The 72,089-nt window shown below is 36.8% G+C and overlaps 3 protein-coding genes and 2 long non-coding RNA genes across 5 annotated transcripts; 1 reads left to right on the plus strand and 4 right to left on the minus strand.

The window, feature by feature from the left end:
• Window positions 1–711: 711 nt before the first annotated feature.
• LOC149676490 (uncharacterized) lies at window positions 712–1,437 on the minus strand. The gene has a single exon (XM_089838760.1). The coding sequence runs from the start codon at window positions 1,435–1,437 to the stop codon at window positions 712–714; it is 726 nt and encodes a 241-aa protein (XP_089694886.1).
• Window positions 1,438–30,698: 29,261 nt separating this feature from the next.
• LOC149676491 (uncharacterized) lies at window positions 30,699–41,393 on the minus strand. Its single transcript, XM_089838699.1, has 2 exons — window positions 35,134–41,393; window positions 30,699–35,033 (listed from the first exon to the last, which is right to left on the minus strand). The coding sequence occupies exons 1-2, from the start codon at window positions 41,368–41,370 to the stop codon at window positions 35,007–35,009; spliced, it is 6,264 nt and encodes a 2,087-aa protein (XP_089694825.1). The 5' UTR covers window positions 41,371–41,393; the 3' UTR covers window positions 30,699–35,006.
• A 1,032-nt stretch (window positions 41,394–42,425) lies between these two features.
• LOC149676492 (uncharacterized) lies at window positions 42,426–44,455 on the plus strand. The gene is made up of 3 exons (XR_016366715.1): window positions 42,426–42,862; window positions 42,932–44,218; window positions 44,315–44,455. It is a non-coding gene; the product is annotated as an uncharacterized LOC149676492 (long non-coding RNA).
• LOC149676493 (uncharacterized) lies at window positions 43,602–44,550 on the minus strand. Its single transcript, XM_089838701.1, has 2 exons — window positions 44,325–44,550; window positions 43,602–44,250 (listed from the first exon to the last, which is right to left on the minus strand). Exons 1-2 carry the CDS (start codon window positions 44,548–44,550, stop codon window positions 43,694–43,696), a joined length of 783 nt encoding a protein of 260 aa, XP_089694827.1. The 3' UTR covers window positions 43,602–43,693.
• A 4,219-nt stretch (window positions 44,551–48,769) lies between these two features.
• On the minus strand, window positions 48,770–49,623 carry LOC149676494 (uncharacterized). Its single transcript, XR_016366716.1, has 2 exons — window positions 49,347–49,623; window positions 48,770–49,253 (listed from the first exon to the last, which is right to left on the minus strand). It is a non-coding gene; the product is annotated as an uncharacterized LOC149676494 (long non-coding RNA).
• Window positions 49,624–72,089: the final 22,466 nt, after the last annotated feature.

Genomic DNA, 72,089 nt, shown 5'->3' on the forward strand with positions numbered 1-72,089 from the left:
AGTTTACTTCTGCTTAAAAAGAAACTATTGCTATTGAAAAACATTCGACATTTATAACAAAAAAACAACAGAAAATTAGAACGGAACGTCGTTGGTGGCCACATCCTATATGGAGAAACAGAAAAAAAGAAGGCTATTTTCGCCTTTTGGAACGTTACTTGGTATAATTTGTCAAGATGCGTATGTTATCTCTACTTGAGCTTGAGAATGATTTTGATTTAATTGTCGAGCTTGAAAGGATGAGGCAATGTGATTACACGTATTTCAAAAATTTTATCTTGTTCTTTTAAAGACATTCTCAATGGTGGTGCCTAGGCCTATTTCGAGAGATAAACAAACGCAAAAATATCAAACGATATTCGGTCCTTGGATATTATTGGCTTGGAAAATCACGTGACTCTTTGCGAGAAGGAAACACGAGCTGAAGATTCTACTGCGGCAGATCGGAGCTTATTCCGAACACCCGCTTCATCTATGAGCAACAAGCGCGACTTAAAAAGCTTTCGCTTGTTTGTAAACGGTATGCCCAGGGAACGCAAACACCAATACGCCTCATCTCTCAGCTTTACGCTTCGACTTTTTCCATTTCTCGCGCACATGTAAACGAGCCTTTAAAGCAGGTATAGCAACCACTGCGCAGTAGAACCCAACAGATTCTGCAATATTAAATCCCCGATCGGCTAAAATTACATCACCCGGTACCAATTCCTTTTAAATATCGCAATCCTCAGAAATATGTTTATCCGAAAAGCGGCCTCCATAAGCGTCTGAAATAAACGAGACAGAACCTTGGGGTGTTACCCCAATTAGAAATTTCATGGTGTAGTGAGAAAACGTTTCTGCCCTTGCATCCAATGACGAGGGTCTTTCAATGAAAATCTCAAAGCAATCAATGATAACAACTACTTTGTTACCAAAGGCCACTTTAAAGCAATTGGGCATTGATAGACACAGTTCGTCTCTAGATGGCCAATTAATTAAACGATTTAATCTGATATATGCAATATTAAGCCATTTAGCGAAGACTTTGGATATAGTAGACGAGGAAACGTTAAATCTGTATGCAAGATCTTGCACATCCAAATCCAATCGAAGTCTTAGGAGAAGGATTAGATACTCTTGAAGCAACGATAGTTTTACTGTAAAACTTGGTTGCAATTGTTGAGATAGCAATTGAAAAGTCCCCATTATTATTGTTATGGTTGGGAGTCCCGTGTAGTAAATATCACGTTCTTCATTTCTTTCAATGTACTCTCTATCTATTGTGTGTTCCTTGAAATATTCTTCTAACCTTACAATGTCACCCATTTTCAGCTCAGTTAGAGTTTCAGCCGTTTGATGTCTTTTCTGTGGAATTATTAGTTTGAGGAAATGCGTATGTTGAAAATTATGCATTAGTCTGAGTCCATGTGTCTGAGAGTTATTGAACTGATGCATCTTGGAATGCTACGTCAGCTTCTGGCAAATCTTCATTTAAAACTGAATCATCATCGTTTGTCATCGTCATGGAACTATCTAAGCTACTGTCTTCCGTAAAATATGCAATTTCATCAAATTTTCCTGATGTTAAGGTTCTTTCGTAGCCAAGATGGGGTATTAACCTTTTTCTTGATCGTTCTAATGATCAATTATGCAAGTCCAGTTTAGATTTTGGTGTTCTTAACCCTTGTACAGACTTGTAACCTACATCAAGTGATGGCACCCATTCAGGGTGTGTTTCATCTTCCAGACTGGCTGGCTTTCCTAGATTAAATTGCTTTAATTTACTGTAAAGCGTTCTGTAGTGATTTTTCTACATTTACCTGTTATAAAATGTCGACTACAAATGCGATGCCATTTCTTGACAACAAAGTCAGGCCTTTCACCAATGGCCTGTATCCAAGCATTTCTTCATTTAACAAAATGTTTCTCAATATGCATACCATGTTTCTTATCAATGAATGGAAATGAGAAATAGGTCACTCCCTCATTTTTCCCGTGCGATTTTTACATTTTAAAACGGAACAATTAACCATATTTAACTAAAATTCGAACTAAAGTAATTAAGCCTAGGTCAATCAATGGGATTTACTATAGGAACATTAGTCCGTCCATGTTATAGTCCAATTTATCCCCCATCCAACCATACTAAAGACTTGGTATTAAGACAAACAGGGGCCGAGTAATTAATCAAAAGGTTGGATTTTGTTTAAATTTAGTCTTGTAGCAATTTTATTACTTAAAGTACTGTGGGCTTAGAAGCGCGCCTAAAAACTTTGAAACAAGATGGGCAAAGCCATTATAGCGTCTCACTCACAAACAAAAACGAACATTTCTTGGCTTAATTTTCTTTAAGATCATTGAACTAAAATACATTTTTGAGACGAGGAATATAACGAGCGAAGCTAAATGACGTAGTATCCATTTCATTGTTTCGCAAATTCTTAATTTTATACATCTTGGGAATGGTAGCACATTATACAGTAATTACTTGTTTTTTGTTGGTTATTTAGATGACTAAAGCATTCGCAACGTGTCATATTAAAGGACGCCTTGAACAGTGTGCAAGGTCGTTTAAATACATCGTTATACGCAGTTGCAAATGCCTGCTATCTTGAATGAACTCTTCAACAATGTCGGTGTTGGTTGGCTTGAAATGCTCAATTCAACTGTCCAATTTCACCAGCCCTTTTTATTTTGTTTGTTTTAACGGATAATGGTGGTGTAGTCACGCTCCTCCCACTTTTTAACCAGTGACGTCACAAGATGGTCAATTTATCATAAATGTCATATCATAGTTATATAAATATAAGTGTTCAAGTTTTGAAATTAATTGTCAGATTTTTTCTCTTAAAACACTTATGTATTCCTCATTTCATATACAATAACTTTTTTCGAACTGAACTGAATCGCACAGATTTATTATGCCAAATAAATTGCTTTCATAAATATTAGTTTTGGATCAAATTCCTAATTAACCGTTTTAAAAGCTACGATATTTCGAGTGCGGAAGAAACTTTTTGAGCACTTGAAAAAAATGATTACTTTAGAAACTTATTGAGGTAGAAATGTCTTTTTGAATTTTGTTGACAAATTCTTTGGCCGAGTGGCAACTTTCAATAGCTATTGAAAAGATTTTCATGGTTTCGTTTGCTACTTTGTTGGTTTTCAAAAGGTTTGTGGCGAACGCGTTGCCTTTTTATAAGGAATTTTAACCACAAAACGTTGGTCACGGGTGCAACGATATTTTTGGAATATTATGGTTTTTTGAAACATTTATGAATTGGAGGAATATTAAATTCATAGTAATTTTATATAGACAAGGGAAGTTGATTGTTAATAGGGGTTATCAAGGTTAAGGTAAAGAGGTTATTGGTCCGAGAAAGTTTAGAGGCGCCAGTTTATCGCGCTAAGGAAGGTTCTCACCATTTATTTTCGGTTGGTCCTCTTTTGTGCTCGACCCCATCTCCCTTGTGTCAATAGCTTTGCCCTTCTTTCTTTATATGTACATATTAAACAATTTATCAAGCATTGGGTTTGGTCGAAAGCCTGTCATGGTAACTATTGAAGACAGAAATGTTGTATAGAATTTAGGCCCATGAATGGTACAAGCCAGGTTGCCAAAGCTAGGTAATTCGGCGCCGTCCGAAGGTCGAGAGACTACGCGACCCCAGGGTTGAATACCCTGGACATTGACGTCAGTGTTTGGTGCGAAAACCCAACCAATTAAGTGGTTTGGCGCGAGAGCGAGGACGAATTGTGTGCGGTCGGCAAATACGGGTCGGAGACTTGGACCAACATGATTGGTGTCCACCTTCGGCAACGGAAGAAGGGTGAGCAAAAAGGAGTTGCAAGGTGGTGAGAAGATCATTCTGGCATTGCATTCATTCGATTCTGGTTGACGAGTATCCTGAAGCTGATCCTAAAGAAGAGCGGAGGACTTCCGCTTTCTGGAGATGTCGACCTAGCCTCCCGAAGTCCCCATTCTTAGAAGTGGCAGTCCAGAAGAATAGCCAAGGCGATGGCCACGCCGTAGCTATTGTTTTAAGGAACGCAAGGAGGAGGAACGTCACCGTTTGCCCACAGCGACCACCGTTTGCCGATGCCACCGAGCTATGGACGATCGCGAAGCGATAAGTGTCATTTTAAATTTCTCTTGTGTTAAATCGGTTTCGCGGTTCTCGCGCGCGGATATTATTGCTAGGGTGGCACCTGGCTATATTCAAGTAAGGTAGTACATTAAAATAAGTTATTGTTGAAATGTTAATGTTAACTGAAATTAAAAATAGACCATTGCTTGCAAAGTCTCTTTGTTGTTAATTAAACTCAACCAATGAGCAGGACCGTCGAGAGACTTTTCGGGCCCCGCGAATGGTTATGAGTCGGGCCCTTAAAAATTCATAAACTCATTGGGAGGGAAAATTTATGGGTGCACAGCTGCGGGTCCGCCAAACAAAGCAGTCTGGGCACTTGCCAAAAGCACTCCAAACACTCTTTTCTCGTAGCAACTTAGGCACTTTTAAGCCCTGGTATCTTCGTTCTGGTTAAAGGTAAAATTCTAAAATTTCAATAACTGATAGAAGTTATCGGGCCTACTTCTAACGCCAAATTACAAGTTTGAACCTAATATAGTTTAAAAAATAACTTACGTCAAATTTTCATTGTTTCACTCACTGAACGATCATGAAAACTCTAAGTACTTCTAGAAAGAGATAGAAACCTAAAATTTGGGATTTATTTAGTATTTAATACGTAAAATACTGAAATTTCTTTAATATCACTATCAAAACAAGTTGGACAGGTTGGAAAAACCAAAATTATACCTCTCCGAGTCAAGAGGAGGACAACTTCAACAAACTTATTAACCTAGATATAGAATTATTTCTCTTTTTTGAAGTAAAAATTTACGAATTATTAAAGCAGTATTCCAAATGAAATGTATAAATTTTTCAGATTTAACCTTTATGTGTTTGAAAAGGCCCAATTGTCTTCTCCTCAACCGTTAACCCTTTATTCTTACAGCTACATTCACAACTAGTTAGCAGTATAAACACTATTGTTTTGTTTCACCTCAACGATATTCTTCGTTTGCCAACATTAGTGTTAACGTTAAATATCACCAAAGCTGACTTGTGGTTAGACGCACTGAAAGCCAATGCGCACCATAATAAGAATGAAAACTTCTAGGCTATAACCCGATAACGATTAGCCCTTTCACTTATCTAATTACCAACATGATTCTTTTTTCTATTATAAAATCTTAACCTGATTATTTAAGAGTGTAATTAACTTTCGGCTCACTCTGAACCGTTGATGTCTCTTCATTACAGACACGAAAATTAAAACCCAAAGTTTACTTCACCTCAGGTCTAAATTATCTACTTTTTGGTTCACTAAGCCTATTGCGGATAACAATTGATTCACCCGACAGGGTCCAGCGGCCGTATTCTGTAGAAAAGTTAAGCTCCTCCTTTTGCCCTTGGCTCCCTGCTTGGACCGTCAACTATTGCCCTTGGACTTTTAATTGGTGGCGTCCATCGATGACGTTCCTTTCCTTGGGTCAGTGATTGGAGGTTCAGCTGGCAAAAATAAGCCTTACAATTCAGTTCAGTTAGCATTTCAAGTGGAACTGAATCTCAGTGTAAGGTCAGTGTACAGTGTAAATTTATCGTCAAAGGTCAGTGCCGTAAACTTTAACCTCAAATTAGGTTATTAACGCCACCTATCTTATGGACTAAACAGTAATTTCGTGCCGGCTATTTCAATTTAGTTATTCGTTGCTGTCTGCTCTATATTTGCTTTGTCTTCATTGAATCAATTCAACATACTAGGGACAGCCGCTTGTTAAGGTAATGATATTGTAACATGGTGTAATGTTGATTAATGTATATTTTCGTATAAACAATGTGCTTCAAACATTTGTATGAAAACTAATTGAATTACGTTTTAAACGTCTAATCTATATTAGTCACCTTGATAATATAGAATTTTCCACGAACCACATCTACCTAATCTTAATGAAGGCATAATTTATAGAGATGGGCTGACACCGATATATCGGTTTATCCGACGATCAGTATCGGGTCATCTCTTAACGGCCATACAGCTCCAAATGATAATACTAATGTAATACAATGCGTTGATAACAAAAATAAAATGAACCAGTACATTACCTGAATGTCACCCAGATCTTTCTGTCATTTTTTCCTCCGTTTTATTTGTCGAGCTAGCACAACAATGGCCATACAGCTCCAAATGATAATACTAATGTAATACAATGAATTGATAACAAAAATAAAATGAACCAGTACAGACTAGAACAAGAGATACGAGTTAAATTTGAGCCATGTTGAGAAATAAAGTTTAGGACTGTGAGAGTAAATGTAAATGTGCAATTTGACTGGCAGAGTGAAGTTTTATTTGTCTTGTGAAACAGTTACTTTCTTATTCCTTTGTAATTGTCAAGTTGTAATTAAATGTATATTGATATGTTCTAAAGTTGTCAAGATTTATTTATAATTATTGTAATGAATTATACATAGTATGGCTAAAAAACAGAAAAAGGCGCCATATACCCATGACGAGTTAGACACCTTATTAACTCAGTTGGAGTCTGTTCGTTCATTGGTAATCAATGACTTTGGGAAGACGCCTGAAGAGAGGAGAAGTAGGTGGCAGGAAATAACCAATCGGGTTAATGAAGTCCACCGTCAAAACCGCACTCCCGAAGAAATTAAAAAAAAAAAAAATGGAGCTCCTTAAAGAGTGAGTTCCGCAAAAAGGTGGCAATTCTGTCGAGGGAGTCCCGTAAAACTGGAGGTGGAGTAAATAATTCGGAGGCATTGACACTCATTGAGTTGGGGTATCTTTGGATAGTTCCTCTGAAATGTAAGTACTTATTCAGTCGTCATATAACAAATTCTAACGGATATGGGGGCAAATTCTGCAACATTTTCAGAAAGTTTTGATATGTGATAACTATCGCTAAAACAGTTTCGGTGAGTCAACACCCGATTTTATGTCAGGGCTTGGTCTAAATATCCAATTACTATGGGGTCTCATCAAACCTTGAGGGTTGTGTCGCGACTTCTTTCGTGCTTTTTTAAAAACAAAGATTGTCAAAGTAAACGTTTATCGGTTTTTCATTTTCACAACCCGATGTCGTGATAACTGAATACGGTAAAATTTTAGATAGTTTTATCAGCACTAGCGGAATCGAGAGATATGCAACACTTAAGTTTGAGGACAACCAAGTCTTATGTCAGCCAATGTGGGGGGTTCCCATTCAACCGAATCTCAATGGACAGAATCGCATTCGACAGAAAATGTTTGGCTAGAATTTCAAAATCTAGCAAAATCTAGCCCAATTGCTATATTCCCGATGGACCGAAATCCCAATCGTCCGAATATGCCCTACAACTTGAAACACGATAGCCGTCAGCGATTCGGTGGTGTAGTTTTAAAATATATAAATTAAAAGTTTCGTGATACTAATTAAAACGCTCACTTTCATTCCTTCAAGGCAAGAGATATATAGAATTAATAAACAAATTGTGCTTAAAATGAAGTATAATCTTAATGGTAGTTCCATCAATTTTTAAGTTTTAAATTACAATTTTAATATTTTGCTTTCCGGTAGATTAGGTTCGGTTCGGTTTGGTTATTTTCCTATTAGTTAGCTACCACCTTTTCCAAAATATTCTCCTACTAATTAGCTACCACCTTTTCCAAAATATTCTCCTAATAGTTAGCTGCCACCTTTTCCAAAACAATGGTTCCAATAATTCGTCGCCACCTTTTCCAAAATATTTTCCTATAAATTAGCTGCCACCTTTTCCAAAATATTCTGCTATTAATTAGCTGCCCCACCTTTTCCAAAATATTCTCCTAATAGTTAACTGCCACCTTTTCCAAAACAATGGTTCCAATAATTCGTTGCCACCTTTTCCAAAACAATGGTTCCAATAATTCGTTGCCACCTTTTCCAAAATATTCTCCTACTAATTAGCTGCCACCTTTTCCTAAACATTTTCCTACTAATTTGCTGCCACCTTTTCCAAAATATTCTCCTAATAGTTAGCAGCCACCTTTTCCAAACTATTCTCCTATTAATTAGCTGCCACCTTTTCCAAAATATTCTCCTAATAGTTAGCTGCCACATTTTCCAAAATATTCTCCTAATAGTTAGCTGCCACCTTTTCCAAAATATTCTCCTAATAGTTAGCTGCCACCTTTTCCAAAATATTCTCCTAATAGCTGCCACATTTTCCAAAATATTCTCCTAATAGCTGCCACATTTTCCAAAATATTCTCCTAATAGTTAGCTGCCACCTTTTCCAAAATATTCTCCTAATAGTTAGCTGCCACCTTTTCCAAAATATTCTCCTATTAATTAGCTGATAACGTGATGAATTTGACTTAAAATAATAAAAAAAACTAGAATTCCCTTTAAAAAGTAAATTTTCGGGGATCTGAAAGTATTTGGTTCTTCTAAACTAAAATAGGTGCTTAATATTTTACAGAATGTTCGCGTATGGTGCTGAATTTCTTTGTCCATTTTTTTATTATAAGTCAAAGAAATTGTTTGCTTGCAAAGATGCAATCTTTGCGCTCCCGGGAATTAAATTCATTTTAGTTCCATCGGGTGTATATGCGCATGCATTCTTGTCCCAATGGACCGAATCCGAAACCCGGAGAAGTGCCGGTTTTCGCTCCAATGGGACTGTTCCATTGGACCGAATCCGCCAAAAGTGCGGGTTTTTCGGTTGATTGGGACTGGTTTCGGCCGAATGCGATTCAGTCCAAAGGGGCAGAGCCATTAATGTTGACTGTACCCCCTAAACTAATAGTAATCACTTGCAATAACTCGCTAAAAAGTTTCGAAATAGGCCCCATGGCCCGAGAAAGTATAGTGAACTATTATTACAAACTGCAGTGTGTGCAATTAAATTTAAAACAATTGCAGCCTAACTTCTGAAGCCAATAATCCCACACCTGATAAGCAAGACTGTGAGGACCCTTTAATCGCAACCAGAAGTAAATTTACTTCTGTCGCAACTGATGTAGGTTCGCGTTTTGCAAATTTTGGTAAGTTTAAATTTTGCTAAGGTTTCGTAATGTATTTACCATGTCATTATCATCATTTCTTTCAGAACCAGATCCAGGAGCAAGCTGCTCGTACAGCGCTACTCCCGTTTCAAGCGAAGATAGGGAAAAATCCCTGTCATCACAAATATCGGATTGTTTTACAAATTGTGGTAAGATGACATTTCATTAATGACTAGTTATGTATTTACCATGTCCTTGACATTATTTCTACAGAACCGGGAAGCTGCTCAAACAGCAGTCCTACAGATTTCTCTGAAGACCATTGAGAAGCAGTTCTGCCTTCCGTTTTGGATGAAGAAGAATCCTGTTATCCACCTACTACTTGTAAGTATGACATAAACATGGTTATAACAATGGTTTATTAAATGTATATGTAAATATTCACAACCCCGACATTTCGGCAAACCTTGAATAAAGAGGGTTAATGTCTTTCTTTAAATGTCCATTTCGTTGTTCTTTATTTCATCACTTCTTTTTATTGTTTCTGCATGCATGGCCTTCCGTTTTTGTTGAATTTATAAATCGTCTAAACATTCTTATAGCCGAGTCCCTGCGTAGCAAGAAAAGACCCCTGCCAACAGCCAATAGGCTTTTGGATTCGGCGGATGCGTGTTTGGAGTCAGACCAGAGAACTCAAGAGGCCCTACGCATGTTCGCGTCTGCTATGACGGAAATGACCCAAATGAAAAAGGTCAGAAATGAAAATGAAAGGGTGCGGTATGAAAATAAAAGGGCCAAAAATGATAATGAACGGCTAAGGGTTGAAAATGAGAGGTTCAGGCTAGAAACTGAGCAAATTCAAGCTAACAATATGGCCGAAGCTTTGAGAAGGTTGGAAGAAAAATCTCAGGCAGAGAAAAATAAGGATTAGTTTTGTTTTTGTTTTTTATGACATGCTCAAGTTCAGCATAATCCTGTACATTTTAATTTACTTAATGCCGTGCTAGATCGTCAAATCAACGTCTCCCAAATTTATTTTATTATTTTCAATGCTCAATTGGGCATGCACTTTTATCATCACGCTATTTATTATTCATGTTCACGTTGGCATGAACTCTTTCCAATTACTATATTCTCCATTGTCTCCTTTATCTGGGTGCACGGCACCCGCCAAGTTATCGTGCACTACCCGAAACATTTCAGTCTCATTTTCACCCCCTTGTAACTCGGTACTGGGGAATAGTACACCACTCATATTTGCACCTCAAGGGCACAGTGTGGATGTCCTCCAACTTCCAGCTTTCTAACTCATTTGGTTTGTGTGATAATGACACATTATGAGACTGACTGACTGACTGACACATCATCAAAACCTCTAGGGCATTTCCGATGGTGCTAAAATGATGAAATTTGGCAAACTTGTACCACTAAGCATACAAGCAAAGGGAAAAGTCCCAAAAGCGTGTTTTAGAACTCACTTCTTTTCACGGCCAAACAACTTGGCATATTTTTACAGAGATGTTTTTGTTGGGATAAATTGTACTCATTGTAGATATTTCATTGACCTAGTTTCACATGCACTCTTTCCATTCTATCATTATTATTATTACTATTATTTTCTTCACGCTCAGTTTGGCGTGCAAAATTTTCGTTTCCTTCATTACATGAGTTACTTCCATGTTTTTAGAATTTAATTTATTGCTTGCGTACCCGCTTGCTTTTTATAGTCTAATTTAATACTCGCATTTATTTTATAGTTTAATTTAATACTCGCATGCTTTTTATAGTCTTATTTAATAATCGGATGCTTTTTACATTCTTATTTAATATTCGCATGCTTTTTATATTATAATTTAATATTCGCATACTTTTTATATTCTAATTTAATATTCGCATGCTTTTTATAGTCTTATTTAATATTCGCATGTATTATACTGTCTAATTTAATACTCGCATGCATTTTATAGTCTAATTTAATACTCGCATGCATTTTATTGTCTAATTTATTACTCGCATGCATTTTATTGTCTAATTTAATACTTGCATGCATTTATTGTCTAATTTAATACTCGCATGCATTATATAGTCTAATTTAATTCTCGCATGCATTTCATAGCCTACTTTAATACTCGCATGCATTTTATAATATAATACTCGCATGCTTTTTATAATCGAATTTAATACTCGCATGGTTTTTATATTCTAATTTATTATTCGGATGCTTTTTATATTCTAATTTAATATTCGCATGCTTTCTATAGTCTTATTTAATATTCGCATGCTTTTCATAATCTCGTTTTTTACATGTGCTCTTTTCATGCGTGTTAAGGCAATTAAATGTCCATTCAATATATAATTTATTGAATGTGTTCGGTGTTATTTCCTGTATGTTCCACTGGATCATGTTTCACTATGCAGATTGGTCTTATAATTAGTTGACGAATTCTTCATACAATCACTTGATTTTCATTTGATTCGATGCGGACATAGATCTCAGTGCTGCCGGGCGGGTTTAAAAAAAACGAAAAGTCGGTTACCCCCTGCTTTAATGCATCAATTCAATACCGCTACTGGCGTGCTTTTATTCTGTTCACGGGTATTTTGCTTTTCACGTATATTAATGACGACTACCCTTTACTCTAGATATTATTTATAACCAGCATACAGTTACCGAACCCAACAACTCTGCAATTTATTTATATTCACATACTTATTTACAGGTGGATTAAACTTTACTTCATCCATCTGACCATCTGGAGTTCAGTGCTAGTTTCTGTAGCCCGATTTCAAATGACATCCTCCGAAGTCTTCACACCTATTCTACATATAACTTTACTATGCTATTGTCATTAATCACATAATTACCTATTTCAGACTTATGATATTCATATCGAGAGAAACAGAGGGATTAATATATCAATTGCTGTATGCTGAAATGGAAGTAAGAGTTCATTGGCGCGAATGGCTTGACAGTCAGTGTCTGAAGAAGCTTGTTCGTCGGCAGATGGAAGAGGTCGGAGACAGGATTTTCAAGTGCGTCAACACCTGAATGAGGAACGGACAATTAAAATATTGATAAAAGGGTAAGTGTGTACCTCAGTCTTCAGCATGCCATTCCATGAGATTATGATATATCAATAAGCTCCAAATTGTGAGTGCCAAAAGAGCATGAACTGAGCATGAAATTGCTTTTGCAATTTTGGTCTTCCTAATAAAAATACTCTGTGCTCAAACTAGACTTTTAACATTCATTTTCATCACGTAACAAAAGTGAAGATACAAATTGGGTCATTTCTGATTAGTTACCACGCGTGATAGGCCCTCTCCGTTTCAACCCATCCGCTGCACTGAGTTCTAGAAGGTCGACGGCCAGTTGTTATACAATCAGTTAATACGCCCTGCCTTCCAGTGAACAAAATTTCCAAGTCACGCTCAATGTCACGTGCTACGGTTATTACATCGCGCGCAATATTTATCATATCTCTTGCCAAATAACGCTCGCAATAGAGTCTGACTTGGAAATTGACGTTAATATTTTAAGAAAGTTAACCGTAATAATAAATAAAATGCAAAATAATGTATTTAAACCTCTAATTTCCTTTTATGGACTTCATAGACTTTTTCTAGGAGAATGTTCATCAAAGGTTTTCCACTTTCACTTTGTTTTCTTGGCCTTTTTAAAGATTTGTTCTAAAATGTAAGAGAATAAATTATAATTGGACGATTTTTCTAATTTTTAAAATGAAATGAAAGCAAATCTCTTACGGGATGATCCTTGGACAACCAATTGCTGTCAGTTGACATGGCTAGAAATGAATGTAAATTGGTGGAGGCACAACCTAAAAGTATTTTTGTTAATGAAAAAAAGCATGAGTACCATGTGCTTTGGCGTAGGGAGTAGTGGGCCTTACATTTGTGACTGTCAGGCATGCAACTTTGAAATATGGGCGTACACGTTAGATAGTGATTCTTGCCATAAGTAATATTGAAAAAATATTTGGTTTTAGACTTAATATATTGTCTGAATGGAATAAATATGGTTTTACGCGTGTTTTAGGCTTTTTGTAAATTTACAAGACGATATTTAGGGGAAACTAAGTTTTGCCCGTTTGCATTATAAATGTGAAGAAAAGTATTATCCAATTCTTTTTGTCCAGGGATAAATGAAAGCCAGTCACTTGTCTGTATAATTTCATATGCGTGAAAATGATGACTATATGACGTGCTGTTCAAAAGTTTCCCACTTAGCAAATATTCATGATCTTTAGTTTTCAAAATAAAGCTCAATTTCATAAAAACCGGGATTTCTTCCGCGTGGACAATTTCAATTGGAATAACAACACCAGGTTTGTAAATGGAGCTGCTGTATTTTAACTCTGAACACTGTTGAAAAGATGTTTCTTGCGCACCATATTTTTGAACCAAGTGCTCACGCAGGTTTAGAGGCAAGATCGAAAATTTTATCTTTTGGCATTTTCTGGCATAGTCATCATTTTCAAATGCACAATTAGAGCTGTAGTTGTAGCATTGTTGATATTGGTGGCGCTCCGCCATTGTTTTAGAAATGTTCGTATAATTTCGTCCAGCAGTGGCAATGCGCTTCAAGATTTGATGTTTAGCCTCAAAACGCATACACTATAACCTTCGCAAAGGACCATACTCCCTCATCAACGTTCCATAGTGCAAAAGGTAGTGCATTTTTGGGGTAAGTTTGTAGATAGGACTAACGAGACTTTTGAACGAATGGGAAAATTGGAAAAAAAGTTCGTTTAGTTTTGGCAGCCACATTTTATCAACTACTGGTGCTTCAACGATATCAGATATTTTTCTCAAAAGCAGTAGCAATTCCCACGAGAGAGTATTAGTTGGCACTTTGGACCCAACAAGGAAAGGCAGCATGTATAGCAAACAACATTTCTGAGAAGCAGATCCAATGAGGTGCGAATCTCCAGATACCATTCTCTTTTTCAATATGCTTGGCTTGTTCTTGGAGTCCAAAAACCCATATTTCTACGTTGATATTCTGGTGTTCATGTACTTCAGGCTTATTAGAACTTTGCTGATAAGATCTGATAGCACTACCCTTAAATTTTCCTGTATTACGCCTTCGCGCAAATCATGGATAATATCAGCTGGAAACATTTCGGTGACTTTAAATCCTGGCAAGATAGAGAAAGCAGACTCGCCTTCCACACCATAGATGCTTTTATTCTGATCGTTTTCTTTCACAGCCTCTAAATGTTGGTTGTGGACTGCAACAGTTCTTTGGATGAAACATTCCTCGCGAAATTTTTCCGATATGTCATTCCTTGTTGCCATGCAGAGACGACAAATTCTGCCGGCTAAAAAAGACCTTGTAAATCCACCAAGTGTGTGGGCTGCTAGGTTGTCGGCTGATATTGTTGCAGGGCGAGCCTTTAGGCCAGGACAGATAGGCCAAAAAAGGGCTTGACCTAGAACATTTGAACATAAGGATGAAAATTGGTACATGTGTTGTTTTTGACCCAACAAAAATTATACTAAAAGTCCCCTGCTGTAGAACGCGAGTTTTCGCCGCCATCTTGGATAATGGCCGCCTGGAATGCCAGCTACAATGTATTCCACGTTCTTCTTCAAAAATTATTAAAATTGGTACACATTATCATTGAAACCACATGAACATCATGACAAAATTTTACAGCTCTGTGTTCAATAGTTTGGTCGCCATATTGGAAAATGGCCGCCGTGAATGCTAGGTACAGTATATTTCGCCATGTTGTTGGAAAATTATGAAAATTGATAGGCATTATAATCAGAGCTGTGTGAACCTCATAGTAAAATATTGAAGTCGTTCATGAGATAGTTTGGCCGCCATGTTGGAAAATGGCTCCCGGGAATGTCTTTTAGATACAGTATATTCTGCAAAAATTATGAAAATTGGTAAAAATATTGCTGAAGACTGTCTAAACATCATACTTGAATATTGAAGACGTACTACTGATAGTTTGGGCTTCATCTTGGAAAATGACTGCTTGAAATGCCAAATATATTACCGATATATAAAGTTTTTCGATATTTCTTCATGAACGTATTAAACGCCATAAAAATAACTATATTCGAGTCTAAATTATCGACTTATCTTAAAAATGGTCGCTGAAATATAAGTATTCTAAAATCTGAAAAAAAAGAAAAGGATAGCCATGATACTCGGATTTTGGTTTTATATGGGGTATATACATTCTCGTGTCGTTAAGGATTAGATTTAAGACACATTTTTAACATTTCGTTCATGTTTCTCGTCATCCTGAAGATTTTTATTACGGCTAATACCTTGACAATGTCCACACATTGCTCAGAAAGCTATTACCGATCTTCTACATTCACAGTTCTATATACAAAATGTTCTGTAGACTGCAGGTACAAATAATGAGTGTTATAAGTTTATCTGAGTATAAATGCAGCCTTAGATCATCGTTGTTGTCAAACTTCCTCTGGTAGTTCACTCCATCATCGTAGTCGTACATGATGTTTGGGTGACTTAAGCGTCTTTCAGAGGAAACATTTTGTACCTAATAATTTCTGCATCAGAATCAGGCATGCCGCATAATTTAGCCAGTAATTGTGTAACAGTAAAATTTAAATGTAGAAAAGGGGGGCCTAATTTCACGGCTCACAAAGAATTTAAATAAAAACTAGCAAATTAAGAAGTTCCCAGGTTCCCGTTTAAAGGACAATAGTCCATGACCAATATTTACCAGATAGTCCATTATTGAAAGAAAAACGCATCAAGTGATAGAAACAATAATACTGGTTTTATTTATGGAACAAAAACGCGTCTGTACTAAATCGCGAGTACAAAAAACTGACTGCCAACTGACAATTGACTCTTACAGATTGTAGGCGGGGGTTTTTATCCCCGCGAAAAATGTTTTTAACAAGGTTGACAGCAGTGGCGCTTAAGGCGCCACTTCGGGACAATTTAACATTATACAAAATTTAGTATAAAAAATACAAAATGAGTAAAGCAGACGACGCGGTTTTTCCCCGGGAAGGAGATGCTTGGTGTGGACGGATACATCCTCCCCCACCAAAGAAAATTCGTCTGCTGCAAGGTGAGTTGGACCCTGTGTGTCAGGCGGCGCAGATTCGGCGCCGTCTTGATTTGGCCTGTGTCTTCGGCGGGCCTTTGTACGCCTCGCAGTGGACCTTTCATCAGGGACCATGTGCGGTGGAGTAGTCTTGGGCCTCACCGAGGGTTCCAAGGGAAATGGCGTTGCCGATGCTGAATCCCCTTGCATAGATACTGTCAATGATCGTCCCGTACAGTCTTCCATGGTTCTCGCGAGATTGCTTGACGCGAAAAGTTAAAATCACGAGAAGTCACATCTGTGATTGCATGCAAGCGTAGATACTGTTCCACGTCTGCGCGAGACCGAAGAGTCTGACGCGTATAATTAGCTGGAGGGTGATAATTTATGTCCAGTTCAGGACCTCCAGGCTTTGGATTCTTCCTCAGTACTATCTCACGTTTCCATCCTTCACGGAAAGGATTGACATATCTCATAGGATTGATGGGAACAGGGTTGGACAATTCCACTTCGTCTTCCTCAGATTCAGAGGAAGAACTGTAATCGTCAGGGAGAGATAGAGGAGAGGGTAGAGGGAGAGACTTCTCTCTGGGACATAACTTAACGGCGACATTACGTGCCGCTTGAGACAAGGGATGCGTCTCCTTCCAGACAAGCGCACCAACGGGAAATTCAATCCGTTCCCGCCTCTGATCATAGTAGCGTTTCTGGTGTACTTGCGCTTTCTTGGCCAGTTCTTTAGACAAAGCAAGTTGCTTCGCTAGAGCTGAGAGCGATGCGGACCTTTCAACAAAGTCCGCTACTGGCATACCCACGTCCAAGTCCCAGGAAAATCTCGGTTCCCTACCCATGTTCATGTAGAAAGGAGTTCTTCCTGTTGTGGTATGTGTAGTCGAGTTGATGGCGAACTGGATAAACGGCAAGTTCTCGTCCCATCTTCGGTGATCTCGATCAACGAACATTGAAATGATTTCGCCCAGAACTCTGTTTGTGCGCTCCACGATGTTGCTCCGTGGATGATACTAAGATAAGAATTTTTTCAAATAATTGATGTTTTATAATCATGTCTTCAAAAGAGAAAATTTTAATATCTGTTCCTTCAGAAAATTCATGTTCTACACTTATCTTTTACTTTTTCGCCTCTTTGTTTACAATGACAGTTTTTATTAATCGTGGTTTGACTTCGAACATCTTGAGAATGTCCTTCCAAAGTTGTGAAACGAATTGCGTCCTGTTGTCGCTCACGATGGCTTTTTTCATCCGTAGCGAACTATCATGGAGACGAGTTTCTTCGCACACGTTCGGGCTGTAATGTTCTTCATTGGGTACAGTTCGACAAATTTGGTGGCATAGTCTGTGAAAACCAGGAGGTATTTGTGATGGTGTCGGCTTCTTTGTAAAGGTCCCATTATGTCCACTCCCAGCAAATCAAAAGGCTCAGTAATGGCCGTAGGCTGCATAAGACCTGGACGTTTTCTATTGCGGGCCTTGTGCATTTGACACAGAGGACATCCGCGGACGTACTGGGTAACGTCCTGCCGGAACGATGGCCACCAGTATCTGGCCCGTACTTTATCGAAGGTACGATCTCGACCTCGATGTCCAGATAGAGGGTGGTCATGGAACAAGCGGATGGCGTCCCGCCGGAACCGCTGTGGCAAATAGATTTTCGCTGGTTATCTATCATAAGCCTTTCGATATAGGACATCGTTCTTCATCTCGTAGTACCAACGTCCTTGAGGATTATCTCCTGATAACTGGACTATGATGTCATTGGTGACTTGTTCATCTTGTTGGGCATTTCGGACTTCGTCCAGTGAGAAAGAGTGGTACTATGCGTGATTGGCGGGAGGAGCTAATTCGCTACTGGTTGAGGACGAAGTCGACGTCATTGAAGAGGATTCCGCTGGACTGGAATCTTCTGACGAGGACGGTGAAGTCATGTCTTCCAAAGACATGGCTAATAGAGAGACAGGCGCTCTGGATAAGGCGTCCGCAACCTTGTTCTCAACTCCCTTCTTGTGTATAATCTTGAAGTCATACGTCTGCAGATACATTGCCCAACGAACAAGTCGAGAATTTGGTTCTTTCAAAGTTAATAACCACTGTAGTGCCTTGTGATCCGTGATCACAGTGAACGGTATGTTCTCCAAGTATGGCCGGAACTTTCCAACTCCCCAATAGATGGCAAGACATTCCTATTCCTTGGTGGTATATCTTCTCTGGACGTCGGTCAGTTGCTTACTGCCACTGGCACCCCCCTCCCGCTCCCATGGGGTCGTCGCCCCCTTGTCATTGGAGCAGAGCAAAAGGCCTTGTCGTGGCGGAGGGGGCCCGAGATCGGTGTGCCGGTTAGGATGGTTCCTTGAGTTCGCCATTGGTTCGGACCTTTCCCTGCCCCGTTCCGCAAACGTTTTGCTCGGCCGCTTCGCCCCCGCCCGGGTGTTGCTGTGGTTCATCCCCAGCTCTTGGCAACCCTCTGGAGGCCGCGGATACATTCTTTGACCGTATGGCACTGCTGTGCTCGGTGGGAAATCCCCCGTCCCCTCGAGCCTTCTGCTGCCTTAGTCCTGCCCTGTCACCGACCTCCTCCTGGCTGGGGTCGCCGCCGACGGTGTAGCGCTCCCGTCACCTGCTTAAGGGGCGTTTGTCGCGTCCGCTGGCTGTAGCCCGCGTGCCTTGACGGTGGTTTCGCAGGTTCCATTTGGGTACAATGATGATAGACGTTTGGGGGGCGCTGATAAGGCCCCCCGCGCCAGGTGCAGCGCCTAATCAAATGTTATCTGATGCCACTGGCACCGACGTCATCTTGGATTTGCGACAGGAAAGTTCCAAGTCCGGCGTAGCTAACATCCGTTTTCAGGATACAAGGCAACTTAGGGTTGTAAGCCGCTAGAGGAGGCGCCATGCAGATCGCATCCTTGATGGCCTGGAACGCTTCCTGCTGTTCTTTCTTCCACTGGAACGGAACGTCTTTCTTCTTGAGATGGTTTAAGGGGGCAACGATTTTGGAACACTGCGGGATGAATCGTGAGTGCCATCCCGCCATGCTCAGAAATCTTTGGATTTCTTTCACGTTCTTTCGGACGGGAAAGTCTACTATAGCCCTAGTCTTGGAAGGATCAATATGAATCCCTCGTTCATTTACAATATGCCCAAACACGGTCGCTTCGCTTTGCGCAAAGCGACATTTCTTAGTCTGAAGCGTAAGTACCGCTTAAGACAGTCGGTGAAAGACATATTCCAAGGCTTGAAAATGGTCTGCCCAAGTACTGGATGGAATGACGATGTCATCCAGATAGACACAGATGGAAAAGTGATGTCCATCCCTGAAGACTTCGTCGATGAGTCGTTAAAACGACGACGGCGCATTGCATAGACCGAACGGAAGTACCTCAAACTCGTACTTTCCCGCATGCGTGATAAAAGCGGTCTTCGCTTGTAGCTGGGTTTTATAGATTCGTCTAGCTTTCAACCTAAGTTAAGGTCTGATTAAGTACTACAAGTTAAATTAATGTCCGGGCGGATCGCATCAATATCACTATTGGGTTGAGCGATATAATTTGGTTTGTCTAGGGGATTATTTGAACAAAAAGGAACTGAAATGCGTTGCCAATCAGATTTTATTAAACAGTTAAATGTGAGCTTATTAGGCTTTTATGAAAATTAATAAAAAGTTCTTAATCCAGGGATTTACTATTACAATATTAAGCAATCCAAGTAAGGATGTGGCTTATTACTTTAACGTCCAAATAAGGACTGAGTTCATATTAAATAACCGCTCCAAGTAAGGATGTGGTTGATCGAATTTGAAGTCCAAGTAAGGACTGAGTTCATATTAAATAACCGCTCCAAGTAAGGATGTGGTTGATCGAATTTAAAGTCCAAGTAAGGACTGATTGAGTGTCCAAGTAAGGGCAACTCGTAATTAAGAGTCTTAGGATATAACATTAAATATAATGATACGTTTTGAGTCCATGTTTGGGTTCCGGCGCTGGCGTTAAGGACATCTCTGCAGAAGGGTACCACGTGGCATCTCGGGAAAGATTAAGTTTTGTCCTGCCGTTCTTGGTTGGCATCCGACGGCGATAGGTTCGCATCCATGTAGATCTCCGGATCCTCGAATTCAGGTACATGGAACTAAGCCTTGTTTTAGTTCGTACGATTGTGGTTAAAGTTTTACCCGCACTTTTAGACCGAACAAGGGTTAAGCGTCAGTCATGTCTTAACCCGTTCTAGATATCTCTTATTCTATACTTTCTTTTTGAAGCACCCGTGTATTTATACTAAAAGACCGACTTGAAAATGCACTTTTCATCGACCAATCATATTAGGCCCTCTATGGTACTGGACCGGTATTGGACCAGTCCGTAGTTTGTGTTAGAATGTTTCTTTCCGTATCCTTTTCTAGGGGAATCATGGGTTTTTAAAAGTTCACCAGGTTTCCCGCCACCTTAATATCTGACACTATCTTGATGGTATTTTCTATTGAAAGTTCGAACTCTGGCGCCTGAATACCTGGCCTCTAGTTTCTATTGAAAGTTCGAACTCTATGACAGTAATCCTTTGGGTATATATTTACAGTAGTGTTGGCAACGCTTGAAATTTTTATTTAAGTAAACCCAGAGTCCTGACATTTCGGTAGTGAGAGTATAAATTTTCCATGAAAAGCAATGATAGAGGTTGTTACCCTGTCCAGCAGGTTATATCATAACATCGTGGAGTTCTGGGAGAAATCATTTCGATGTTCGTTGGTCGAGATCACTGAAGATGGGACGAGAACTTACCATTTATCCAGTTCGCCATCAACTCGACGACACATACCACAACAGGAAGAATTCCTTTCTATCTTAACATGGGTAGGGAACCGAGATTTCCCTGGGACTTGGACGTGGGTATGCCAGTGGCGGACTTTGTTGAAAGGTCAGCATCGCTCTCAGCTTTAGCGAAGCAACTTGCTTTGTCTAAAGAACTTGCCAAGAAAGCGCAAGCACACCAGAAACGCTACTACGATCGAAGGCGGGAAGGGATTGAAATTCTCGTTGGTGTACTTGTCTGGAAGGAGACGCATCCCTTGTCTCAAGCGGCACGTAATGTCGCCGCTAAATTCTCGTTGGTGTACTTGTTTGTAATATCGCCGCTAAGTTATGTCCCAAATGGGATGGTCCCTACATAATCGCAAAGAAACTAGATCGATTGCGATATCAGCTAGAAGATCTAGAAACTGGAGAAAATAAAGGAATCGAGAATATCGCTCATTTAAAGCTGTATTGGTCAAACAAAGATGCCTGCCAACCGGACGGAAGCCAGTCATCCTCAACTTCGAGTAGTTCATCTTCAAGTTCTACCTCGTCACAGTCCATACCTGTACTTCAGGACGCTGGAGTCTGTACTGGTGACGAACGTCGTGAGACTCGACGAGAACGAAGACAACGGCTGTTGAGAGACCAAGAAGCACAAACTGAGTCGTCTGGAGAAACTTCATCGTCATCCTCATCTTCTTCCACGGATGACTCCTCTTATTCCCCGTCGGAAAATATACCAGATTCTTTTCCAGAAGCCTCTGATCTGCCTGAGAAATCTGAACCAGACTGATTTTACTTATTCTCAGATCCTAAAGCGGGTTTCCGAGTGAATCGGATACCGCCAGACCTTTCTCCTCCTTCCTCTCCTGATAGGAGCTCGAGGGAGACTGCTCTCCCTCTACCCTCTCCTCTATCTCACCCTGACGATTCCAGTTCTTCCTCTGAATCTGAGGAAGACGATACGGAATTGTCCAACCCTGTTCCCATAAATCCTTTAAGATTTGTCAATCCTTTCCGTAAAGGATGGAAACGTGAGATAGTACTGAGGAAGCATCCAAAGCCTGGAGGTCCTGAAATGGACATAAATTATCACCCACCAGCTAATTATCCGCATCAGACTCTTCTGTCTCGCGCAGACGTGGAACAGTATCTACGCTTGCATAAAATCACAGATGTGACTTCTCGTGATTTTAACTTTTCGCGTCAAGCAATCTCTCGAGAACCATGGGAGACTGTTCGGGACGCTCATTAACAAGCATCTACGCAAGGAGATTCAGCATCGGTAACGCCGTTTTCCGTGGAACCATCGGTGAGGCCCAAGTCTACTCAACGCACATGGTCCCTGATGAAAGGTCCACTGCGAGGCGTACAAGGCCCGCCGAAGACACAGGCCAAGTCAAGACGGCGCCGACTCTGCGCCGCCTGAAACACGGGTGCAACTCGCCTTGCAGCAGACGACTTTTCTTTGGGGGGGAGGATGTAACCGTCCACACCAAGCATCTCCTTCCCGGGGAAAAACCGCGTCGTCTGCTTTGTTCATTTTTCATTTTTTACATTTAAATTGCATAATGTTAAATTGTCCCGAAGTGGCGCGGCGCTGCAGTCAATCTGATTAAAAAATGTTTTCCGCGGGAATAAAAACCCCCGACTACAATCTGTAAAAAAGTCAGTTGTCAGTAGTCAGTTCATTTGTATTCGCGCTCCAGTTCGGACGTGTTTTTTGCTTTGTTTGAATAAATTCAAGTTATTATCAGTAAATCACAACTGCGTCTTACTCTACAATGGACTACCTGGTAAATATAGTAAGTCATGGACAATAAGTCCTTTAAACGGGGAGCCTGGGAACTTCTTAGCTATAGTTTTAGTTTAAATTCTTTGTGAGCCGTGAAAATTAGGTCCCCTTTCCTACATTAAAATTTTACGGTTACAAACTGAAGAAGGGTTTCTTTCCCAAAAACCAGCTACTGGCACAAAATCTTCCACTATGTAATGCATGTTAAATGGGTTGATGTATTTTGAAAGGTGGGCATCTGAGAGGATTTCAGGCAAGGAAAAAATGACAAACAATCCTTATTTTCGTATATGTTTAATTTTCGTTCCATGGTTGGTCTAAACTTTGTTGTTTTCTTTTATAAAAGGACTGCTACTTCATGGATTTTTAAAAAATTTATTTATTACTTTAAAATAATGGGAGCTTTCGGACCGTGGTCCTTCTTCAGCCGATACAATTTCTAATTTGAAATTGTATCGGCTGAAGAAGGACCACGGTCCGAAAGCTCCCATTATTTTAAAGTAATAAATAAATTTTTTAAAAATCCATGAAGTAGCAGTCCTTTTATAAAAGAAAACAACAAAATCCTTATTTTCTAGCTTGACAAACCTTTGAGCTTTTACTATTTTAGATTTAAAAATGTAAGAGAATAGCTGAAACTATCACAAAATATTTCTCTCAAAAACAACTATCACAGAATTAGAAAAAATTAGGAAACTTTTAAATCAATTATATGAGATCAATAACATCTTTGGCTTAAAGCAGAAAACTAATTAATCAAAATTATTCTCAAAAAAGAATAAACTATCACAGAATTAGGAAATTTTAAAACACTTTGAGATCAAAACATCTTTCATTAGGAGCAGAAAACTAATTTAAACTATCATAAAAATTATTCTCAAAAACAATTATTTGACTGAAAATTTAAACGTTCCTTTACTGTTAATTCAATCAGGAATAATAATCGTCAAAAGTTTTCTTTTTCAAATTTCTGCCGCTTGTAGAAACACCTGATGTAGATGGTTTAGGATAGACCAGGTCATCTAAGTTACTGATTTTGTTTATAGTGGTTTCTCTTTGATTGATTGGTTGCTTGTTCTATCACTTGCACCCCAAAACCACGCTTTCCCCGTCTTTGTGAGCCTACTGATTGTTTAATGTTTGGGCTGGTAGCTGAAGCGTTGCTGCAATCAAGGTCTTTATGTACTGTTCCACTTAAATCAGGCTCGGGTCATTTTTGGTGCTCCTTTTTGCAGCTTTTATTGGATTTTTTTCACCTTATTTTTCTTTGAGATAGGCTGAATTTCGTTAAGCATGCACCATATAGTTGGACCTCCTGATGAACGCTTCCCTTTCTTTTCATTTCGCCGCCTGTTTGTTCCTCTAAATAAATCCGCCAATTTCGCATGCACTAATTTTTTTTTTAAAATTAACCAAAATTCTTCAAGTTGCGCAAAGGTCAATTTATTTATCACAACTTCAGGAATTTCTCTAATTGCTTCATGATATTGATCTTTCATGTCTACATTACTTACATGACTAGGATAGTTGTCTCCTCTGAAAGTAACAAAGATTTAACTAACTGGATGACAATAAAATCAACCCTTAAAGGAAGAAATTCTTACTGATTGTTTTTATCGGATTAGATCCAATAGATCAAAATTCGTACTGGTCAACGACAATCTTGCATTTTGCAGCATACGGTATTACTGTAGTGTGTGCAATAAATAGCCCGCCTTCATTAATGTTCTTAATAACAACAGGAAGGTCTTTATCAAGCTGTTCCACAGTCCTTATCGATAATGTTATTTTATAATTGATGTATTATTGCGCTCTTTGCTTCTCGGTAAACGGCTTTTTACCTTTCTTGATTTTTCCCAGAGAACTCATGCCTTTTTTATTTATTGAACACGTTCCCCCATTACTCCGCCAAGAATTAGATTTAAAGAATATAAACGATCAGTTTTTGGTGTCTGAGTTTACATTGGTTAGCTTTTGGCCTCCTTATATTTAAAACATACGGTCTTTTATGAAGTGTGAAACTAGTTTCCCCTGCAATTTTTGCGTTTTCATCACACAACGTGTCCATCCTGGAAACCTTTGCCTTCTCATCAATTAAGCGAAAACCAGTCCACTGCATTACATTGAAAAATTCAGTATTGTCGAAAATATCCCCAAAGGTCACATATAATTACAGGGTCTGGCCCATTTTCATTAAAGGTTAGTTGACTAATTCACCTAGTCTAGACAAAAAGAAATGCGGAATAACCGCCACTATCTTCTTCATGTTTTGACTTAAGAAGATCATACTGCCAAATTTTATCGGATAACAGTTCATTCATGGATCTATAATCTTTCATACAACTAAATATTCTAACTCTACTTTCAGAATCTTCCGTGGTAAAAAAATTCGTCATTTTCATAATTTTTATCAAGTCGTCAAGGTTCACTTCCCTTGAATTCATTATTAATTTTAACGTCTCCACTCACAGTAACAGATGTTGCTTTACCGTATATCGCGAATGCAATCTTGTTAAGCCTAAGCTAGCACTAGCAGACGTCTTTTAAAAACTGTTTACAGAACTATTTTTCCGTTGCAAATAGGCACTGGCAATGTGCAATGACTCTCCTCGAGGGGGTGGGAACTGTGTGAGGAAAGGGGGATTGTAGGTTTTCTTAGCGCGGGGGGGTCTTCCAAGGGCTTTATTTTCCCCCTATCTACTTTTGCCAATACGAAGTTGTCGTAAAGATCCTTATCGTATTTTGCACGAATGAGTTAGTGAATACAAAATTATCGACCTGTCGATAAGGTTACGCCCGACAAAGTTATCGTTTACGATAAAGTGTAGTAAAGTTAGAGAATTGGCCCCAATATCACATATAATGATAACACGGATATTGTGTTGACATTGTTTTAAAGTTCCTAACTGTCGATTTAGAAGTTATCTACTGTCTTGTGACACTTGAAGTTCCAATATAATGCTATAAACAGACTATCTTCGTTAGCCGATTTCGTAAATTAACCGATGTCAGCTAAACGATAAAAACTCGAGGTGTCTATCAAGTCTCTATGGTTCAGTGGTAGAATGTCTTCCTACTGCGTGAGTGACCCTGGTTCGATTCCCGGCTGCGATCTGAAAAATTTTTAATTAAAATTAAATCTCTAACCGAGCCCAGTTACCCCTATGGGTGGGTTGTGGTAATATAGAGTTCCTTTTAAGCTAAAATATAACGATAAAGAAAGCGAAAACTCCGGCCACAACTACTACTACCACTACTTTTACTACTACGGCTCGGCTCAAGCTAAGAGCCTCATCGTATACTTCGATGTGGCTAAAAACAGCGAGAACTTTTGATATTAATATTTTAAATGGGGTTTTTACGTTTTAATTTAGTTTTACTACATTTATATAAAGTGTAAACATAGATTTCAATTTCCCAAGAAACAATGGTAAAAAATTCTTAACTTTAGTTTTCCATGAGGTGTTATATCGGTTTTATTGAATGCACCGAAGGACGAAGCCAAAATAGGTGTTGCTTCGCGACCTTTCTGAGGAGGTCCTAACGGTTCAGAGTGAACCGAAAGTTAAATACACATTTAAGCAATATTGGTCATTTCCTTTATGTGCACCATGAAGACTGTGCACCAATGCATAAAGCAATATCTCACCAAATTGTCCTATTGTCTGATTTATTTCTGTTTAAGAAGTATAATAATTGGTCTAAAATGCTGTCTGTTTTACTATATATCCTTCATGGAGGTGGGGAGTGGTATAAACGTGGCCATCGTCGATATTCTATGCAAAAATTGTCGGTCTTCCAATTGAAGATATTCGAAGTATAAGCCGTCGATGGTTGGTTGTCCGATCCAAGATGATCGATATTCTGTTCAAATATGGCCGATATTCTGTTCAAATATGGCCAATATTCTGTTCATATATGGTCTGTATTCCGTTCAAATATGGTCGGATTTCCAGTCTAAAGTGGTCGATGATCCTGTCGTTAATGGTCGAATGTCCGTTCAAAGATGGTTGATTTTCCTGCCGTTTATTGTCGGTAGTCCGTTCAACGATGGTCGATTGTCCGCTCAAACCTGGCCGTGTTTCTGTGTAACTTCGCGCAATCAAATTAATGTGCACATTAGCACATGATTTAATCTGTGCAGATTTGGTTAAAAATCTGTGCTGTCTCAGAGCCACTACTCTGCACATGATTTTGTCCAAGATTGAACAGTTTTTTTTTAACAGTGTGGTCTTCGACGGAATATCCGGTCTTTTAGTTGGCTTTGGTAATTTTAGTCGATAAATGCCCGACAAAAACTGTCACGAAAATTTTCCCAATGTTGTACGTCTGGTCTGACTCTTTTCCACCATTATATGGAATCGTCCTCGAGCATAAATTCTACTCTAGATGTTAGATTCGTGTCTGTCAGCCTAAGAACTTTTCTGTATCGTTCCACCTGATTTAGGAACTCTAGGACGTCATCGCCATTACGATTTTTTTGGTAGGACTGTCTAATGGAAGCCCGTTTTGCTGGGATGGGCTGTTGAAATGCGGTGTAACTGATGGCAAAAAAGGCGGAGAGGAAGCGTTTAGTTGGGACGGCAACGGAGGAGTTTGCGTCGTGTTTACCAAATTCGGGTCGTAAATTTGGGTATTATAGCTCGAGATCGAACCGTTTGGTGATACTATAGTAGAATTTGTATTGGGATTGCCACTGACGGAATTCGGTAAAACGAATTGTGGTGCAGGGCACTGATTTGATGCACCAATAGCACTTGACGGGTCTGGTGACGTGCTTAAATGTTGGTTTAATTTATTAGTGAAATTTTTCATCATGACGTTTCGTGCCTGACTTTGTACGGTAAGCATACTACGCATAACCGACTCTAGTCGTTTGTTATTGTCTAACAACATTTTTTTAAACATTTGGACCATCATTGCCATAGGGTCGCCAGGATTGCCTATAGCTTGTGATTGGACATTGCTAACGTTAGGGGTTGTGTCTACGGGCTGCGTGATTACGCTACTACCCGGGTCTCGCGGCAACTCGACGCAAGCTTGGGAATTTGGTCCCCTTTGGTACTCCGCGTATTTAAGCCCATTTTCCTCTATAATTTTAGCGTATAAAGAATTTAGGAGTACTCACAGATTGTTGAAGGTTAAAATCCAAATGTCTTAACACAATTCGCGAAAAAGTAATGTTCAAAATCTCTTAACTAATAGATAAAATTAATAAAATGTTCTACACTTAATGTTTGTTCGATCCAAGGTTACCGATATATGCTTCAAATATGGCCGATATTCTGTTCAAATATGGTCGGTTTTCCAGTCTAAAGTGGTCTACAAAACAGCCATCGATGGTGAAATGTCCGTTTTAAGATGGTCGATTTTCCTGCCGTTTATTGTCGTTTGTCCGCTCAAAGGTGGCCTTGCTTCTATGTAGCTTCGCACAATAAAACTGATGTGCACATTGGCACATGATTAAATCTGTACAGACTTGGTCAAAGTTCTGTGCTGTCTCAGAGTCACCACTCTGAACAGTTTTTATTAACAGTGTTTGATCTAGCTAAGCTTCATCCAAAAACCAACGCCGCAAAATTACATTCTTTCCGATGGTATCTTCAAGTCAAACAATGGCTAGGACATAATGGATGAATCAGAAGCCGACAGAAATATATTTTTCTATCACGGAAATACACCGAGTTTGTTTTTAGAGCCCTTTATCTATTTTTAAATTAATACATTTACACCCAATTCCTTATTCCTAACTTGCTCCGCCATAATGTGAACTCCGATCGTCTTATAAAATATCTGTCTCTCTTTTGGCCGAGAAGTTCACCACAAGCGGACCCAAGCTCCAATCCAAAAAATGAAGTTTCGTTCATTTTTTAAGGGGGGTGTAAATTTTTTAGAAAGACCCAGCTTTCCGCGACTGATGTCAGTTGGCGCCGAGAAAAAATGTTAGGAGAGAAAGACTTTGGGTGTTCAACTACTATTTACTCTACAGTAAATATATTCGGCCTAGCCCTGGGATATCTAGTTTTAGGAACACTCGAGATGAGACGTTCATTCGTAGGCTGGAAAGCTATGTCCTTGGTGTTAGATTATTCACCTTGTTGTAATATAGCTTTGAATAACTTTTCTTTCTCAGATTTCAGTATAAACTATAATTTTTCAGCAACCATTTTTAAAGATGGGGTCGATAACTTCGATTTCGAAATAGTTATATTTAGAGTTTTTAATACGTTCATGAAAATCATCTACTCAATAAAGAAATATCTAAAAAATTTATACATTGGTAGTATATTTGGCATTTCCAGCATCCATTTTCAAAGATAGCGCCCAAACTGTCAGAAGCACGTCTTCAATACTCAAGAACTATGTTTAGACGGTCTTCAACATATTATTTACCAGTTTTCATGATTTTTTAAGAATATACTGTATGACTAAATAACATTCCCGGCGGCCATTTTCCAACATGGCGGCCAAACTTTCAGATCAATGGCTTAAATATTTTACTGTGAGGTTCACACGGCTCTTGCTATAGACCCTTTTTACGTAAAAAAGAGATGTCAATCCTTAGTATCGGGACATATGGGAGGGGGGGGGGGTTTGACCCCTCGCCGTCTCTGCTCTATTTATGATCTTTCCATCGACTCGACTCACTCGAGCGAGATGGAAGGCAAAGTTTTACCCCCGTGTCTTCCCATGTCGAAGTGGTCTATTAACATAAGTCAGTTTAACCAAGAGTAAAAATCATAACGTCCATGTTGAATGTGCTGCCATTGTTGAAATTTGCACTAAAATTAACAAAAGGTTTCACTATGGAGCGTTCAGGGCATAAACGGGGATATGTTAGCAACCTATTAACGACACAATGTCATACACGTACTCTCTTAAAAGTGATAATAAATGTAGTTATAAAATGTTTTCGGGGAATGGAATTGTGCTCGAAAACCCGAGATAAGTAAATTTTTCAAATTATTGAGAGGGAAAAAATTTACTACCAGTAAAGTAAGTTTATTCAATGGAATAGGGTGATGGAACATACTTTCTTAAGCATGTAAGTTTTAATTAAAAAAAAAGTTTCAATATCTGCGCATTCAGTCAAGTGATTAACCTTGTTCTTATCGATACTTTGTAGGTCTTGGTTAAATCCAAGACGCGTTTTGATTAATATCTGTTACTTCGGTCTTAATTTTTATTAATTTTGCGTACATGCGGTGGTGATTAATTTATTTCAGTGCTCATTCCCGCTAGCTGCAGAAAAGGAAATAGTTTGTCATTCAATAGACTGAGAGTTATTAGCTAAGGGGACGTCACATCAATATTTTTAGTCTTAATTTAAGCTGATGAAATTCGTAGATATACGAGGGTGTGATGTCATGACAAAGATTTTAGTTCGACTATTTCTGATGAACCCAGACCAGAATATACCAGTTGCTTTCACGCTAATTTTGAACCCCATTTCCAATGTCATTGTGTCAACAAGATCTTATTCAGAACGGATATTTCTCTTAACCTTTACACGAGATTCAACATATAGATTACCATCTTTTGTGATTAACTTTAACCTAATTTAAGAAACTAAAATAGTAATTTTTTTTTGTTAAAAGTGGCATTAAATAAGACAACTAGCAATAATTTGGCAATATTTCAGGGGAAAAGAAATACAATTTTGTAGTGTTTTGGAAAAGCTGGCAATATCATAATAATTATAATATAAATATAACGCGTCTTAAAAAGATTTTCTCTTCCGTATAGTGTGGTAGTTTGGCATATTTTATTTTTCGCTCTGTCCTTTAGTACAATTTTAATTGGATTTAGCCATTGGGATAGATGATAAATGATTAGCCAGCGTACTACAGGAGTCTGGCAATGGAACTGTGCTTAGATTTATCATTGAATATAGGAAATAATAGGATCAACAAATTATTTAGTAGTATTTATGAAACTAATGGTAACTATTTTACCTTTGATAAATAAAGTGAAATGAGAGTTACAGTAGTTTATTGATGACAAAAGTTAGGGTTAATAGTATTATTTATTTTATATAATAGTTAAAATATAAATTGTAATTTTTTAAAGTTATGGCTGTTCAGTAATTACTTAAAAGTCATTAAAACAATAAATTGCTTTAAGAATATTTTTGTTAAACTTTTTTTTCAAAGTTAAAACACGTATGATTATTATTTTATTGGCATGTGCTAAAGATTTATTTTAAAAACACATTTGGTTTGATAATTGCTACATTTATTTATAGGACGCAATTTGGAATTGAATTTCCCTGGTTGTTATTTGTATTCATTATAATTATTTTCCAGTAAATAAAAATTTTATTTTTCACGTTTAAAGCTAATAGTTGCGTATTTTTTAAAGGGTTTCATTCGTAACTTTATAAGGAAAATTATTTTGGACACCAGAAAGGCTTTTGAGAATAATTAGTGATAGCGTCCTAACTGTCAAAAAATAGACCTTAACAGGGAAAAGCTAGGAATAACTATAATTAATTTTAACTGAATCTAAAATGTAAGTTTCACTATGAATACATGAGAGGGATTAAAAAAATGTTCAAAGAGAGTCATACGTGAAGGTTGGATTTAAAAAGTGTGAAAAGTTCAACATTAACGTTAGAGCACCAATAATCATTTTGTTAATCTCTCAAGTGAATAATTCAATGATGAAAAAATATTTATACACATGTAATCCTAGGACTGTAAAATTGAGAATATATAATAGCCAGAAAAATAGTAAGCATGGGTTTTAATGTTAAATTATTTTAGGTATAAAAAAGGGAAGGGGGAGTTTGTTAAAATACTGCTAATATACTTAAAGATGCTTTTTAAAAAGGGTAGTGATTTGTTGGTGTAGAATCTGCAGTTTAGCTCAGAGAGTTAATGAAGCGCCTTGTATTTCGTTAGTGACATCTTCAATCCAGTTGATTTATTTTTTTTTCTATATTTAATACTATTGAACTAAGATGGCGTTAGTGGTTAATGTCATTAATTGGTAGCTTTTTTTACTGGTTCCATCGCGCTTGGTTTTGTTTTATTGATGTAGAGTCTGCAGTTTAGTTCACAGTTAATGAGGAGCCTTGTGTTTCACTATTGAACTAAGATGGCGTTAGTGGTTAATTTCATTAATCGGTAGCTTTTTTACTAGCTCCATCGCGCGTGATTTTGTTATGTTAATGTAGAATCTGCAATTTAGTTCAGAGAGTTAATGATGTGCCTTGTGTTTGGTAGCGACATCTCCAGTCCATTTTATTTTGTTTTGATATTTATTACTTTTGAACTCAAATAGCATTACTGCTTAACGTCATTAATTGGCAGCTTTATTTTACTAATTCCATCGAGCTTGTTCTGTTTGGCAAACGTCCGTAAAATAACGTTCATAAGGCGTTTCGATGGAAATTTAAATTGAAGTCCAAGGTGATTAGGCGGTTAATCACAGTTGGGTTTTTTAGAGTTACGAGTGAAGTACTTGAGGTTTAATCGGGTGGTGAAGGAGGGGGGATTTGGGGTATTTCACCACCCGCGGACACGGGGTAGTCAGTTCCTGTAGGGTAGGCATGCTGACAAGTCCCTTATTCCCTCAAAACTTTGTCGCCCAGAAGCTTGGCTTACAGGAGTGCGCCCAAACTCCCAACATAGTAAAGTACATAATTTTAGTAACAAACCATTGCTGTTCTAAATTTTAATAACGTTGAAGCAACTTTTGTTCAAAAAAGTTTTTTTTAGCGAATTCATATCTGTTACGAACTTCTATTGTGTTGATGAACTTGAAGGCAAGGCTTGCCAAGCCGTTATATAACTATGCAGGGAAATTAAATAATTGACACGTATTATTTGGCCTTGGTACAGTTTGACGTTCTATAGACACTCACTCAACAAATACGAGGGTTATTTCTTTGAATATCTTTGCTGTTTTTAATCCAAAGTCGCTCTCATTCTTTGCACACGCCAGTCTAAAGTGTCTGTTATTTCGGCATAGAAGTTGAATATTTATATTTCTTGATCTGTCTATCGAAGTCTTGTGGTGTTGTTTTATATAATGATGATGTTCATACTTTTTGGCTGTGTAGTTTTAATCTTTTATTATACTGGTAAAGGCTATGATGAATTATCTTTCTGTTGAAGCTTAGCAGCTGGCACGTGTTGATACAATACGCTTGTAGTTGTACGAAAATAGTCTTTAAATTGCATGTTTCAAAGTTGAACATATGAACTGCTCGTAGCATTTTTGTCGAAATAATTTTGTTCTTCGGTATATTAGTTATGTAAAGGGGCGGAGGGGGAGGAGGCGAAAGAAAACTTTACCATTTACTGGCTATTATATGTTCATTTAAATATGAGATTTTGAGGGTCAATTTTTATAAATTATGTCAGGCAACTCTTAGCTTTAAGTTTGAAAACAGTGCTGCTAGAACATGACAATTATTGTTTTGCGCGTGGGTTACCAAAGGGACAATGAAAAGGTTATAAAATTTTGAAGAAAAAAAATTATTCCAAAAGGCTTTGCAAATTCTACCCCTGTTGGTTTTAATCAATGGCACCCGTCACTCAGACTACTCCAGCTGGTGAGAAACACAAAGAGAATATGCAAAACTTCCTGGAATATTAATTGAAAAAAAAATGTTTTAGTTATTTTATTTACACGGGTAATGTAATATATATATATATTTTTTGGTAACCGCAATTGGGGAAATAATTCTCAAACTTTATAAAAACAAATTATCCAACAATAGTAGGATATTAGTTAGTGGGACAAATTAATAAGTTCATATGGCTATTAAATACTTTAAAATAAATTTTTGTAAGTGGTATTAGATTGGGTCGGGTACACATTATTGATAAGTTATACAAAGAAAAGGTTATATTAATAAATAATATTTAAACACAAAATCTTCGCTACAGGGGTTGAAATTAAAACAGTATGATATTAGATTAAATTAATTTTGTTTATAAAATCTCGTGGACTTTTTTTGGAACGGTTTGAAATTGTTAATGCAAAAAAAAATTATGAGCGTCTTAATGTAAAAAAAAATATAGCGCGCTTAAAAGAGAAAAATGGTAGTTGCGAAACTGATATTTAGAGAACTCTTGGAATATATTAATTTTAATCAGTATTTATTTAAAATTTGGGTACGAGTGTCTAAATCTCAGTTCCAAAAATCTGTTCAATGTTAACTAATAATATGAGTTTGTCTCAATAGTAACACCAGCTTATTAAAGAATTATATTTAATCACATAGCATTACCAACAGGGGCTACGTTTTTAACTTGTTTTTATATAAAATACCATTGGGGCAAGGCAAAACCCTTCACTAGAAAATTTAAAAATTAATTCAAGAATCATCGCCTTTTTTCGAAACAATAGCATGGCCCTACAATCCTCCTTCCTCTCCCATTCACGGTTATTATAGTCTGGGCAACATCAAAATTTATCTCGAACCATTGTAAACCTTTAACTTGCTCGAGAATTAACAAATTTACCCAATCATAAATTACTTTAAAGGGAATATGAAACTATTAGTATATCTTTGACAGATATGATGCTCCTTTCTGGTACGAATATTGAAATTTTAAGCTTTACCCGGGGTAAATTTGATATGGATTCTTCAATCACGTTAGATCCTTTAATGTGTCTGGACTTTTTCCAAGAGCAGAACAGTGACGTCAGTCAAGTTACTGACGAATCTCTCCCTTTTTCTGATTATTGCATCACTGACCTCGTACCAGCCGTTGTCTTTTCTCACAAAGTTCACATAATGTCCCTCGGCCAACGATTGACCTTTATGAATAATCACCCCTTTAGTTTTAAAAAGCATCTTGCTCAAAGTGACATTTTGATTTTCAAAACTTGATATTTTGGTCGAAATCTTAACGGGACGACCATCTTTGTAATCGCCACGGAGAAGACACAAAAATACGTACTTCCCGCTGGATATCAATACATCACGCTCTTGTATTTTTGGGTTGTTACAAAATACGCATGGCACCTCTGTTAATCTCATCCTTTTTTCTAGAGATTTCCAATCAATTTTATCTCGGTTTTCTAGTGGAAGATTGAAAATGTTGCTTTCAACAATATTTTCCGAATTTTGTTCAACTTGACATTTGGGGCATTTGGTAAAGTTTCGCGACTTTGACCAAAAAAGATCTTTTAGAGCCTTAGAGTAATTGGCTTCCATTTCTTGACTTAGTGTCGTCAAGAGCACCATCAAAAATTCACTGGCGTCTTGTTGAACGTTTTGCGTAAAATGATTTCCGACAGCCATTCTCAGTTCCAACCCTTTACGACTGAAACTTCCTTGAGAACTCTCGATGTCGTTTATCGTGTCATGGAGGCAACGTAAAACTGGTTTTTCAACGAATGATACATTGGAAGATTTAACCAATTCTCTTAATTCCGGCACTAATAAGAGTAGTTGCAAAACGCTATTAGAATAGCACGTTACTTGATCATCGTTAGCTAAACCTTTCAAGGGAAAACTATCCAAACTCTGTTGGGCTTTCCTTTTCTTCTTCGGTGTTTCTTCACATCTCACTTCCTCGCCTTCTAAAAGGCTTTTAGATAGTGTAGGCGCACTTCTTTTCCCACCTCTACTTTCTTTCGACTCCGTTATTTCCAAAAGAGGCAGATCTGGCCTATATTTTTTGCGAAGCCTGTTATATTCCATTATGGCTCGTCCATCCGCCTTAATTTTAGTCGGATCGAACTGTAATAGATGGAGTCCGGCTAAGGACGTCACTCTCGATAAAGCGACGTACGCCATGCCCGTTCCAAATAAATTCGGACCCAAATCCATAATGGCGCATTTTAAACTCATGCCTTGGCTTTTGTGTATCGTAATTGCGTATGCCAGGATGACGGGAAACTGGGAGCGCTTAACGTAAATGTTTGTCATGAGCAAAAATTTGACGCAAATTTTCTCAACTAAAAAGTCAGTGTTAGCGTTGTCGTTGTCGTTATTCGGTTCGCGATCTACTCTGAGAAAAATACCAACAACGTTTCCTTGTTCGTCCTTCTTGAATCCAGTTACGAAACCCATCGTACCATTTACAACGCCTTTTTCAAAACTGATATTCCTTCTGACCATTATACGGCAGCCAACGCAAAGAATTAACTCGCTCTCCAAACCGCCCGTTTTGGACGGTTCGTTTTTTAGACTTTGAAGTCTCCTCAAAATGTTTTTATTCATTTTTTTTCCATAGTCAGCGAGTCTATCCTGGCAAGGAATGACTTCAACTTTCTCGCCGTTTTTTCGCAGCATTTCGCCGTTGAATTTTTCGCACATGGCTAATTTAGGCATCAAACAAATTGGGCGAAACCCTTCATTGGACAGTTTAATGAAAAGGTCCATAGCCACCTCGATGTTTTTTCCTCGAGCAACCAATCTACTTTCTAAGGTTGCAACATCAGCTTTAGAAATATTTCCAATTCTAACTCTGCTTAAAATGTCGCCGTAACTTTGGTCGTTGGCTTGTCTAACATTTTGCGTTAGTTCATCGTATTTAAAAAACTTCCAAAGATCACTTCCTCCGATGCAATTGAATCTAAGTCTGGCTTCTTCGGAAGTGATTTTGATGAACGCGGGATTTCCTTGAACCGGAGGCAATTGGAAAAAGTCACCCAAAACAAGGATAAATACAACTCCACCAAATGGTTGGTTCATTTCCCAAAATTCGTTCAGCCTCAAGTGAACGTGAGTCAGTAACACCGACGAGACCATGGAAATTTCATCAATAATTAACAGTTTTAAATTTCCCAAAGTTTCTTTCATAATGCTCATATTGTCAGAACTTAGGGAATGGTATTCGGCAATACGCCCATGATCTACCGGCAACATTAGTAATCTGTGTAATGTTACGCCATTAACATTCAACGCTGCCAAACCCGTTGGCGCGGCAATTGCCACGCTAGCAGGATTTTGAAAGCGTCGCCTTACTGCGTTGGCGAGAGTGTCGATAAGAAACGATTTGCCAGTGCCACCAGGTCCCGACACAAAAAGGCACTTGTTTCCAGATTTTTCTCCCTCTTGGGAGAAGTGATCCATGATGTGATCATATATTCGCCTTTGATCCGAGTTTAGTAACGCCACATTGTCATCATCAGTCTCGAAATTGATTTCCATGGCAGCTTCCACATCAGCCATCGCGTGTTCAGTTTCGATAACAATTTCTTTCCCTTGTAGCGCATTTTCATCGTCTTCACTTTCGGCCTCCGATACTATGGTTTCTAGCTCGTTCGCCTTTTTAGAAGCCTTCCGTTTCTTTTCAACTTCTTTGGAAACCGACAGCTTCTCGTGATATTCTCTCATGTCTTTTAACACCGAAAGCGAGTTTTCGAAAGCATCGGCGTATGTTTCAAAATCGCCCAATAGCTCAGTTTCGTCACGCCACGGTTTGAAGAGGATCAGTAGAGCGTGACAATACTGTTCTTTCTCCTCCATCGGGTCGTGAATAAAGTGCTCTATTATGTACGGCTTAATTCTCTTTCTCATGAAACCCAGATTGTTTTTCAACTGGATGAGATTCGCATTTTTCTCGACACCCTCGGAGCGCATGGCATAATCGTAAAACTGACCAAATTCCCGCAAACTAAGATTTTCCAAGCTGTCGGGACGATTCGGATACTTGTCGTCGACGAACCCTTTTTGGCAAGTGTCCTTGCTTTCGGGGTCAGTTTCCCTCAAACGAGCGAGTTCCTTGTAACCTTTCAAAATTCTCGATCGGTTTTCTTTCAAGTTAGTGTTTATAAATTTAGTGCTGTCAGACTTGTTGTAAAGGTCTTGGCCCAGCATCATATCGAGAGCTTCATAAATTCCTATTTGCTTGCACGTCAAAGATTTCAATCTATAGGCAAATAATTTTTTGGACAAACTTTCGTTGCCTAACTCGGCAAAAGTTTGGTCCATGTCAGCCCGGTCTCCCTTTGTCACGTAAGCCGTAACATAGTTTGCCACTATTTCCGATTTGTCAGCGACAAATTGCAAATCCATGTTGGCTTTGGAAGCCAATAGTAGCGTTGGATTATAATCATTTATTAATTCTTCGTGCTGTTTTCTCGGCAAGTCGTACAACCGTTTCTGCACCTTTTTCATCTTACGGTGACGAGTAACTGATCTAACGGAATTCATAGTCGCTACGTTTGTTACGTTACGAGGGAAACCGTAACGACACACTCTCGATCCTTTTTTAGAATTTTTCACCTTCTTGTAACAACTGGAGGTGCATTTGTGAAATTGAAATTTTTTTACCAGCCGGTGCAATTCTGGACTTATCGATGCGCTTGGCATCGAACACGTGACGTGTTTTTGCACGTAATCCAAAATAGTCTCGGGCGAAGAAGTTCCAATCTTTGGAGCGTCCTTGGCCCACAAAAGCATGTGGTAGTGAGGTAAACCACGAGATTGGTATTCAACCCGCCAAAAATGATGTTCTATCATGCCAAGAACTGGATTTTGCTTACACAAGACAAAGTTGTTTAGCAGCGACCTCACTTTGTTGTGAAAGTGCAAATTTACGCTAAGCGGATCCAAATTCAACAATTCAGCCACCGTCATCGACTCTATTCCTGGAACGTCTGAATTCACTTTTCTCAAGTGATCGTGCAGTTCCATATCATCGTATTCGGCCGGATTAAAAGTTAAAAGCCAGGTGGGAGGACCAAATTCCCGAATCATCGCTAAAACGTTTCTAAGAACTTTATACCAGTAGTCCTTAGTTCCTCGAATATGACCCAAGAAAGTAGCTAAATTACTCTCAAGTTCTTTATCGCCAGATTCAACGCGACTGAGCAAATTTTCAACCCCAATAGGCATGGGTTTTTTTACACGAAGAACGTAGTTCAAACTGCTAGAAATCGCTTTCATTTCGCATTCTTGATAAGAATGGAACAGATAGGCGTAATCTCGTCTAAAAATTGGACTCTTGTTCAAAAAACGGGATAAACGATACTCGGTTTCCGTTATTTTCCCAAATGGTCTATCATCGTGCTTGCCAAAGCGACCCTTAGGGAACAAATGAACAAAGCTCATGTATTCCAAGTTTTTGTCCCAAGTGCTAACTGGCTCGGCTTCGACGCGCTTCATTTGGTAAGCGCCCAGTAAATCTTTCGGTGGTTGAACGTTCACTGGATGAATAGAGTAATGATCGTACAGATCATTGGCTTCACCCTCAGATAGTTTTCGCAACAAAGCCTCGGGCTGTGTTAAAATTTTGTAGGCGTTGCCTGGTGCAAGCCTAGACTGATTTTCATCCTGCTCCTGTATGTTCGAAGCGTTTTGGTCACCTTGGACGTCGTGACTACTATCCGCTGGCCCTTCTGTTTGAAGCGCAGCGGAAGCGCGTGTCAAGGCATCAGATCCATCATTAATTAACGCAAGTGGATCTGTTAGGCTCAGTAATTCTTCGGGAGTCGATGAATTTCCATTTCCATCAATTTCTTGCGTGCCACAAATATATTCCTCATTCATTGTCGAAATATCAATGTCTTTGTAAAAAGGGTTTATCTTTTTCAGCACACTGAATGCTTTCAACACTTTTTCGAGGCAAACAACCTGCTGCCAAACCTTTTTGTCCGCAGTGGGAACGCCGTTCACCAAGATATGCAGTTCGTGATTTTTCGGCAACGTCTTGGGAATCATCTTCAAATTTTTTTCCACTGGAATTGGAAGATAAATTACTCTTCCCTTTAAAGCTTTAACCGTACCAAACTTAACGTTGGAATTGGTTTTAGTGCCTAACCGCACCACAGTGTGGAAGGCTTTCACAAGTTGAATTAAAACTTTCTCGAACATGTTTAAATTGGTGACATCTGGCGGAGGATTGTCAACTGCCAAGTTGTTCAGAAAACATCTAATGGGAACTTTACCCTTTCCCAAATCCGTAGCGCAGTAACGACATAGAAGCATGTCCGCTTCTCTAGCGTCCGAATTATTCATTATCCAGCCAGCTCTTAAAATCAGATAGGCCTCGTTCTCAAAAACAGCACTGTTTACCAATTTTTCTACTGCTCTTAAATCAGATTTTTTCAATAATCTTAAACAGCAGTCGCAGGGCGTGTCGTGAAACTCGTTGGTGTTTAGCATTGCCCGAGCGAATTGATTCTCGTAAAGACTCAAGATTTCACTTTCATCGAGACTCGGCCGAGGAGCGTTAACGCTTCCTTCAGGAGCATCGTTTTGTTCCTTATTTAAATTTTTCCCACGTGTAGCAAGGGTTTTCCTTAATTCCGCCATGACATTCGTCACAGACTCGTAATCACCACGTTCAATTTCAGTTGAAATTTTAGTTAGCGCGTTAAGCAACGCTTTGATGTGATAAATATTATTCAGAATATTTCTAATTCCCGAATAGTGAGGAGCCAGTTCAGCGAAAGCACGCAAATAACTTTGGCACTCTTCGCTATCAGCGCAGTAAGCAGTGTGTCCTAGGAACGGAACTATTTTCACCATTACTTCGGCTCCATCTGGTGGTATAAACACGTTTGATTTTTTGCAAAATTCTTTTCTTAATTCGCAAAGGTCCAAATCAGACTCAAAAATTTTAGTCAAAGATTTTTCATTCGCATTGGCAACTGTGTTTACGAAAGCTAGTACTTTTGCAATGGCTCGAGTTCGAACATTACAAATATCACTGCATTCCCAATATACAGTTTTGTTTTGGGTTTCAATAAACCCACCTTCATTGATCACAAAATTTGCTTTTGGATTCTTCTCTTCAGTTTCAACAATGTTGAAAAGATTCGTAACATCTCCCGATTCATTAACTTGTAAAACTAGTTCAACATTACTAGTTGCGTTATTGTTTTTCATGTCAACGATATTTCCCATTTCGTCAACAAACAATTCTTTAGTCGAAGTGGTAACACGGTCTCTCAGAACTTTTCGTACACGACCATCAGAATCCAATTGAAAAATTTTGCCGTAATGTGACTCATCGTCATTTTTCAATATTTTACCATTATTTCCAATCGGATAATAGGTAGTTTCATGGAAATAGGCCTCTTTCATGCTACTGTGAAGCCTTTTACCACCCACAACTTCTGCCAAATTACCAGGATCAATGGACCCAATTTCTTTGATTTTCTGAACAAAATCCTTAAATTCACTAACTATCCTCGTTACTTGGGCGTGGTAAGCCGAATATAATTGCCTTTTGAAATGCAATATTCTACCAGCTAGCACTTGGCATTTTAGGTTGTGAGAGATAGACTTCGTGCGTTGTTTTTTAGTCTCACCGTTGAAAGACTCTGACGCCGCCAGTCTTTCAGTTAGACGTTTGACTAGAAACCTTTTATAGCTTTCAGCTATAATTTTTTTGTTTTTCGTTTTGAAAATTCCCGCATTGAGAAGCTTTTTTGCAAAACCAAACTTATCTTGTTTAGTGGGTTTCATATATTTTTTTTTATTTTTTGATTGGGAACCCACATTAGTAGTGCCACCACGTGGTTTAGTCCAATTTTTTTTTTTCGCAATACCAAGGCCAGATTTACGCGCAACTTGATTATTTGCGTATTTTCTCTGAAAGCACTCCTTCTTTTTCAAATAGTGCTTTTTAAGGCAAAGTTGCCTACTTTGCTTCTTTTGCAAAGCTTTACTCTCAGCTTGCAATTTTAAGTTAGCTTCTGTTCTAGATTTCCCCATTGCAAGGCGTTTTTTTTTCCGCTTAGCTTGTTCTCGAGTAACCATTTTAAATAGTCAAGAATGGCTGTCACAATAATGTATTTTATAATATATTGCAACGGGTTTTGCAAATATGTTTGTTACACCCAGCAGTTCACAAGGAACTTTTTAAGAACTCTTTGAATTGGCAAAGGTACACACAGAACCCTTTAAATTTGCAAAGGTACACAAAGAAACCCTTGAATTTGCAAAGGTACACAAAGAAACCCTTGAATTTGCAAAGGTACACAAAGAAACCCTTGAATTTGCAGAGGTACACAAAGAAACCCTTGAATTTGCAAAGGTACACAAAGAAACCCTTGAATTTGCAAAGGTACACAAAGAAACCCTTTAAATTTGCAAAGGTACACAAAGAAACCCTTGAATTTGCAAAGGTACACAAAGAAACCCTTGAATTTGCAAAGGTACACAAAGAAACCCTTGAATTTGCAAAGGTACACAAAGAAACCCTTGAATTTGCAAAGGTACACAAAGAAACCCTTGAATTTGCAAAGGTACACAAAGAAACCCTTGAATTTGCAAAGGTACACAAAGAAACCCTTGAATTTGCAAAGGTACACAAAGAAACCCTTGAATTTGCAAAGGTACACAAAGAAACCCTTGAATTTGCAAAGGTACACAAAGAAACCCTTGAATTTGCAAAGGTACACAAAGAAACCCTTGAATTTGCAAAGGTACACAAAGAAACCCTTGAATTTGCAAAGGTACACAAAGAAACCCTTGAATTTGCAAAGGTACACAAAGAACCCTTTGCAAAACACTCAGATTTCAATGATGTAGGTAATAATGAAATGTGAGTAATAAAAAATAGGCTTATCATAAACTTTAACAAAAGGAAAATTGGAAAGAAAAAAATAATTGAGCACAAACGATGTATGAAGTTGGTTTAAATAACCAACTTATTAACCCATAAAATACTTCTAAATATAATTTGAAGTAATAGATATAATTAAATACAGGTTTTTAATAGAGGAATACGAACCTTAAGCCTGGCTTCGGAAAGTTGCCGCCTAAAAGTGAACTTTGAAGAGGCAGAGTTCGTAAGGGCACAGCCCACTCGATCACGCAAGTGCGTGCAACTTGCGTGATCGAGTGGGGCAGTGAGCTCAAAAATAGGATAATGTGCTCCCTGAGTGGGGTGTGGTAAGGGCGAAAAGCCGAAAAAAAGTGAACTTTAAAGAGGGGGAAGGTGCCCTATTAAAAATCAAAATTGCGGCTGTATGTAAGGAAGTTTTACTAGTTAAACCTTGGTTAAATCTATCACATAAGGGTAGTTTTTAGGTTTTAACGGGCAAAATTATAATTACATTTATATCATAGAATTGAACGTTGTTGAACAAACGATTATTCTCCTTTTGGAGTATATAGAGTTTGTAGAAAGTGGCAGAAAGAGATGTTAGTGGAAAGAGCCCAAGTCTTAAAGTATAAGTATGCAGTCATAAAAGGGAAGAAAACGGTTTAAAAATTAAAGCAATTTGCTTGAAAACAATGACATGAGGTGAGATGTTTGTTTGAATATTTTTGGAAATTTCAAAACATGCTCCTGCAAATCTGTGTTTTATGTCAGGATTGGTTATAAACCCAGATTTCCCATTCATGGGAGCTTCACCTGATAACAAAATTTCTTGCGAATGCTGCGGTCTTGGATTATTAGAAATCAAATGCCCTTATTCAGTAAGAGAAATAAAAATAGACGAGTATGCAACTACGAAATCTTCATGCTTGGAATATTGTTAACAAACGAAGAAGTATAAACTGTCCTCTAGTTACGCTTACTATTATCAAGTACAAACCCAAATGATGATCCGTGATAGAAGTTATTGTGATTTTTGTCATTTGGACACTGAATGAAGTCAAAATTGAAAGAATTTTACCTGACTGAACTTTGGGAAGAAATAATTCAAAAATGTACAAAAAATTTTTACAAGTGCATATTATTAGAATTGGTTTGTAAGCATTTTAGAAGAAATGTTCTCTATAATGGCATTAGAGAAATTCCAGTGAACTCTCTAGCCGCAATTGTAAAAATCTGGTCAATAAAAAGTATTGTTATTGCGGTAAAGGGGAAGAGGGGAGAATGATAGCTTGTGATAATGAGAACTGTGATAGAAATAGTTTCATAATAACTTTCATTACATATCTTTAAAAATTACAAAGGCCCCAAGTACAAAATATTTTCTAAAAACCAACCCAAAAACCGAGGTAGAGGTAGACCAGGAAAGAAAAAGTGATAAAACTTAATTTGTGATAATTTTTATTCCTTCCACCTTAATTGTGCAATAAAAAATTTAAAATTTGCAAAAATATACTATGAACATCTTAAATCTAATCAAATGGTACTACAGAATTGATGGAAGGCAAGTATAATAAACGGTCCTCGTTTCATTTGATTGTATTTTTTGAAGTCTTCATAAAAATTTATATTTTCTATGGTTAGATCAGTTTGAATTTCGGCAGTTTTGTATGTATTATTGCTTGTCTGACTCGATGCCTCCACCATTTCAACATTAGCTTGAACAGATGCATTTAAAAAAAGTGGTACGCATTGACAAGCAACTTCAGCTCTTCCAGAATCTTCAATTCTGTCTTCAAGAATGCTTATTTCCATAATCACAGAATCATCTAGACTGTCTACCGTTAACACAGAATCATCTTGACTATCTTCCGTTAACACAGAAACGAAGAGATCATTTCCCAATGATGACATTGAGATCGCATTTTCACTTTTTGATTCCAATTCTCTCTTCTTCTCAGAACGCTCTAAATACCGATTATGTAAATCTAGTCTAGATTTTGGAGATCTTAAGCTTTGCACACTTCTATATCCCAGGAAAAGTGATGGAACCCAATCAGGGTGCGTCTCATCTTCCAAATTTGATGGTTTTCCTAAATTAAAATACATTGCATTAATGAAAAAATTTTAAAACTTGTACCATTTCTTTAATTTTAGTATTTCTTACCTGAAATAAAATGACGACTACATATTCTATGCCATTTCTGTATTAGATCAAAAGTTGAAAATTTTTTTTCAAGATGAAGGGCGTTAACCCAAGCCTGCCTTCTTTTACGCGAAAGTTCTTCAATATAAGGCCCATATTTCTTATTTACACAAGGAAAACAGTAAAACGAAATCCCCTTATCTTTTTCCGTGCGACTTTTACACTTAAAAACTGAACAATAAACCATTTTTAACTAAAATATTAATTAAAATTGCTAAGCCTGTGCCACTCTATGAGGATTTTAAAGGAAAACTCATTTGTCGTCTGCTACGTCAGACTCACTCAGAATCTGGCAGCCCGAAACCGGAAATAAGCACAGGACAGTGGACATTGTCTAATAAAATTTTAAAATGTCCCATAACTTTTTTTTAAACTATGGACAGTTTGACCAATGAGTATCCCGAAATTTTGATACCTTGACTATGGAGAAGCGACAATATTTTGGCACGCACACTCCAGTTACAATGTCCTATAAATTTTCGAGTCAAATAGGGGGTCACTGGACACACGTCCTATAAGAAATATTTCTTATTTCCAACCCTGATTGCAAACCAGCAAAAACAATTTTGATTGGTCGGTTACGAAAGTTCTAAAGACCACCACTAACCTAGCTAGCGCTGAAGACGAATTATTGGGGGCAGCACTGTAGAGCGTCTTTTTTCAAAAAAATTAATAATCATAACTGTCAAAAAATATAAATTTAATAAACCAAAACTTTTTAAAATGTATTAAACCAAAAATATTTAAAAATGTAATAAAACAAAAAATATTTAAAATGTAACAAAATAAACATTAATAAAACTTGTTAAAAGTGTTTGAGATAAATTATAAATCTGGGGTCCATTAGTTAACAAAATAAGGTGTGCTGTCATTACTTTCCTTGGAAAATCACTGTTAACGACAGTGCTTTTTCTTATGTTTAATAGTTTGCAAGATAAACAAAGATGTTACGTTGGCGAGAAATATGTGGATATCTTCTGTAGAAAGCGTGGTTTTTCATAAAGCCTTACCTAATTTAAGATTTTAATCATTTGGGTAGAATTATTAGTTCAAAATATTCCTAAATCCAATTACAGTCAAAGCTTCCTGACATTTAAAATGTAGTTTGGTCTAAAAGCTATAAGGAGCTAACAACTGGCTAGGGGGAACAGATAGTCTGACGTCACACAGCCCCTCTCTGGTTGGAATTTTTGCGAGTAGAATACTGTTTCCAACCGTTAGGGGGGATGAAACTCCAGTAAGAGATAGAAGGGTGTGACGTTTCAGGGTCGGAACTGTTAGCTCCCTATTGTCTCCGTCATGAGTTCCCATATCAGAAGGGGAAAAGAAGTATTATATTCTTCCCCATAATATTTATCAAATTATTATTAATTTATTAATTTCTTTATCAACTTGCGTTAATCATTTCCTTCCTAACATAACTAATTAAAAGATTATTAATTTCTTTATCAACTTGCGTTAATCATTTCCTTCCTAACATAACTAATTAAAAGATTATTAATTTCTTTATCAACTTGCGTTAATCATTTCCTTCCTAACATAACTAATTAAAAGATTATTAATTTCTTTATCAACTTGCGTTAATCATTTCCTTCCTAACATAACTAATTAAAAGATTATTAATTTCTTTATCAACTTGCGTTAATCATTTCCTTCCTAACATAACTAATTAAAAGATTATTAATTTCTTTATCAACTTGCGTTAATCATTTCCTTCCTAACATAACTAATTAAAAGATTATTAATTTCTTTATCAACTTGCGTTAATCATTTCCTTCCTAACATAACTAATTAAAAGATTATTAATTTCTTTATCAACTTGCGTTAATCATTTCCTTCCTAACATAACTAATTAAAAGATTATTAATTTCTTTATCAACTTGCGTTAATCATTTCCTTCCTAACATAACTAATTAAAAGATTATTAATTTCTTTATCAACTTGCGTTAATCATTTCCTTCCTAACATAACTAATTAAAAGATTATTAATTTCTTTATCAACTTGCGTTAATCATTTCCTTCCTAACATAACTAATTAAAAGATTATTAATTTCTTTATCAACTTGCGTTAATCATTTCCTTCCTAACATAACTAATTAAAAGATTATTAATTTCTTTATCAACTTGCGTTAATCATTTCCTTCCTAACATAACTAATTAAAAGATTATTAATTTCTTTATCAACTTGCGTTAATCATTTCCTTCCTAACATAACTAATTAAAAGATTATTAATTTCTTTATCAACTTGCGTTAATCATTTCCTTCCTAACATAACTAATTAAAAGATTATTAATTTCTTTATCAACTTGCGTTAATCATTTCCTTCCTAACATAACTAATTAAAAGATTATTAATTTCTTTATCAACTTGCGTTAATCATTTCCTTCCTAACATAACTAATTAAAAGATTATTAATTTCTTTATCAACTTGCGTTAATCATTTCCTTCCTAACATAACTAATTAAAAGATTATTAATTTCTTTATCAACTTGCGTTAATCATTTCCTTCCTAACATAACTAATTAAAAGATTATTAATTTCTTTATCAACTTGCGTTAATCATTTCCTTCCTAACATAACTAATTAAAAGATTATTAATTTCTTTATCAACTTGCGTTAATCATTTCCTTCCTAACATAACTAATTAAAAGATTATTAATTTCTTTATCAACTTGCGTTAATCATTTCCTTCCTAACATAACTAATTAAAAGATTATTAATTTCTTTATCAACTTGCGTTAATCATTTCCTTCCTAACATAACTAATTAAAAGATTATTAATTTCTTTATCAACTTGCGTTAATCATTTCCTTCCTAACATAACTAATTAAAAGATTATTAATTTCTTTATCAACTTGCGTTAATCATTTCCTTCCTAACATAACTAATTAAAAGATTATTAATTTCTTTATCAACTTGCGTTAATCATTTCCTTCCTAACATAACTAATTAAAAGATTATTAATTTCTTTATCAACTTGCGTTAATCATTTCCTTCCTAACATAACTAATTAAAAGATTATTAATTTCTTTATCAACTTGCGTTAATCATTTCCTTCCTAACATAACTAATTAAAAGATTATTAATTTCTTTATCAACTTGCGTTAATCATTTCCTTCCTAACATAACTAATTAAAAGATTATTAATTTCTTTATCAACTTGCGTTAATCATTTCCTTCCTAACATAACTAATTAAAAGATTATTAATTTCTTTATCAACTTGCGTTAATCATTTCCTTCCTAACATAACTAATTAAAAGATTATTAATTTCTTTATCAACTTGCGTTAATCATTTCCTTCCTAACATAACTAATTAAAAGATTATTAATTTCTTTATCAACTTGCGTTAATCATTTCCTTCCTAACATAACTAATTAAAAGATTATTAATTTCTTTATCAACTTGCGTTAATCATTTCCTTCCTAACATAACTAATTAAAAGATTATTAATTTCTTTATCAACTTGCGTTAATCATTTCCTTCCTAACATAACTAATTAAAAGATTATTAATTTCTTTATCAACTTGCGTTAATCATTTCCTTCCTAACATAACTAATTAAAAGATTATTAATTTCTTTATCAACTTGCGTTAATCATTTCCTTCCTAACATAACTAATTAAAAGATTATTAATTTCTTTATCAACTTGCGTTAATCATTTCCTTCCTAACATAACTAATTAAAAGATTATTAATTTCTTTATCAACTTGCGTTAATCATTTCCTTCCTAACATAACTAATTAAAAGATTATTAATTTCTTTATCAACTTGCGTTAATCATTTCCTTCCTAACATAACTAATTAAAAGATTATTAATTTCTTTATCAACTTGCGTTAATCATTTCCTTCCTAACATAACTAATTAAAAGATTATTAATTTCTTTATCAACTTGCGTTAATCATTTCCTTCCTAACATAACTAATTAAAAGATTATTAATTTCTTTATCAACTTGCGTTAATCATTTCCTTCCTAACATAACTAATTAAAAGATTATTAATTTCTTTATCAACTTGCGTTAATCATTTCCTTCCTAACATAACTAATTAAAAGATTATTAATTTCTTTATCAACTTGCGTTAATCATTTCCTTTCTAACATAATTAATCAAAAGATTATTAATTTCTTTATCAACTTGCGTTAATCATTTCCTTTCTAACATAATTAATCAAAAGATTATTAATTTCTTTATCAACTTGCGTTAATCATTTCCATCTATTATTATTATTATTAGTTCCAAACCATTGTTTGTTGGATGGCTCACTAATAGTGGTTTTGTTCGAAACTGAGCTTCATTCATGAAATATTACATATAACCACAATTAATATAACTTGTTAAAAGTGTGTTTGAGTTAAATTATAAATATGTAAACTATTAATTAAGAAAATAAGGTTTGCTGTCAATACTTTCCAGAAAATCACCGTTAATGGCAATAGTATTTATTGTATTTAATAGTTTACAAGGTAAACAAACGTGTTACGTTGGTGAGGAATATGTGTATAAATCTTCTGTAGTGAGCGTTGTTTTTCATAAAGCATTACCAAATGAAACATTTTAATCATTTAGGTAGAATACAAGGTTTTAATTAATACAATGGAACCCTGATTTGAGTAAATAAATAACGGCATTTTTAACTATCACTACTGTTACCTATGCTTACGAAATAAATAAAGCATAAATTCATAGCATAATACAAAGCAGACTTCGAAGACAGAGCATATATGAGGAAACCAGGATGGGAAATAAGATTGACGGGCCTGGTGCACTATGGATATTGTTTTGACCAAGGCTTAGAGAAATTAATTCACCATGGCTGCGCACCACGATTAGAAGCATTAAAGGGGCTGAAGCGACCAAGGCTTAGCGCAATTTCACGGGTTTCACCGCCTTAAAAAAAGTGGCAAGTTTAGAAACAGATTGTGGGACAATAGAAAGGTGGAAAATTATGAAATTAGGCTTATATTAAAACTTGAAACCTACTTTATATTATATTTAAAATCTATCCATCAGCAATCCTCAAAAAATATGAAAATGACAACGATAAAGGACCCACTCTCAAATTTTTTCCCCTTAAAAAAATGGCGACCACAAACGGGGTATTTGTCACGGCGGCAATATTAAAGCAGTCTTATCTCACTACCGATAGGGCATTTCAACCAAAAGGCATTAAGAAAAAACAATCGGATTAATATGACGCAACTAAACGCAAAAAAAGGCCAATTTTGGTCGCGCTGCAATTTTCTAGTAAATCAGTCTATCCATGCTTAAATAATGCAGATTGGGGTAATTTTGAAAATTTAAAATTAAACATACTTAAACTTAAAATTAATCAATGAAAGCTGGAAAGCACAAATACTAAATATGAGGCTTTCATTTGAAACCGTTTTCAAATCAAACAAACGTATAGTTATTTCATGACGGCTTCCACAAAAAGGCTATCTGTTAAATTTTTCCCATGTTATTTCTATGGAAAATTTCATGATTTTCATCAAAATATCGTAAAATTTTTATGGAAATGAAAACCACCCTTAGCAACTTTATTTTTTATAAGAAAAACTAATGGATGGATCTTTTTGAAATTTTAACCACATATTTAGGTCCCGCATTGTAGTTCTGTGGAATTTTTTCAAAGCAGTTAATACGATACAAAAAAAGTTATAACCAATCAAAAAACCATCCTTATACATTAAAGTCGGTATGAGGTCTTATCTAAGAGAGCTATCGCTCTCCTAGAATTTATGAATTTTTATAATTATCTAATAACATGGTCAAATATACTGTACAGACTGTTAAAGGGAATGCGAATTTACAATTTCATATCATATTTTACCACGAAAGTGGTATTATGTTACTTTTTCAAGCCTCTTCTTTCAAATTATGAAGTTTTTAATATAATTGAACCAAAGTTTCTATTTTTAAATTCCTAGGAAAAATCACGACAACAGTTTTGTCTTGTCGAAATTGTTCCGGAAAACATAAGAATAAACACCAGAGAGAGTAACGGAATTACAAATAAAGGTGTATACTCTGGTAACTTTAAGAAGAAGAGATCAAAAGTTATACACCCTGGAAAGAGAAGTAAAGTCAATTTTCGCAATAATAGTAAAGTTCGTTTCAGAAGTTAAATCCTTTCCCTTTACTGTCTTCAAAAGTGTGCCATTTCAGAAAGACATTAAGTTCTTCCGAGTAAAGTAGTGACAACCGTAAACCTCTTTAGGGGGTAAAGTGTTCTCCAACACGTATTTTGTGTCTTCATACCTCGCAGTATCGAACTCGTGATCAACTACGTTGAAAAGGAAATGGGAAAGTATCCTTTGGCAGCATTAGGGAGACCGAAAGTGGCAGGAAATTTAGATAAAGATACGGGGATGAAGTTGTTAGAGTCGAGGAATAACAGATTAGATATTTCTAAAATAAGTGTACCGTTAATTTCAGTGATTCAGGTACAAATTTCTCGTACCGACAATTTCTCCAATCAATAATTGATTATTATAGTTGCTAACAAAACGATAACTTTCTTCAAGTCGAATAAACTGACTAAATAATCCATGAATAGTGCTATGGGATTGCCGCCGGAGTATCGTTGTTTTCGGAGTCAAATTTGTTGCATTTGATACAACTAAAGTCTAGGGATGTTTTTACTATACAATCCTCGCAGACGGAGATGCTAACACATGAAATAGGCTGATGTTCCCACGCCCCCAACTTTTCCTGACATATTTTCGTCTGTATACATTCAACGTCAAAGAAAACATACATATGTTCAGGTACATTTCGACGAGGTTTTTTAGAACGTGCAATAGGACTGTTCATGAGCCGAGGTCGAAAAAACGTCGGCACGGCTCGACTCGAGCCGAGCTGGGTCTTGGCTTGGTTAACATACGTATGTTTAACAAAAATTGCTACTACCAACGCTTGACTTGAGAACAACTAGGAATGGTATCCCATGTATAGGAATGTAGAGGTTCAGTAAAACCCGCTAATATTGTTGAGAATTTGGGAATGTAATTTACGCGTTTCTAAAATTAGTTAATAATTAAGTTTAAACTTGTATAAAATTGTATAAATACGATCAAACCTGTATAACTTAAGCATATCACGTGCAAGTGAACAAAAATAATAAAAAAAACCACCTGACCCTAAAAATACCTTAAATAAAATATAACAAAAAATAAGAACAATGAACTTTCAATTTCAAAAGACCACCAACCCTTCAAAAATAACCTTTGTATAAATAAGAAAAATTTGTAAAAGAACTTCTTGATCATTGTTAATCTGTAAATCCATAAGATCTTCCCTCTCGAGCGAGCGAAAGGGGAACGTCCCCAAAAAACCCAAAAACACCACCAAAGTGCCCCATCATCCTTGCCTATGCACGTGTACCGCAAAAAGCTCGAAGATGATTGGCTAGCTTAGAGAGAGGAGATCTTGTAGAACGAAAAATATCTTGTAAAAATAGAACACTCTTTACCTTGTAGCTGGACCCGAAATTTAAGCGGGAAATTTATTCCAAGTTTTAAAACTTTAAAATTATACCTTCCTTCTTTTTTATGTCGCTGGACCCGAATGGTCATGTAATACTTTAAACTTTTATCATTTACTATTAAATTTATTGTTTAGTTAAACGAGTCGCTAAATAATTATCACGAAACTAACCAAAACTAATTACCAATTACCATCAATAAAAACATAAATATTTATCCATAGTTTCAGTCCGGTGGATGGATAAAAAATTAGCTCTCCCATAGCGCTAATCTACATGGTGCCGAAACCCGGGAAAATCGGGACGATTAGATAAAACCGCGCGCGAAACCACGCGATACGTATGTCGGACGCAAACAACGCGCTCACCCCTGGAAATAACCAGGAAAAGAACTCCACCACCACTGAAGGTAACCAAATAAGTTCCGCTACCTCTGGAAATTACCAGAACAAAAGGAGTACGCAAACCTCAATTAAAGCTGCCCAATCTGCTGCTAACATGGCAAACACACCACCTGACAAGGTAAAACAGCTAAAACTAGCACGCGCCTCACAGAAAAGTGCGCTGAATGCGGCTACGAGGAAAATTTCCGCCATCGAGAAACTTTTAAAAGCCACGACCATCGACGCGGACGAAATTGAGGACGCCATCACCATTCTAACCCAACGGGAGGAGGACGTTTTGTTAGCCGACGTAAAAGTACAGAGCCTAATTGACGACGACGACGAGCTGGAAAAAGAAACGGACAACTCCATAGCTTTCCGAGAAGGTATCTCAGATATCAAACTCAAAGCTGGAAGAGCCGCCCGCAAAGCTCATCAAGTCAACGGAACCTCATCTTCAGCATCAAACTACAGTGGATCCACCCAAATCACCCACGGAACCACCCCACCGCTTCAACCGCAAGCCGCCGCACCCAGGATGCACCCAAAACTACCAGAAATAACCATTCCTAAATTCTCTGGAGACCACACGAAATGGAACAGCTTCTGGGAAAGATTCAACGCGGTAGTAGAACAACAAAACGTTACAAAGGTAGAGAAATTCATTTATCTAGTGGGTTATTTAGAAGGCGAGGCTCTTGAAGCCGTCAGGGGTTACGGTGAGGTAGATGACTCTTATGACCAAGCCGTAACAGTACTTAAAAGGCGTTATGAAAAGAATGAATTAGCCTTTCACTTGCACTTTAAAAAAATTACAAGAAACTCAGCCGGTTAATAATTCTAGCAATGTCAAAGCCCTACGTAATTTGTTAGACACGTGCAAAAGTAGCCTTAGAAGGCTTAAGGGAATGGGGGTAGATTACACTGTAAAAGCCGAAGGTTTTTGCCCTGAAATCTTGACTTGTTTGCCAAAAGATATTAGGACCGCCTATTTCGCTCAACGCAAACCCTCTCAAAATGGTTCAATTTGGGACCCAGACGAGCTAATAGAATTTATTAGGGGACAGGTCGAAAGCAGGGAAATGTCCGAGTTACTGGTGGGAAATCAAGCGGGGTTGAAAAAAACCCGGGTTTTTTTTTTAAAAAACCCAGCCCACCGGGTTTTATTGGGTTTTTTAGGGTTTTATTGGGCTTTTTTGGGTTTTTATTTTCCATATAATTTTTGCTTGCTTCAGTCTACTTATTACTAGCCCTCGTTTTCAAAATTTATATAATATTAATGTCGACTGCTTCAGCGTCTGCTTAAAACTTTACTTCGAAAAGACGATCGCGGATTAACAGTGACAGCAGTCGCGAGTCGAAAAAATGCCCCTCGGCAGTGGTAGAAAGCAGGCTCAAGAGTGGAATGAATTTACAACAATTGATGGATGTTCTACTAAAGTAAAATGTAAGCATTGTGGCGAATTAATTAGTTCAAAAATTGAAAGGATTAAAGCGCACTTGAAGAAATGTGAGGCCGGAGGTACAGGGAACACTGTTAATAGTGGTGAAATGGAATCAGCTGAATTAGAAATGGTTTGCTTGGTAGGATTGCACTTTACGTGACCCACCCAACTAACAATGGTTTCTAGTTAATTAGACTGTGGGGAGTCCGTAAAACATAGTTAAAAAATTATTTGGCCGCCGCAAGTTGGTCAAAAAATTTTTTGAAAATTTTAAAATCCATGCACTTACCGCCATTGAAACCGCTATCCGCTTAACGCATTCTGCACTCAATCTTGCAAAATAAGCCGAGGAGGTCTGTGAAAAATTGCCGGACTCGCGCCGGAGTTTTATAGCTATGGATTTTTTTAAGCTTACGGAAACATTTATTTCTGATAAAAGGAGGGAAATATAAATGCGAGAAAAACTGAAATTTTTTGGGAAAATGTTGAATTTTTTGGGAATTCAATAATTTATAAAGGTAAATTTTGAAAAAAGCCGTCAAATTATTCGGGATTTTTTTTTAATTCACTCAAAATTATTTTTGGGAAAATGTGTCAAATCCTTGGTAAATATGATTTTTTGTAAAAAAAAATTGAAATAAAAGGCGTAGAGAAAAGTTGTCAAAATATAGGGAAATTAGCAAATGTCAACGTCAATATTTCAGAAAAGGAGTCTAGTTTTTTTGCAACTATATTTTGGGAAAGGCGACAAATGATTGAGAAAGAACCAAATGTCAACATCAATATTTTGGAAAAGGCGTCAATTTATTTCAACAATATTTCGGAAAAGGCGGCAAATTATTGGGCAGTTAGCAAATGTCAACATCAATATATATGAGGCGTCAATTTATTTCAACTATATTTTGTAAAAGGCGTCAATTTATTTCAACTATATTTTGTAAAAGGCGTCAATTTATTTCAACTATATTTTGTAAAAGGCGTCAATTTATTTCAACTATATTTTGGAAAAGGCGTCAATTTATTTCAACTATATTTTGGAAGAGGCGTCAATTTATTTCAACTATATTTTGGAAAGGCATCAATTTATTTCAACTATATTTTGGAAAAGGCGTCAATTTATTTGAACTATATTTTGTAAAAGGCGTCAATTTATTTCAACTATATTTTGTAAAAGGCGTCAATTTATTTCAACTATATTTTGGAAGAGGCGTCAATTTATTTCAACTATATTTTGGAAAAGTCATCAATTTATTTCAACTATATTTTGGAAAAGGCGTCAATTTATTTCAACTATATTTTGGTCAATTTATTTCAACTATATTTTGGTCAATTTATTTCAACTATATTTTGGTCAATTTATTTCAACTATATTTTGGTCAATTTATTTCAACTATATTTTGGTCAATTTATTTCAACTATATTTTGGTCAATTTATTTCAACTATATTTTGGTCAATTTATTTCAACTATATTTTGGTCAATTTATTTCAACTATATTATGGTCAATTTATTTCAACTATATTTTGGTCAATTTATTTCAACTATATTTTGGTCAATTTATTTCAACTATATTTTGGTCAATTTATTTCAACTATATTTTGGTCAATTTATTTCAACTATATTTTGGTCAATTTATTTCAACTATATTTTGGTCAATTTATTTCAACTATATTTTGGTCAATTTATTTCAACTATATTATGGTCAATTTATTTCAACTATATTTTGGAAAAGGCGTCAATTTATTTCAACTATATTTTGGAAAAGGCATCAATTTATTTCAACTATATTTTGGAAAAGGCGTCATTTTATTTGAACTATATTTTGTAAAAGGCGTCAATTTATTTCAACTATATTTTGTAAAAGGCGTCAATTTATTTCAACTATATTTTGGAAGAGGCGTCAATTTATTTCAACTATATTTTGGAAAAGGCATCAATTTATTTCAACTATATTTTGGAAAAGGCGTCAATTTATTTCAACTATATTTTGGAAAAGGCGTCAATTTATTTCAACTATATTTTGGAAAAGGCGTCAATTTATTTCAACTATATTTTGGTCAATTTATTTCAACTATATTTTGGTCAATTTATTTCAACTATATTTTGGTCAATTTATTTCAACTATATTTTGGTCAATTTATTTCAACTATATTTTGGTCAATTTATTACAACTATATTTTGGTCAATTTATTTCAACTATATTTTGGTCAATTTATTTTAACTATATTATGGTCAATTTATTTCAACTATATTTTGGAAAAGGCGTCAATTTATTTCAACTATATTTCGGAAAAGGCGTCAATTTATTTCAACTATATTTTGTAAAAGGCGTCAATTTATTTCAACTATATTTTGGAAGAGGCGTCAATTTATTTCAACTATATTTTGGAAAAGGCATCAATTTATTTCAACTATATTTTGGAAAAGGCGTCAATTTATTTCAACTATATTTTGGAAAAGGCGTCAATTTATTTCAACTATATTTCGGAAAAGGCGTCAATTTATTTCAACTATATTTTGTAAAAGGCGTCAATTTATTTCAACTATATTTTGGAAGAGGCGTCAATTTATTTCAACTATATTTTGGAAAAGGCATCAATTTATTTCAACTATATTTTGGAAAAGGCGTCAATTTATTTCAACTATATTTTGGAAAAGGCGTCAATTTATTTCAACTATATTTTGGAAAAGGCGTCAATTTATTTCAACTATATTTTGGTCAATTTATTTCAACTATATTTTGGTCAATTTATTTCAACTATATTTTGGTCAATTTATTTCAACTATATTTTGGTCAATTTATTTCAACTATATTTTGGTCAATTTATTACAACTATATTTTGGTCAATTTATTTCAACTATATTTTGGTCAATTTATTTTAACTATATTATGGTCAATTTATTTCAACTATATTTTGGAAAAGGCGTCAATTTATTTCAACTATATTTCGGAAAAGGCGTCAATTTATTTCAACTATATTTTGTAAAAGGCGTCAATTTATTTCAACTATATTTTGTAAAAGGCGTCAATTTATTTCAACTATATTTTGGAAGAGGCGTCAATTTATTTCAACTATATTTTGGAAAAGGCATCAATTTATTTCAACTATATTTTGGAAAAGGCGTCAATTTATTTCAACTATATTTTGGAAAAGGCGTCAATTTATTTCAACTATATTTTGGAAGAGGCGTCAATTTATTTCAACTATATTTTGGAAAGGCATCAATTTATTTCAACTATATTTTGGAAAAGGCGTCAATTTATTTGAACTATATTTTGTAAAAGGCGTCAATTTATTTCAACTATATTTTGTAAAAGGCGTCAATTTATTTCAACTATATTTTGGAAGAGGCGTCAATTTATTTCAACTATATTTTGGAAAAGTCATCAATTTATTTCAACTATATTTTGGAAAAGGCGTCAATTTATTTCAACTATATTTTGGTCAATTTATTTCAACTATATTTTGGTCAATTTATTTCAACTATATTTTGGTCAATTTATTTCAACTATATTTTGGTCAATTTATTTCAACTATATTTTGGTCAATTTATTTCAACTATATTTTGGTCAATTTATTTCAACTATATTTTGGTCAATTTATTTCAACTATATTTTGGTCAATTTATTTCAACTATATTATGGTCAATTTATTTCAACTATATTTTGGTCAATTTATTTCAACTATATTTTGGTCAATTTATTTCAACTATATTTTGGTCAATTTATTTCAACTATATTTTGGTCAATTTATTTCAACTATATTTTGGTCAATTTATTTCAACTATATTTTGGTCAATTTATTTCAACTATATTTTGGTCAATTTATTTCAACTATATTATGGTCAATTTATTTCAACTATATTTTGGAAAAGGCGTCAATTTATTTCAACTATATTTTGGAAAAGGCATCAATTTATTTCAACTATATTTTGGAAAAGGCGTCATTTTATTTGAACTATATTTTGTAAAAGGCGTCAATTTATTTCAACTATATTTTGTAAAAGGCGTCAATTTATTTCAACTATATTTTGGAAGAGGCGTCAATTTATTTCAACTATATTTTGGAAAAGGCATCAATTTATTTCAACTATATTTTGGAAAAGGCGTCAATTTATTTCAACTATATTTTGGAAAAGGCGTCAATTTATTTCAACTATATTTTGGAAAAGGCGTCAATTTATTTCAACTATATTTTGGTCAATTTATTTCAACTATATTTTGGTCAATTTATTTCAACTATATTTTGGTCAATTTATTTCAACTATATTTTGGTCAATTTATTTCAACTATATTTTGGTCAATTTATTAGAACTATATTTTGGTCAATTTATTTCAACTATATTTTGGTCAATTTATTTTAACTATATTATGGTCAATTTATTTCAACTATATTTTGGAAAAGGCGTCAATTTATTTCAACTATATTTCGGAAAAGGCGTCAATTTATTTCAACTATATTTTGTAAAAGGCGTCAATTTATTTCAACTATATTTTGGAAGAGGCGTCAATTTATTTCAACTATATTTTGGAAAAGGCATCAATTTATTTCAACTATATTTTGGAAAAGGCGTCAATTTATTTCAACTATATTTTGGAAAAGGCGTCAATTTATTTCAACTATATTTCGGAAAAGGCGTCAATTTATTTCAACTATATTTTGTAAAAGGCGTCAATTTATTTCAACTATATTTTGGAAGAGGCGTCAATTTATTTCAACTATATTTTGGAAAAGGCATCAATTTATTTCAACTATATTTTGGAAAAGGCGTCAATTTATTTCAACTATATTTTGGAAAAGGCGTCAATTTATTTCAACTATATTTTGGAAAAGGCGTCAATTTATTTCAACTATATTTTGGTCAATTTATTTCAACTATATTTTGGTCAATTTATTTCAACTATATTTTGGTCAATTTATTTCAACTATATTTTGGTCAATTTATTTCAACTATATTTTGGTCAATTTATTACAACTATATTTTGGTCAATTTATTTCAACTATATTTTGGTCAATTTATTTTAACTATATTATGGTCAATTTATTTCAACTATATTTTGGAAAAGGCGTCAATTTATTTCAACTATATTTCGGAAAAGGCGTCAATTTATTTCAACTATATTTTGTAAAAGGCGTCAATTTATTTCAACTATATTTTGTAAAAGGCGTCAATTTATTTCAACTATATTTTGGAAGAGGCGTCAATTTATTTCAACTATATTTTGGAAAAGGCATCAATTTATTTCAACTATATTTTGGAAAAGGCGTCAATTTATTTCAACTATATTTTGGAAAAGGCGTCAATTTATTTCAACTATATTTTGGTCAATTTATTTCAACTATATTTTGGTCAATTTATTTCAACTATATTTTGGTCAATTTATTTCAACTATATTTTGGTCAATTTATTTCAACTATATTATGGTCAATTTATTTCAACTATATTTTGGAAAAGGCGTCAATTTATTTCAACTATATTTCGGAAAAGGCGTCAATTTATTTCAACTATATTTCGGAAAAGGCGTCAATTTATTTCAACTATATTTTGGAAAAGGCGTCAATTTATTTCAATATTTTGGAAAAGGCGTCAATTTATTTCAATATTTTGGAAAAGGCGTCAATTTATTTCAATATTTTGGAAAAGGCGTCTAGTTATTTCAGCAATATTTTGGAAAAGGCGTCTAGTTATTTCAGCAATATTTTGGAAAAGGCGACAAACTATTGGTCAATTATCAAACGTCAACATCAATATTTTGGAAGTCATTGCAACTATATTTTGGAAAGAGTGCCTATTTTTCGGCAATTTGATAAATGTAAACACCTTTTCCAAAATATCGTCCTTTACATTTACCAAATTCGGGAATAATTTGATGCCTTTTCCAAAGTATCGTCCTTCACATTTATCAAATTCCCGAATAATTTGGCACATTTTCCAAAATATCGTCCCTTACATTTATCAAATTCCCAAATAATTTGACACCTTTTCCAAAATATCGTCATTCACATTTATCAAATTCCCAAATAATTTGACACCTTTTCCAAAATATCGTCATTCACATTTATCAAATTCCCAAATAATTTGATACCTTTTCCAAAATATCGTCATTCACATTTATCAAATTCCCAAATAATTTGACACCTTTTCCAAAATATCATCCTTCACATTTATCAAACACCCAAATAATTTGACACCTTTTCCAAAATATCATCCTTCACATTTATCAAACACCCAAATAATTTGACACCTTTTCCAAAATAACGTCCTCCAGATTTATCAAATTCAGATTAATTTGACACCTTTTTCCATGATATCGTCCTTCACATTTATCAAATTCCCGAATAATTTGACACCTTTTCCAAAATATTGTCCTTCAGATTTATCAAATTCAAGAATAATTTGACGGCATTTACCAAAATTCACCGTTATCATTCATCGAATTCCCCAAAAATTCAACGACTTTCCCAAAACATAGCAGTTTTTCTCGCATTATATTTCCGTCCTTTTATCAGAAATGAACAGTTTCAGTAAGCTTAAAAAATTCCATAGCTATATCTCCGGCGCGAGTACGTAAATGTTTCCAGCGCGAGTACGTCAATTTTTCACAGTCCCCCCGGCTTATTTTGCAAGATTGAGTGCAGAATGCGTTAAGCGGATAGCGGCTTCAATGAGGGTAAGTGAGTGGATTTTGAAATTTTCAAAAAATTTTTTAACCAACTTGCGGCGGCCAAATAATTTTTTAACTATTTTTTTCGGACTCCCCACAGTCTAATTAACTAGAAACCATTGTTAGTTGGGTGGGTCACGTAAAGTGCAATCCTACCGTTTGCTTAATAATCCAGACAATAATACTAATGTATCTTCACCTTCTCCGGAATTTAACCGCCCTGGAAGTTCAATTTCAAATATATCATCATCATCATCATCAAGTTATTCAGGTTTTAAAGAAAAACCAAAGAGAATGAAAACTCAAACATCAATGGATATATTTACAGTAAAGACTTCTGATGAAGAGAAGAGATTTATTGACAAAACAATTGCAAAATTCTTTTATGCTAAAAACATAGCGTTTAACGTAGCTGAAAGCAAAGAATATGAAAAAATGATGTCAGCACTTAGACCAGGCTACAAGCCTCCTCGAGCTGCGCAGATTGGAGGTGAACTGCTGGATAATGAAGCAAGAGAAGTGGATGAGAAACTGAAAGAAGAAGTGAAGAATTGTAGTTTGACTTTGGTTCAAGATGGGTGGTCCAACATAAGAAATGACCCAATACTAGCCACAAGCATTCATACTGGAACAACGCCTTTTCTTATTGATGCAACTGATGCTGGAGCTGTAAGGAAAGATTCTGATTACTGTGCTGAACAAGCTTAAACTTCCATCAGAATGTGCGAAGAGAAGTTTGGAAAAAAGATTTTTGCTGTCTGTACAGATAATGAAAATAAAATGAACAAAATGAGAGAAATTTTAAGGAAAAATAATCCAAAGCTTGTGACATATGGGTGTTCAGCTCATCTAATGAACCTGGTAGAGAAAGAAGTAACACCAAAAACTGTGCTAAAACATGTAGTAGAAGTGCAAAAGTACTTCAGAAACGTTCACTTAGCTCATGGCTGGCTACGAGAAAAGAACGGGGCTATGCCCCAAATTCCTAATGAAACGCGGTGGAACTCTCATCCAGATTGTGTAAGAACCTTCGTATCAAACTACCATCTTTACGTTTCTATTAGAATGGAAAATGAAGAGTATTTTGATAAACAAATTGCCAAACTTTTGGACAATGCAATGATATACAGAGAAGCAGTCAACTTACAGAAACAACTTACTGCAGTAGCAGTTGCACTGGATAAACTCCAGGCTGACGGAACCACCATTTCCGATTCAGTTGAAATCTGGCTTGATTGCCTTACTAATGAAGACTTGAGTCCTTACAAGAAACACTTTGAAAAGAGATTCAACCAAGCTATGACACCTTGTCACTTTTTGGCTAACATTATGGATTCAAAGTACAGAGGACGTCGTCAAACCAAGGATCAAAAAGATCTAGCAGAAGAATGGATTCAAGAAGTGCATCCAGAATTTCTTCCTGCTGTTTTGGCGTTTCAAATTGAGGACAAAGACGTTTATCCAAAGTCTCTAATGAACGAAAATGTGATCCAAAGCTTTTCAACTGCGAAGTGGTGGAAGATATTGGAGAAAAAATCAGATAACCCATTATTGTCAGAAGGCTATTGTTCGTTGTTTTGGAGTTTGCATTGCTGCCCGGCAAGCTCTGCGTCACTCGAAAGAGTTTTTTCGTCTTTTGGGTTGATTTGGTCGAAACTAAGAAACAGACTTGGAACTGAAAAAGCTTTAAAACTTGTAAAAGTCTATAGGTATTGCCGCGCGGAACCAAAACATTGGTAATGTCCAGTCTAACCATCACCATAAAATAGTAAAAATACCAATATTTTTAAGGAAATAATATTCCATTGTAAAATTTCAATATTTCATTAAGTATTAAACTCAAGTATTAGTTTTTTTCCCAAAATTTTGACTATTTTTAAAGTGGGTTTTTTAAACGGGTTTTTTTGTGGGTTTTTTTAGGTGGGTAATACCCAAAAAAACCCGCGGGTTTTTTTGGGCTGGGTTTTTTTGTTTTGAACCCTGAAATCAAGGAAAAAATGTACCCTCCGTAAACCAAGAAAAATTCCAAGAGAGACCCAAATTTAGGAATAAATATGAAAATCATAACCCTAATTATTATATACCATCAGCCTCCCAATTAGCCACCGGGGTAACCAATCAAACCCCCCAAAACCAATTGTATATTCTGTAAAAATAATAGCGACAAAACCACCTTTTGCGCCAATTACCCACTCGAGCAAAAGAGAACCATTATTATGGATAGCGGCAGTTGCTATATCTGTCTCCGTTTTAATCATGACGCTGGATCATGCAGATCCAGATTTAGAAATTGTAAGAAGTGCCAGATAAAACATAACTACGCTGTATGCGAAGAAAGCCCCGCGCACAAAAAGCCGGTAAATCAAGTCCACACGCAACTTCTAACCCAAGTCCAAAACCAAAATTCCAATCAAGTCCACATGCAAGCATATAACCATACGCAAAATACTACCGCATATCAAGTCCAAAACCAAGTCCAATCCCAAGTCCGCATGCAACCCCAATCCCAAGTCCACATGCAACCCCAATCCCAAGTCCACATGCAACCCCAATCCCAAGTCCACATGCAACCCCAATCCCATGTCCACATGCAACCCCAATCCCAAGTCCACATGCAACCCCAATCCCAAGTCCACATGCAACCCCAAATTCACGTCTTACCACCAAACCAAAACCAAGACCACATGCAACCCCAATTTCAAGCCCACATGCAAACACCAAATCAAACACAAGTCCATTATTATAACCTAAATCACCCATTTAACCAAGACCAAACACAGGTTAAATCCATAGCCGAAAACCCTACTGAAAATGTAACCATGGCAATGGCGCCAATCAAAACTACCCACCAAAACGTTTTACTCCAAAGAGCCATAGCCGTAGCTAAGAACCCTAGTCAACCAAAAAACTCCCTAATAGCGAAATGTTTCTTAGACGGCGCAAGCCAAGGTAGCTTTATCATGGAGGAGTTAGCCATTAGATTAAAATTGCCCATAGTTGGAGACCACGAAATAGACGTATAATGTGACCGAAAAATTAGGAGTCCAAAACCTAATTAACCTATCCAGACATTACCACCTTAACAAAGTCCTACGAATAATCGCCTACTAGTTTAGGTTTATACACAACGCTAGGGGTTTAGCCAAACAAACTGGACCTATTTCTGCTGAGGAATTAAATAAGGCAGAAACTATCTGGGTAAAATCGGTAAAAGCCGAAGAGTACGGACCAGAGATAAGACAATTGAGAAACGTAGAAGAGATTCACCCCAAATCAAAAAATCGCCCTACTTAAACCTCTATTAAATGAATCAGGCATATTGTGCACGGGTGGGCGATTAGAAGAATCTTCCCTAACTTATGTTGAAAAACATCCCATTATAATGTCCAAAAGACAAAGGCTTGCAAAATTGCTAGTCGTTAGAAGCCATAATCAAGTCCACCATGGGGGTATCAACGACACAGTCACACAATTGCGGGAGAGGTATTGGATACGTGCTGCTAGACAAATAGTACGTACTATTGTCAAAGATTGCGTAATATGCAAAAGATTAAACGCGAAGACAGGTGAAGCACCAACCGCCCCATTACCTAAAGACCGAATCCAACAGACCTCTCCATCTTCCATCATGGGTATAGATTTCGCCCCATAAAGAACAGAAAACATACATTTGTCTTGCCACCTGCGCAGTGACTCGAGCACTACACTTGGAACTTGTCCAAGGAGAATTATAGCTAGGAGAGGCGTTCCCTCTGTAGTTTATAGCTAGGAGAGGTGTTTCCTCTGTAGTTTATAGCTAGGAGAGGCGCTCCCTCTGTAGTTTATACAGACAACGCTAAAACCTTCAAAAAAGCCAATACCGACCTAAGACTCATTTGGCAAAACCTAAAGAGAGATCAGATGCGAGAATTCTTCGGTAGCCAGGGTATCCATTGGAAGTTTATTATAGAAAGAGCCGCATGGCACGGGGGATGGTGGGAGCGTCTAGTGCGTTCCACCAAAACTAGCCTTAAAAAGTGTTTGGGTAGAGCCCTATTAAACTATACCGAGCTAGAAACTATCCTAGTAGAAACAGAAGCCCTAATAAATAGTAGACCAATTACGTATACCTATAACGACCTTAATGAACCACGACCCCTTACACCCGCTGAGTTTCTTGTCGGGCGCAGATTTAACTCGCTGCCGCCATGAAAAACCATGAAAAAATTCCGATATCGCGCCAAGAAATAACGAAAAGACTAAAATACCGTGAAGCCAGCCACGTTAGAAAAAGTATGGAAACGATGGCGACGAGAATATATCATGGAGCTTCGCTCCGCCCACCACAGTGGTACCAACACCACCGAATCCAAATTAAAAACCGGTGACGTGGTGCTAATTTACGACGACAAATTAGCACGTCACATGTGGCATATCGGATTAATTAAAGAAATAATCAAAGGACGTGACGATAAAATTAGATCGTGCATTATTAAAACAACGAACAATAACACCATAAAACGAACTGTCCAACACCTCTGTAACCTAGAAATAAGTTAAAACGCTTAAAATTATACCCTTGGAAATACTATGTATTACCGGGGGGAGTGTTGAGAATTTAGTAATGTAATTTTCGCGTTTTCTAAAATTAGTTAATAATTAAGTTTAAATTTGTATAAAATTGTATAAATACTATCGAACCTGTATAACTTAAGCATATCACGTGCAAGTGAACAAAAATAATAAAAAATCCCACCTGACCCTAAAAATTCCCTAAATAAAATACAACCAAAAATAAGAACCTTGAACTTTCAATTTCTAAAGACCACCAACCCTTCAAAAGTAACCTTTGTATAAATAAGAAAAATTTGTAAAAGAACTTCTCGATCATTGTTAATCTGTAAATCCATAAGATCTTCCCTCTCGAGCGAGCGAAAGGGGAACGTCCCCAAAAAACCCAAAAACACCACCAAAGTGCCCCATCATCCTTGCCTATGCACGTGTACCGCAAAAAGCTCGAAGATGATTGGCCAGCTTAGAGAGAGGAGATCTTGTAGAATAAAAAATATCTTGTAAAACTTGTAAATTTAGACACTCTTTACCTTGTAGCTGGACCCGAATGGTCACCTGCCTAAGCGGGAAATTTATTCCAAGTTTCAAAACTTTAAAATTATACCTTTTTTTTGTCGCTGGACCCGAATGGTCATGTAATACTTTAAAATTTTATCATTTACTATTAAATTTATTGTTTAGTTAAACGAGTCGCTAAATAATTATCACGAAACTAACCAGAACTAATTACCAATTACCATCAATAAAACCAAAAATATTCATCCATTGTTTCAGTCCGGTGGATGGATAAAAATATTAGCTCTCCCAAAGCGCTATTCTACATGGTGCCGAAACCCGGGATAATCGGGACGATTTAGATTAAACCGCGCGGGAAACCACGCGATACGTATGCTGGACGCAAACAACGCGCTCACCCCTGGAAATAACCAGGAAAATAACTCCGCCACCACTGAAGGTAACCAATTAAGTTCCGCTGGTTCCAAACAGTCAACCTCCACTACCTCTGGAAATAAACAGAACAAAATTAACACGCAAACCTCAATTAAAGCCGCCCAAGCTGCTGCTAACATGGCAACCACACCACCTGACAAGGTAAAACAGCTAAAACTAGCACGCGCCTCACAGAAAAGTGCGCTGAATGCGGCTACGAGGAAAATTTCCGCCATCGAGAAACTTCTAAAAGCCACGACCATCGACGCGGACGAAAATGAGGATGCTATCACCATTCTAACCCAACGGGAGGAAGACGTTTTGCTAGCCGACGCCAAAGTTCAGAGCCTAATCGACGACGACGACGACGAGCTGGAAAAAGAACGGACACCTCCGTAGCTTTCCGAGAAGGTATCTCAGATATCAAACTCAAAGCTGGAAGAGCCGCCCGCAAAGCTCATCAAGTCAACGGAACCTCATCTTCAGCATCAAACTACAGTGGATCCACCCAAATCACCCACGGAACCACCCCACCGCCTCAACCGCAAGCCGCCGCACCCAGGATTCACCCAAAACTACCAGAAATAACCATTCCTAAATTTAGACATTCTTTACCTTGTAGCTGGACCCGAATGGTCACCTGCCTAAGCGGGAAATTTATTCCAAGTTTTAAAACTTTAAAATTATACCTTCTTTTTTATGTCGCTGGACCCGAATGGTCATGTAATACTTTAAAATTTTATCATTTACTATTAAATTTATTGTTAAGTTAAACGAGTCGCTAAATAATTATCACGAAACTAACCAGAACTAATTACCGATTACCATCAATAAAACCAAAAATATTCATCCATTGTTTCAGTCCGGTGGATGGATAAAAATATTAGCTCTCCCAAAGCGCTATTCTACAGGGTTCAAAAAATCCAATATGCAAATCTTTGGATCGTGTTTTTGAATGTTTGAAAGAATAACGCGACTTTCTCGAAGTGTCAAATCCTTTATTTCTACGCTCTTCTCAATTTTTTCAGTGCTGGAGCTTGCCTGAAAATTTAAGATTTTGGCATTATTAACCTATGCAAGTAAATTACCTGGTTATTAGCAGCAACCGAACTTCCTTTTTTGGGAACAGTGTGAGAAATCTTTGCTCTCTTTGCTTCTTTATATTCATCGAAAGACTTGCTGTTGGAGCAATCGATTAATTTGCCACATTGGCACAGAAACGTACATTTAATGTTTACGGCTCTACACTCGCAAAACATTCCGCTTTTTCGCGCTTAAACAATTGGTTTTGCATGCGCAAGGCATTGTCCAATAAAAATTTAACTAATTAAACCCGAACGAGGAACAACAGTAATATTTGTCATACAATACAAATTACACCAAGACGCGTTGCCGCCTTCGTTTGATTTTGTTACGTACAAAGACTAAATAAATTGCTTTGCACATATTTAGCATGTTCTTTGAATTGTGGAAAATATTTATTTGAAAAGTTTGGTTTGATTGAAACTGAACCGAACTGAGCTTCAGCCAGCTTCGTGAAAAAATAGGTAGATGGCGCTACCATAGGCGAATTCACTACTTTCGGAAGCAATATTCCTACCCCAATAATAAGTAGTACCCCCAAAAGGTCTGGCGAGCCCCTTTAAGAAAGTCTCTCTCAAACGTTGAATTTATTCATTACTTAATCGATTCATGCTCAAGCTTATGAATTTTAAGCCTTAAACCAAAAAGTGTCCAAAAAATTATTCTTTAGCTTTAAGAGAAAGTGCCATGTTTTTTGTTATTTTCACTAAATTTTTCTATTCCATATAAATTTTGGTCAATTGTCATTACATTCCTAATAAAAATGATATTTTGAAATTAATTCCAAGTGTTTTTTGTTTATTTAATGATCTATTTCACTTAATACATACTAGAAAAAATAAAAGTAAACGTTACTATCGCCGCTTGTGTCTGCTTTAGACAGAAAGAAATGTTTGAAAACCGCTGTGTAAGTTCAATTTTAATTATAATTAAGACCGATTTAAAATTTCTAATGGATCACCGCAAATAGCATCATATTTATGCGGAGTACATTCGGGTTTATTAATGGCCTCGGGATTTTTAGTAGGAAATCTTAATAGTACAATTCAAAAAGTGTTGAACTTCTGAATCTTTATTAATATTCTTTATTTCTATACTTGCTTATGCCACGAAACATATTTATTCCTACCAGTGATAACGCACTTCTCATCTGATCATTTTCTATCCATGATAAAATTTAATAACTTTTCATATTATTTGTTACTTTAATAATGAAAAGCATAATCTTAAGTAAAAACAAGTACTACACCAGAAATTTATCAAATTTTTATTTAATAAAAATGAAGTTTAACCAATTCTTAGTTATTAAGGCTCAACTAACAGTTTTTCAACTTTCGCGCTTTAAGTCTTCTTAAGCCTAATTTTCAAATTCAATCCAGAAGAAACTATTTTTAGTTTCACCCGTCAGGCGACAGATGGCGCCACCGACTAATGACATAGTTATCAAATTCGAGGAATCTTGTACGCGCGAAGGCAAATCAACAAAAACTCTAGAAAAACATATATAAGAACTCAATGATTTTTAGCAACCGACCAGAAATGTTTCCTTCATAGTTTTCGTCCCACAAACTGGACTTTTCTCTCTTGTCGGTGGGGAGAGGGGGGAAATCTGGAAAAGAAAAATAATTGAGGCAACTTCTGTATCACATGATAGAGAGGGGGAAACGTTTTCTTTTCTTTTGACTGTTATAGGAGGGAGGGGGCAGTTATGTAGACGTCACACTCCCCGAGGCTTAGGGTTAGGTTTTAGGTGCAGGTGCATGGCCAAAGATCCGGAGAAAGTAGAAGCAATGAACAACTTTCCCAGACCACAAACCATAAAACAGGTTTCATCCTTCTTAGGAATGTGTGGGTTTCACTCCCAGTTTATTCCTCACTTCGCGGATCTTACGGCCCCAATTAATCGACTAAAACGTAAACACCAGAGATGGCGGTGGGGAGACGACGAGGATACATCTTATCAGGGTTTAAAGCAGGATATAGCGAAAGCAGCTATGCTGCAGGCCCCAACCCCCCGGTGGGAAATTTATTGTTACCACGGATGCTAGTGGCATCGGTATTGGGGGGACGTTAACCCAGATTCAAGGGGAGGTGCAAGTACCGCTGGCATATACCAGTCGCCTCTTAAGACCTACAGAATTAAAATATAGTACTCCGGAGAACGAGGCATTAGCGGTCGTACAAGCCGTCCGTAAATTTCGCCACTATATAGAGGGCCGGGAATTTGCGGTCCTATCGGATCACAGGGCCTTATGCTGGTTATTACGTTTAAAGGATAAGAAAGGTCGGCCCATGCCGTGGGCATTAGAGCTACAGGAATTTATGCAGTTCGAAATCTTGCATAAATCCGGAAGTGAAAATGTTTTTGCCGATGCCTTGTCTCGATGCCCGATATCAGATTTGGACACAGTCAATCCAAAGGTCTTAGAAATGGACGACCTAGAGCAGTCGCCCGGTCCTGAAGGCCAGGAAGTCCGGGTCAATATGGTATCGTGTAAACCGGTAGCATTGGGTCTCCCGTTAGACGTAGCAACTAAGGCCGATATTAAGTTAGCGCAGGCTGGTGATCCGTACTGGCAGACTATTAGACAAGTCTTAGAAAGGGGAAAGGCATAAAATTATATATAATAAAGGATGATATGTTATACCGGAAAGCCCAGGGTTTTCAGCCGGAAAAGGTAGTTATTCCAACCGCGATAGTGCCACGGATATGTCAAGCCTATCATGACCACCTGCTATCGGGTCAGAGAGGTCGTACCGCTACTTATAAACGGGTGCAAGCTAAATACTACCATTCTAAGTTGTATTCCCTGGTTCAGGATTATGTCCGGGGTTGCGAAATTTTTCAACGCTATAAGAGCAGCAATACAAAGAGATCAGGGTTAATGATACCTTCTCATAAAATACATCCCGGGGATTTGGTAGGGATTGATATTATGGACCCATTGCCAGTCACAAAGTCCCAGAATAGGTTTCTGGTCGTAATGGTGGATTATTTCACGAAGTAAATAGAAATCATTCCGACAATCAGTGTCACGGCCCCCATATTGTGCAAAATCTTACTATAATATGTTTCCCGTCATGGTACTATGACAGCCTTACTATCGGACAATGGGACTCAGTTCATATCTGTATTATGGAAGCGCTTATGCCGAATGTTAAAAATTCAATTGAAATTCACGTCTCCATATCATCCCCACGCAAATGTGACCGAACGGGCAAACAGGGTTATAGGCGAAATAATAAGTATTTATACAGGGAATGTCCATACGAAGTGGGACGAAAGCTTGCCCGTTATTCAGTTGGTTATGAGCCTACGTTTCCCTGGGACGAGCGAACCTTTGCCGGTGTCCCCGAGGACATAGAAGTAGAGATTAGGGGTTTTGAGGATGGGCCTCACCGAGAATTGCAGTTGTCCATTGACTTTGCTCAGGAAATGAATGAGCAAGCCAGTGCTAAACAAAAACGTTTATATGACCGGAACTATTCCGATGGGTAACTGGAAGTAGGGCAATTAGTGTGGAAAGTAGGACATAGCTTATCGAACGCGACAGCTAAGTTCTCCGCTAAATTAGCCCCAGCATGGGAGGGTCCCTATCGGGTAGTAGAAAAGTTATCACCAGTTTACTATGTTATTATGGATTTGAAGTCAGGGGCTTTAGCCGGTACTTGGCATATAAATCAGCTGAAACTACTGCTGAACTCTGTGGTCCTCGAAACTCAGGAAACCACGGAACTTTAAATCCCGCCGGTAATACAGGAGCTAGAGAACATTGCTGACCCAGATGATGGGCAAGGACATGAGATGGTTATAACCCCGGATGAAAGGTCTTTTACTGAGGCGGAGTACCGGGACGGGCAGGAGACTGTCTGGGATACGGTGCCCGTTAGAGTATATGACTTCCGGCCTCGTCAAAGTCAGGAGGATGCGCCCTCGATAGATATAGAACCTGACATACCCGATCCAAATTTTATCATTCCGGTAGTAAACGATTCCGTTCCCACCCCGATACCACGGCGGGAATATAATTTCCGACGCCGGGTTCGAGCTGAGGAAGAGCAAGGGTTAGACCTAGCGGTACCAGGCCCCTCCGGGGAAGGAAGGCGGAATCGTGGGTTTCAGAGGAACCCGGTGTTGGGCACAGCTAAATCAGGGACTCTTACGGAGATAGGTCAAATTCAGAGTACTCAGGACGATTTGTTAATGGCTCCTTTTCGGAGTGGGTGGAAAAGGGAACTAGTCTTGAGAAAGGATACGGGAGGGCGAATTGGGGACGTGTACTATTACACTCCGGAACTAATTAAGGAAAAGCTGCGATCCTACAAACATATTTCAGCCTTTCTCGGAACGCATCGTGACCAAGCACGCCGCTTGGGAATGCAGAATTTTAGCATGAAGCCCCAACCGGTGGCGTACCCACCATTTGAAATAGTACGCCACGCCTTATGGTGATGTTTTCTGTTTCAAACGTATAGGACCATGGCTCGAGGTGGAAGTATACCGGATGATAGAGATTACATAGCATTTCTCCAAGAGGCCCGAAGTTGTCCAGACCTATCTGCACGGGACCAAGTCATCCGGCCTCGGACCCTTGCGCCCACCTTTACTGCTGTCCGCCCACAGAACGTACCGTCCGCCTACCTGAAAATGCCGCCCAATTACAGGAAATTGAGCCTACGGAAGATACCGTCCATCCCCAGGAAAATGTACCGGAACATTCCGTCCGTCAACAGGAAAATACCGACCGTATACAAGAAAATGAACCTAGGGAACATATCGTCAGTATACAAGAAAATGAACCTATGGAACAGATCGTCAGTATACAAGAAAATGAACCTATGGAACAGATCGTCCCTCTCCAAGAACACGCGCCCCCGGAACTTGCTATCCGTCCCCTTGCCAATGAGCCCGCAGAGGGTCCCGCCCGACAATTTCCCGTTCCAGTGGCCCCACGACCACGGGTACCGACAGAAGTCTCTTTTCCTTATCTTGATGCCTTCTGTTCCCTCTCATGCTACGTGTCCCGCGTGGGCATTGGGCTCGAGTCTTACGAGGCCCACGTTCAACATTCACCGGAATTATTTCCAACAAACTTTATTCAGAGAAAAATTATCCCTGAAAGAAAGTAGCGACTAAAAAACTGTTTGTCTTTATTTTATGAAGATTTGAACTAACATTATA

Source organism: Phalangium opilio, unplaced genomic scaffold (genome assembly GCF_054372755.1).
Source record: "Phalangium opilio isolate 3A_F unplaced genomic scaffold, DU_Popi_V2 ptg000046l_1, whole genome shotgun sequence".
Classification (NCBI taxonomy): Eukaryota; Metazoa; Arthropoda; class Arachnida; order Opiliones; family Phalangiidae; genus Phalangium; species Phalangium opilio.

Excerpts from the sequence above, each read along its gene's own strand:
- LOC149676491 (XM_089838699.1), bottom strand. The coding sequence starts at position 41,370 with ATGGTTACTCGAGAACAAGCTAAGCGGAAAAAAAAACGCCTTGCAATG. Across the intron at positions 35,034-35,133 it reads GTTTAGCTAACGATGATCAA|TTTTACGTTGCCTCCATGAC; the intron begins GTAACGTGCTAT and ends TTGAAAAACCAG.
- LOC149676490 (XM_089838760.1), bottom strand. The coding sequence starts at position 1,437 with ATGCATCAGTTCAATAACTCTCAGACACATGGACTCAGACTAATGCAT.
- LOC149676493 (XM_089838701.1), bottom strand. The coding sequence starts at position 44,550 with ATGGTTTATTGTTCAGTTTTTAAGTGTAAAAGTCGCACGGAAAAAGAT. Across the intron at positions 44,251-44,324 it reads TAGTCGTCATTTTATTTCAG|GAAAACCATCAAATTTGGAA; the intron begins GTAAGAAATACT and ends ATTTTAATTTAG.